This window comes from Somniosus microcephalus, unplaced genomic scaffold (genome assembly GCF_052327205.1).
Source record: "Somniosus microcephalus isolate GS21.2 unplaced genomic scaffold, FLI_Smic_1.0 scaffold1058, whole genome shotgun sequence".
NCBI classification, from domain to species: domain Eukaryota; kingdom Metazoa; phylum Chordata; class Chondrichthyes; order Squaliformes; family Somniosidae; genus Somniosus; species Somniosus microcephalus.
Window position 1 is genome coordinate 1 of NW_028226245.1, and position 57494 is coordinate 57494.

General features: G+C 51.3%; 1 protein-coding gene across 1 annotated transcript; it reads left to right on the plus strand.

Moving 5' to 3' along the window:
• Positions 1-5429: 5429 nt before the first annotated feature.
• Positions 5430-54681, plus strand: LOC147080873 (serrate RNA effector molecule homolog; the record flags this gene model as incomplete). The annotated part of the gene is made up of 9 exons (XM_085981053.1): positions 5430-5756; positions 17534-17595; positions 19717-19795; positions 21202-21393; positions 43718-43885; positions 47000-47153; positions 48837-49030; positions 50849-51014; positions 54506-54681. Coding segments are annotated over 9 exons (1503 nt in total), but the record flags the coding sequence as incomplete, so codon positions are not given.
• Between the last annotated feature and the right edge of the window lie 2813 nt (positions 54682-57494).

The window sequence follows — 57494 nt, forward strand, 5'->3', positions numbered from 1 at the left end:
CAAAGACCAAATCCAGGGACCACTTATACCCAAAGACCAAATCCAGGGACCACTTATACCCAGAGACCAAATCCAGGGACCACTTATACCCAAAGACCAAATCCAGGGACCACTTATACCCAGAGACCAAATCCAGGGACCGCTTATACCCAAAGACCAAATCCAGGGACCCACTTATACCCAAGAGACCAAATCCAGGGACCACTATACCCAAAGACCAAATCCAGGGACCACTTATACCCAGAGACCAAATCCAGGGACCGCTTATACCCAAAGACCAAATCCAGGGACCACTTATACCCATGAGACCAAATCCAGGGACCACTTATACCCAAAGACCAAATCCAGGGACCACTTATACCCAAAGACCAAATCCAGGGACCACTTATACCCAAAGACCAAATCCAGGACCGCTTATACCCAGAGACCAAATCCAGGGACCACTTATACCCAGAGACCAAATCCAGGGACCACTTATACCAAGACCAAATCCAGGGACCGCTATACCGAAAGACCAAATCCAGGGACCGCTTATACCCAAAGACCAAATCCAGGGACCGCTTATACCCAAAGACCAAATCCAGGGACCACTTATACCCAAAGACCAAATCTAGGGACCGACTTATACCCAAAGACCAAATCCAGGGACCGCTTATACCAAAGACCAAATCCAGGGACCACTTATACCCAAAGACCAAATCCAGGGACCGCTTATACCCAAAGACCACAATCCAGGACCACTTATACCCAAAGACCAAATCCAGGGACCACTTATACCCAAGACCAAATCCAGGGACCGCACTTATACCCAAAGACCAAATCCAGGGACCACTTATACCCAAAGACCAAATCCAGGGACCACTTATACCCAAAGACCAAATCCAGGGACCACTTATACCCAAAGACCAAATCCAGGGACCACTTATACCACAAAGACCAAATCCAGGGACCACTTATACCCAGAGACCGAATCCAGGGACCACTTATACCCAAAGACCAAATCCAGGGACCACTTATACCCAAAGACCAAATCCAGGACCACTTATACCAAAGACCAAATCCAGGGACCACTTATACCCAAAGACCAAATCCAGGACCACTTATACCCAAAGACCAAATCCAGGGGACCACTTATACCCAAAGACCAAATCCAGGGACCCGCTTATACCCAGAGACCAAATCCAGGGACCACTTATACCCAGAGACCAAATCCAGGGACCACTTATACCCAAAGACCCAAATCCAGGGACCGCTTATACCCAAAGACCAAATCCAGGGACCACTTATACCCAGAGACCAAATCCAGGGACCACTTATACCCAGAGACCAAATCCAGGGACCGCTTATACCCAAAGACCAAATCCAGGGACCACTTATACCCATAAGACCAAATCCAGGGACCACTTATACCCAAAGACCAAATCCAGGGACCGCTTATACCCAGAGACCAAATCCAGGGACCACTTATACCCAAAGACCAAATCCAGGGACCGCTTATACCCAAAGACCAAATCCAGGGACCACTTATACCCAAGACCAAATCCAGGGACCGCTTATACCCAAAGAGACCAAATCCAGGGACCACTTATACCCAAAGACCAAATCCAGGGACCGCTTATACCCAGAGGACACAAATCCAGGGACCACTTATACCCAAAGACCAAATCCAGGGACCGCTTATACCCAGAGACCAAATCCAGGGACCACTTATACCCATAGACCAAATCCAGGGACCACTTATACCCAAAGACCAAATCCAGGGACCGCTTATACCCAAGACCAAATCCAGGGACCACTTATACCCAAAGACCAAATCCAGGGACCGCTTATACCCAGAGACCAAATCCAGGGACCGCTTATACCCAAAGACCAAATCCAGGGACCTCTTATACCCAGAGACCAAATCCAGGGACCACTTATACCCAGAGACCAAATCCAGGGACCGCTTATACCCAAAGACCAAATCCAGGGACCACTTATACCAAAGACCAAATCCAGGGACCGCTTATACCCAAAGACCAAATCCAGGGACCACTTATACCCAAAGACCAAATCCAGGGACCGCTTATACCCAGAGACCAAATCCAGGGACCGCTTATACCCAGAGACCAAATCCAGGGACCACTTATACCCAAAGACCAAATCCAGGGACCACTTATACCCAAAGACCAAATCCAGGGACCACTTATACCCAAAGACCAAATCCAGGGACCGCTTATACCCAAAGACCAAATCCAGGGACCACTTATACCCAGAGACCAAATCCAGGGACCACTTATACCCAAAGACCAAATCCAGGGACCACTTATACCCAAAGACCAAATCCAGGGACCACTTATACCCAGAGACCAAATCCAGGGACCGCTTATACCCAAGAGACCAAATCCAGGGACCGGCTTATACCCAGAGACCAAATCCAGGGACCACTTATACCCAGAGACCAAATCCAGGGACCACTTATACCCAAAGACCAAATCCAGGGACCACTTATACCCATAGACCAAATCCAGGGACCGCTTATACCCAAAGACCAAATCCAGGGACCACTTATACCCAAAGACCAAATCCAGGGACCGCTTATACCAAAGACCAAATCCAGGGACCACTTATACCCAAAGACCAATCCAGGGACCACTTATACCCAAAGACCAAATCCAGGGACCACTTATACCCAAAGACCAAATCCAGGGACCACTTATACCCAGAGACCAAATCCAGGGACCGCTTATACCCAAAGACCAAATCCAGGGACCACTTATACCCAAAGACCAAATCCAGGGACCACTTATACCCAAAGACCAAATCCAGGGACCACTTATACCCAAAGACCAAATCCAGGACCACTTATACCCAGAGACCAAATCCAGGGACCACTTATACCCAAAGACCAAATCCAGGGACCGCTTATACCCAGAGACCAAATCCAGGGACCGCTTATACCCAAAGACCAAATCCAGGGACCACTTATACCCAGAGACCAAATCCAGGGACCACTTATACCCAAAGACCAAATCCAGGGACCGCTTATACCCAGAGACCAAATCCAGGACCACTTATACCCAAAGACCAAATCCAGGGACCACTTATACCCAGAGACCAAATCCAGGGACCGCTTATACCCAAAGACCAAATCCAGGGACCACTTATACCCAAAGACCAAATCCAGGGACCGCTTATACCCAAAGACCAAATCCAGGGACCACTTATACCCAAAGACCAAATCCAGGGACCGCTTATACCCAAAGACCAAATCCAGGGACCACTTATACCCAGAGACCAAATCCAGGGACCGCTTATACCCAGAGACCAAATCCAGGGACCACTTATACCCAAAGACCAAATCCAGGGACCGCTTATACCCAAAGACCAAATCCAGGGACCACTTATACCCAGAGACCAAATCCAGGGACCACTTATACCCAAAGACCAAATCCAGGGACCACTTATACCCAAAGACCAAATCCAGGGACCACTTATACCCAAAGACCAAATCCAGGGACCACTTATACCCAAAGACCAAATCCAGGGACCACTTATACCCAAAGACCAAATCCAGGGACCACTTATACCCAAAGACCAAATCCAGGGACCACTTATACCCAGAGACCAAATCCAGGGACCGCTTATACCCAGAGACCAAATCCAGGGACCACTTATACCCAGAGACCAAATCCAGGGACCACTTATACCCAAAGACCAAATCCAGGGACCACTTATACCCAAAGACCAAATCCAGGGACCACTTATACCCAGAGACCAAATCCAGGGACCGCTTATACCCAAAGACCAAATCCAGGGACCGCTTATACCCAAAGACCAAATCCAGGGACCACTTATACCCAAAGACCAAATCCAGGGACCGCTTATACCCAGAGACCAAATCCAGGGACCGCTTATACCCAAAGACCAAATCCAGGGACCGCTTATACCCAAAGACCAAATCCAGGGACCACTTATACCCAAAGACCAAATCCAGGGACCGCTTATACCCAGAGACCAAATCCAGGGACCGCTTATACCCAGAGACCAAATCCAGGGACCACTTATACCCAGAGACCGAATCCAGGGACCGCTTATACCCAAAGACCAAATCCAGGGACCGCTTATACCCAAAGACCAAATCCAGGGACCACTTATACCCAAAGACCAAATCCAGGGACCGCTTATACCCAAAGACCAAATCCAGGGACCACTTATACCCAAAGACCAAATCCAGGGACCGCTTATACCCAAAGACCAAATCCAGGGACCACTTATACCCAGAGACCAAATCCAGGGACCACTTATACCCAAAGACCAAATCCAGGGACCGCTTATACCCAAAGACCAAATCCAGGGACCGCTTATACCCAGAGACCAAATCCAGGGACCACTTATACCCAGAGACCAAATCCAGGGACCACTTATACCCAAAGACCAAATCCAGGGACCGCTTATACCCAGAGACCGAATCCAGGGACCGCTTATACCCAGAGACCAAATCCAGGGACCACTTATACCCAAAGACCAAATCCAGGGACCACTTATACCCAGAGACCGAATCCAGGGACCGCTTATACCCAAAGACCAAATCCAGGGACCGCTTATACCCAGAGACCGAATCCAGGGACCGCTTATACCCAGAGACCAAATCCAGGGACCGCTTATACCCAAAGACCAAATCCAGGGACCACTTATACCCAAAGACCAAATCCAGGGACCGCTTATACCCAAAGACCAAATCCAGGGACCACTTATACCCAAAGACCAAATCCAGGGACCACTTATACCCAAAGACCAAATCCAGGGACCGCTTATACCCAAAGACCAAATCCAGGGACCGCTTATACCCAAAGACCAAATCCAGGGACCGCTTATACCCAAAGACCAAATCCAGGGACCACTTATACCCAAAGACCAAATCCAGGGACCGCTTATACCCAAAGACCAAATCCAGGGACCACTTATACCCAAAGACCAAATCCAGGGACCACTTATACCCAAAGACCAAATCCAGGGACCGCTTATACCCAGAGACCAAATCCAGGGACCGCTTATACCCAAAGACCAAATCCAGGGACCACTTATACCCAAAGACCAAATCCAGGGACCACTTATACCCAAAGACCAAATCCAGGGACCACTTATACCCAAAGACCAAATCCAGGGACCACTTATACCCAGAGACCAAATCCAGGGACCACTTATACCCAAAGACCAAATCCAGGGACCACTTATACCCAAAGACCAAATCCAGGGACCACTTATACCCAAAGACCAAATCCAGGGACCACTTATACCCAGAGACCAAATCCAGGGACCACTTATACCCAAAGACCAAATCCAGGGACCACTTATACCCAAGGACCAAATCCAGGGACCGCTTATACCCAGAGACCAAATCTGCCCCTAATTCTTATGTTCTTATGCCCTAGGTTAGAGAGGGGTAGGGGGGGGTGGGGTGGGGAGGAAGATCCACCAGGAATAATCCCTGGACAGCTGGCTGCTGGTGTCTGGTTGCTAATGCTTTCTGTTGCTGTACAGATGAGCCAAAAGCGGAGAAAAAAGAGGAGGAGGAAAAACACAAAGAAAAACCCAAGGAGGAAAAGAAAGAGAAAGAGAAGGAGAAAGAGAAAGAGAAAGAGAAAGAGAAGGAGAAGGAGAAGGAGAAGGAGAAAGAGATTGATGTCACTCCCAAACCTCGGCCGCTTCACAAAACCTGCTCGCTGTTCATGAGGAGCATTGCTCCAAATATCTCCAAGGCTGAAATCATATCGGTAAGTGAACACCTGGTTTGGTACTGATTGTGGGAGCAGTAACCCAGGGCAGGTACAGCACGGGTTAGCTACAGAGTAAAGCTCCCTCTACACTGTCCCATCAAACACTCCCAGGGCAGGTACAGCATGGGTTAGATACAGAGTAAAGCTCCCTCTACACTGTCCCATCAAACACTCCCAGGGCAGGTACAGCACGGGGTTAGATGCAGAGTAAAGCTCCCTCGACACTGTCCCATCATACACTCCCAGGGCAGGTACAGCACGGGTTAGATACAGAGTAAAGCTCCCACTACACTGTCCCATCCCCAGGGCAGGTACAGCACGGGTTAGATACAGAGTAAAGCTCCCTCTACAGTGTCCCATCAAACACTCCCAGTGCAGGTACAGCAGTGGTTGATACAGAGTAAAGCTCCCTCTACACTATCCCATCAAACACTCCCAGGGCAGGCACAGCACGGGTTAGATACAGAGTAAAGCTCCCTCTACACTGTCCCCATCAAACACTCCCAGGGCAGGTACAGCACGGGTTAGATACAGAGTAAAGCTCCCTCTACACTATCCCATCAAACACTCCCAGGGCAGGCACAGCACGGGTTAGATACAGAGTAAAGCTCCCTCTACACTGTCCCATCAAACACTCCCAGGGCAGGTAAAGCACGGGCTAGATACAGAGTAAAGCTCCCTTTACACTGTCCCATCAAACACTCCCAGGGCAGGTACAGCACGGGTTAGATACAGAGTAAAGCTCCCTCTACACTGTCCCATCAAACACTCCCAGGGCAGGTACAGCACAGGTTAGATACAGAGTAAAGCTCCCTCTGCACTGTCCCATCAAACACTCCCAGGGCAGGTACAGCATGGGTTAGATACAGAGTAAAGCTTCCTCTACACTGTCCCATCAAACACTCCCAGGGCAGGTACAGCACGGGTTAGATACAGAGTAAAGCTCCCTCTACACTGTCCCATCAAACACTCCCAGGGCAGGTACAGCACGAGGTTAGATACAGAGTAAAGCTCCCTCTACACTGTCCCATCAAACACTCCCAGGGCAGGTACAGCACGGGTTAGATACAGAGTAAAGCTCCCTCTACACTGTCCCATCAAACACTCCCAGGGCAGGTACAGCACGGGGTTAGATACAGAGTAAAGCTACCTCTACACTGCCCCATCAAACACTCCCAGGGCAGGTACAGCACAGGTTAGATACAGAGTAAAGCTCCCTCTGCACTGTCCCATCAAACACTCCCAGGGCAGGTACAGCACGGGCTAGATACAGAGTAAAGCTCCCTTTACACTGTCCCATCAAACACTCCCAGGGCAGGTACAGCACGAGGTTAGATACAGAGTAAAGCTCCCTCTACACTGTCCCATCAAACAATCCCAGGGCAGGTACAGCACGGGGTTAGATGCAGAGTAAAGCTCCCTCTACACTGTCCCATCAAACACTCCCAGGGCAGGAAGAGCACGGGTTAGATACAGAGTGAAGCTCCCTCGACACTGTCCCATCAAACACTCCCAGGACAGGTACAGCACGGGTTAGATACAGAGTAAAGCTCCCTCTACACTGTCCCATCAAACACTCCCAGGGCAGGTACAGCACGGGTTAGATACACAGTAAAGCTCCCTCGACACTGTCCCATCAAACACTCCCAGGGCAGGTACAGCACGGGTTAGATACAGAGTGAAGCTCCCTCTACACTGTCCCATCAAACACTCGCCGGGCAGGTACAGCACGGGTTAGATACAGAGTAAAGCTCCCTCTACACTATCCCATCAAACACTCCCAGGGCAGGCACAGCACGGGTTAGATACAGAGTAAAGCTCCCTCTACACTGTCCCATCAAACACTCCCAGGGCAGGTACAGCACGGGCTAGATACAGAGTAAAGCTCCCTTTACACTGTCCCATCAAACACTCCCAGGGCAGGTGCAGCACGGGTTAGATACAGAGTAAAGCTCCCTCTACACTGTCCCATCAAACACTCCCAGGGCAGGTACAGCACGGGTTAGATACAGAGTAAAACTCCCTCTGCACTGCCCCATCAAACACTCCCAGGGCAGGTACAGCACGGGGTTAGATGCAGAGTAAAGCTCCCTCTACACTGTCCCATCATACACTCCCAGGGCAGGTACAGCACGGGTTAGATACAGAGTAAAGCTCCCTCTACACTGTCCCATCAAACACTCCCAGGGCAGGTACAGCACGGGTTAGATACAGAGTAAAGCTCCCTCTACACTGTCCCATCAAACAGTCCCAGTGCAGGTACAGCACGGGTTAGATACAGAGTAAAGCTCCCTCTACACTGTCCCATCAAACACTCCCAGGGCAGGTACAGCACGGGTTCGATACAGAGTAAAGCTCCCTCTACACTGTCCCATCAAACACTCCCAGGGCAGGTACAGCACGGGTAAGATACAGAGTAAAGCTCCCTCTACACTGTCTCATCAAACACTCCCAGGGCAGGTACAGCACTGGTTAGATACAGAGTAAAACTCCCTTTGCACTGCCCCATCAAACACACCCAGTGCAGGTACAGCACTGGTTGACACAGAGTAAAGCTCCCTCAACACTGTCCCATCAAACACTCCCAGGGCAGGTACAGCACGGGTTAGCTGCAGAGTAAAGTTCCCTCCACACTGTCCCATCAAACACTCCCAGGGCAGGTACAGCACGGGGTAGATACAAAGTAAAGCTCCCTCTACACTGTCCCATCAAACACTCCCAGGGCAGGTGCAGCACGGGTTAGATACAGAGTAAAGCTCTCTCTACACTGTCCCATCAAACACTCCCAGGGCAGGTACAGCACGGGTTAGATACAGAGTAAAGCTCCATATACACTGTCCCATCACACACTCCCAGGGCAGGTACAGCACGGGGTTAGATACAGAGTAAAGCTCCCTCGACACTGTCCCATCAAACACTCCCAGGGCAGGTACAGCACGGGTTAGATACAGAGTAAAGCTCCCTTTACACTGTCCCATCAAACACTCCCAGGGCAGGTACAGCACGGGTTAGATACAGAGTAAAGCTCCCTCTACACTGTCCCATCAAACACTCCCAGGGCAGGTACAGCACGGGTTAGATACAGAGTAAAGCTCCCTTTACACTTTCCCATCAAACACTCCCAGGGCAGGTACAGTACGGGTTAGATACAGAGTAAAGCTCCCTCTACACTTTCCCATCAAACACTCCCAGGGCAGGTACAGTACGGGTTAGATACAGAGTAAAGCTCCCTCTACACTGTCCCATCAAACACTCCCAGGGCAGGTACAGTACGGGTTAGCTGCAGAGTAAAGTTCCCTCTACACTGTCCCATCAAACACTCCCAGGGCAGGTACAGCATGGGGTAGATACAAAGTAAAGCTCCCTCTACACTGTCCCATCAAACACTCCCAGGGCAGGTACAGCACGGGTTAGATACAGAGTAAAGCTCTCTCTACACTGTCCCATCAAACACTCCCAGGGCAGGTACAGCACGGGTTAGATACAGAGTAAAGCTCCCTCTACACTGTCCCATCAAACACTCCCGGGGCAGGTGCAGCACGGGTTAGATACAGAGTAAAGCTCCCTCGACACTGTCCCATCAAACACTCCCCGGGCAGGTACAGCACGGGTTAGATACAGAGTAAAGCTCCCTCTACACTGTCCCATCAAACACTCCCAGGGCAGGTACAGCACGGGTTAGATACAGAGTAAAGCTCCCTCTACACTGTCCCATCAAACACTCCCAGGGCAGGTACAGCACGGGGTTAGATACAGAGTAAAGCTCCCTCTACACTGTCTCATCAAACACTCCCAGGGCAGGTACAGCACGGGTTAGATACAGAGTAAAGCTCCCTCTACACTGTCCCATCAAACACTCCCAGGGCAGGTACAGCACGGGTTAGATACAGAGTAAAGCTCCCTCTACACTGTCCCATCAAACACTCCCAGGGCAGGTACAGCACGGGTTAGACACAGCGTAAAGCTCCCTCTACACTGTCCCATCATACACTCCCAGGGCAGGTACAGCACGGGTTAGATACAGAGTAAAGCTCCCTCTACACTGTCCCATCAAACACTCCCAGGGCAGGTACAGCACGGGTTAGATACAGAGTAAAGCTCCCTCTACACTGTCCCATCAAACACTCCCAGGGCAGGTACAGCACGGGGTTAGATGCAGAGTAAAGCTCCCTCTACACTGTCCCATCATACACTCCCAGGGCAGGTACAGCACGGGTTAGATACAGAGTAAAGCTCCCTCTACACTGTCCCATCAAACACTCCCAGGGCAGGTACAGCACGGGTTAGATACAGAGTAAAGCTCCCTCTACACTGTCCCATCAAACACTCCCAGGGCAGGTGCAGCACGGGTTAGATACAGAGTAAAGCTCCCTCTACACTGTCCCATCAAACACTCCCAGGGCAGGTACAGCACGGGGTTAGATGCAGAGTAAAGCTCCCTCTACACTGTCCCATCAAACACTCCCAGGGCAGGAACAGCACGGGTTAGATACAGAGTTAAGCTCCCTCTACACTGTCCCATCAAACACTCCCAGGACAGGTACAGCACGGGTTAGATACAGAGTAAAGCTCCCTCTACAGTGTCCCATCAAACACTCCCAGTGCAGGTACAGCAGTGGTTGATACAGAGTAAAGCTCCCTCTACACAGTCCCATCAAACACTCCCAGGGCAGGTACAGCACGGGTTAGATACAGAGTAAAGCTCCCTCTACACTGTCCCATCAAACACTCGCCGGGCAGCTACAGCACGGGTTAGATACAGAGTAAAGCTCCCTCTGCACTATCCCATCAAACACTCCCAGGGCAGGCACAGCACGGGTTAGATACAGAGTAAAGCTCCCTCTACGCTGTCCCATCAAACACTCCCAGGGCAGGTACAGCACGGGCTAGATACAGAGTAAAGCTCCCTTTACACTGTCCCATCAAACACTCCCAGGGCAGGTACAGCACGGGTTAGATACAGAGTAAAGCTCCCTCTACAGTGTCCCATCAAACACTCCCAGGGCAGGTGCAGCACGGGTTAGATACAGAGTAAAGCTCCCTTTACACTGTCCCATCAAACACTCTCAGGGCAGGTACAGCACGGGTTAGATACAGAGTAAAGCTCCCTCTACACTGTCCCATCAAACACTCCCAGGGCAGGTACAGCACGGGTTAGATACTGAGTAAAGCTCCCTTTACACTTTCCCATCAAACACTCCCAGGGCAAGTACAGCACGGGTTAGATACAGAGTAAAGCTCCCTCTACACTGTCCCATCAAACATTCCCAGGGCAGGTACAGCACGGGTTAGATACAGAGTAAAGCTCCCTCTACAGTGTCCCATCAAACACTCCCAGGGCAGGTGCAGCACGGCTTAGATACAGAGTAAAGCTCCCTTTGCACTGTCCCATCAAACACTCTCAGGGCAGGTACAGCACGGGTTAGATACAGAGTAAAGCTCCCTCTACACTGTCCCATCAAACACTCCCAGGGCAGGTACAGCACGGGTTAGATACAGAGTAAAGCTCCCTTTACACTGTCCCATCAAACACTCCCAGGGCAGGTACAGCACGGGTTAGGTACAGAGTAAAGCTCCCTTTCCAGTGTCCCATCAAACACTCCCAGGGCAGGTACAGCACGGGCTAGATACAGAGTAAAGCTCCCTTTACACTGTCCCATCAAACACTCCCAGGGCAGGTACAGCACGGGTTAGATACAGAGTAAAGCTCCCTCTACAGTGTCCCATCAAACACTCCCAGGGCAGGTGCAGCACGGGTTAGATACAGAGTAAAGCTCCCTTTACACTGTCCCATCAAACACTCTCAGGGCAGGTACAGCACGGGTTAGATACAGAGTAAAGCTCCCTCGACACTGTCCCATCAAACACTCCCAGGGCAGGTACAGCACGGGTTAGATACTGAGTAAAGCTCCCTTTACACTTTCCCATCAAACACTCCCAGGGCAGGTACAGCACGGGTTAGATACAGAGTAAAGCTCCCTCTACATTGTCCCATCAAACATTCCCAGGGCAGGTACAGCACGGGTTAGATACAGAGTAAAGCTCCCTCTACAGTGTCCCATCAAACACTCCCAGGGCAGGTGCAGCACGGGTTAGATACAGAGTAAAGCTCCCTTTACACTGTCCCATCAAACACTCTCAGGGCAGGTACAGCACGGGTTAGATACAGAGTAAAGCTCCCTCTACACTGTCCCATCAAACACTCCCAGGGCAGGTACAGCACGGGTTAGATACAGAGTAAAGCTCCCTTTACACTTTCCCATCAAACACTCCCAGGGCAGGTACAGCACGGGTTAGATACAGAGTAAAGCTCCCTCTACACTGTCCCATCAAACACTCCCAGGGCAGGTACAGCACGGGTTAGGTACAGAGTAAAGCTCCCTTTACAGTGTCCCATCAAACACTCCCAGGGCAGGTACAGCACTGGTTAGATACAGAGTAAAACTCCCTCTGCACTGCCCCATCAAACACACCCAGTGCAGGTACAGCACTGGTTGATACAGAGTAAAGCTCCCTCTACACTGTCCCATCAAACACTCCCAGGGCAGGCACAGCACGGGTTAGCTGCAGAGTAAAGTTCCCTCTACACTGTCCCATCAAACACTCCCAGGGCAGGCACAGCACGGGTTAGCTGCAGAGTAAAGTTCCCTCTACACTGTCCCATCAAACACTCCCAGGGCAGGTACAGCACGGGGTTAGATACAGAGTAAAGCTCCCTCTACACTGTCCCATCAAACACTCCCAGGGCAGGTACAGCACGGGTTAGATACAGAGTAAAGCTCCCTCTACACTGTCCCATCAAACATTCCCAGGGCAGGTACAGCACGGGTTAGATACAGAGTAACGCTCCATCTACACTGTCCCATCAAACACTCCGAGGGCAGGTACAGCACGGGTTAGATACAGAGTAAAGCTCCCTCTACACTATCCCATCAAACACTCCCAGGGCAGGTACAGCACGGGTTAGATACAGAGTAAAGCTCCCTTTACACTGTCCCATCAAACACTCCCAGGGCAGGTACAGCACGGGTTAGATACAGAGTAAAGCTCCCTCTACACTGTCCCATCAAACACTCCCAGGGCAGGTACAGCACGGGGTTAAATACAGAGTAAAGCTCCCTCTGCACTGTCCCCATCAAACACTCCCAGGGCAGGTACAGCACGGGCTAGATACAGAGTAAAGCTCCATATACACTGTCCCATCACACACTCCCAGGGCAGGTACAGCACGGGTTAGATACAGAGTAAAGCTCCCTCTACACTGTCCCATCAAACATTCCCAGGGCAGGTGCAGCACAGGTTAGATACAGAGTAAAGCTCCCTCTACAGTGTCCCATCAAACACTCCCAGGGCAGGTATAGCACGGGTTAGATACAGAGTAAAGCTTCCTCTACACTGTCCCATCAAACACTCCCAGGGCAGGTGCAGCACGGGTTAGATACAGAGTAAAGCTCCCTTTACACTGTCCCATCAAACACTCTCAGGGCAGGTACAGCACGGGTTAGATACAGAGTAAAGCTCCCTCTACACTGTCCCATCAAACACTCCCAGGGCAGGTACAGCACGGGTTAGATACAAAGTAAAGCTCCCTCTACACTGTCCCATGAAACACTCCCAGGGCAGGTACAGCACGGGTTAGATACAGAGGAAAGCTCTCTCTACACTGTCCCATCAAACACTCCCAGGGCAGGTACAGCACGGGTTAGATACAGAGTAAAGCTCCATATACACTGTCCCATCACACACTCCCAGGGCAGGTACAGCACGGGGTTAGATACAGAGTAAAGCTCCCTCTACACTGTCCCATCAAACACTCCCAGGGCAGGTACAGCACGGGTTAGATACAGAGTAAAGCTCCCTCTACACTGTCCCATCAAACATTCCCAGGGCAGGTACAGCACAGGTTAGATACAGAGTAACACTCCCTCTACACTGTCCCATCAAACACTCCCAGGGCAGGTACAGCACGGGTTAGATACAGAGTAAAGCTCCCTCTACACTATCCCATCAAACACTCCCAGGGCAGGTACAGCACGGGTTAGATACAGAGTAAAGCTCCCTCTACAGTGTCCAATCAAACACTCCCAGGGCAGGTACAGCACGGGTTAGATACAGAGTAAAGCTCCCTCTACACTGTCCCATCAAACACTCCCAGGGCAGGTACAGCACGGGTTAGATACAGAGTAAAGCTCCTTCAATATTCTCCCAACCAGATGCATAAGCCTCAATTTGATGAGATTAAGGACCAAGAGTTAGGAGGTTGGGGAACCTCACTTTAGGAAGGATGTGAAGACCTTGGAGAGGATGCAGGAAATATTTACAAGAATGGTTCCAGGGATGAGAGACTTCAGTTCCGTGGATAGACTGGAGAAGCTGGGGTTGTTGCTTGTTCTCCCTGGGGCAGAGAAGATCGAGAGGAGATTTGATAGAGGTGTTCAAAATCAGGAGGATTCTGGACAGCGTAGATAGAGAGAACCAGAGGACACAGATTTAAGGTGATTGGCAGAAGACCCAAAGGCGACAGGAGGAAAATCTTTTTTACGCAGCGAGTGGTTGTGATCTGGAATTCACTGCCTGAGAGGGCGGTGGAGGCAGACTCAATCACGGCTTTCAAAAGGGAATTGGAGAAGTACCTGGAAGAAAACATTTGCAGGGCTCCGGGGAAAGGGCGCGGAGTGGGACTCGCTGAAGCGCTGTTGCAGAGAGCCGGCACGGGCTCGACGGGCCGAATGGTTTCTTTCTGTGCTGTAACCATTCTATGATTCTACAGTGTGACATTTTGAGATTTTCCCACTCCCGCTATCATCCTCAAATGACTTTGCCAGATTGCTGTATTGTGAGGCTTTCCATAAAGGGAACTGTCCCAGTCGTGTTTCACTCAGCCCCCTACATCCAGCAGATGTCACTTTGATTCGATCAATCTGTCTGCTCTTCCGCCCCACCTCGCACCGACATTACTGGGAAACTGTTGCAAACCGTTGCAGCCTGTTAAACCCACCAGCTGCCTCACTGTAACCCTAGTTCCCATTTCTGTTCTCTAGGCCTTTCTTCTTAGGCAGTCCCTCGGAACCGAGGATGACTTGCTTCCACATTAAAAATGAGTTCTCAGGTGACTGATGAGTCCAATGCGGGACCTACAGTCTCTGTCACAGGTGGGGCAGACGGTGGTTGAAGGGGCCGGTGGGTGGGGTGCTTGGGGTGACGTGCGCTCCTTGCGCTTGGTTTGCGCTTGGCTTCCGCTTGCTCCCGGCGAAGAGACTCGAGGTGTTTGGCGCCTTCCCAGATGCTTCTCCTCCACTTTGTGCGGTCTTGGGCCAGGGATTCCCAGGTGTCGGTGGGGATGTTACACTTTTTCAAGGAGGCTTCGAGGGTGTCCTTGAAGCGTTTCCTCTGCCCACCTGGGGCTCTCTTGCCGTGTCGGAGTTCCGAGTAGAGCGCTTGTTTTGGGAGTCGTGTATCGGGCATGCGGACAAGGTGACCCGTCCATCGGAGCTGATCGAGCGTGGTCAAAGCTTCGACGCTGGGGATGTTGGCCTGAGCGAGAACACTGGCGTTGGTGCCTCTATCCTGCCAATGGATTTGCAGGATCTTGCGGAGGCAGCGTTGGTGGTACCTCTCCAGTGCTTTGAGGTGCCTGCTGTACATGGTCCATGTCTCTGAGGCATACAGCAGGGTGGGTATCACTGCTGCTCTGTTGACCATGAGCTTGGTGCCGGGTTTGAGGTCCTGGTCTTCAAACACTCTCTTCCTCAGGCGACCGAAGGCTGCACTGGCACACTGAAGGCGGTGTTGGACTTCGTCGTCTGCCCTTGTTGACAGTAGGCTCCCAAGGTATGGAAAGTGGTCCACGTTGTCCAAGGCCTTGTCGTGGATTTTGTTAATTGGGGGGCAGCACTGTGTGGTGGGGGCAGGTTGGTAGAGGACCTTTGTCTTATGGATGTTTAGTGTAAGGCCCATGCTCTCGTACGCTTTGGTGAAGGTGTTGACGATGGTTTGGAGTTCGACCTCCGAGTGAGCGCAGACGCAAGCGTCGTCTGCATACTGTAATTCGACAACAGAGGATGGGACGACCTTGGATCTGGACTGGAGGCGACGGAGGTTGAACAGTTTCCCGTTTGTTCTGTAAATTAGCTCCACTCCAGTGGGGAGCTTACTGAGGGTGCGATGGAGCATTGCAGCCAGGATGATCGAGAAGAGCGTTGGTGCGATGACTCAGCCTTGTTTGACCCCGGTTCGTACGTGAATTGGGTCTGTGGTGGATCCGTTGGTCATGATCATGACTTGCATGTCGTTACCCCTTTGCTGTCTTTGGTTCGTTCTCCAGTTGGGCGGCTCTCCTGCAGCTCAGCACTTCTGAGCACGGGTCTCCACTGGCATGTGAACCTCTCTCTTTAAGCCGATGATGGATCTGCTGAACTTTTCAGCATTTCGGGGGTTATTTGGGGTTATTTTCTCCCGGAGTGTGAGCAGGGGCCACAGTACGCTGTGTTGTGGAGTGCCAGTTCGTGCCTGTAACTGTCTGCGTGCGGAGTTACTAGTTTCGGTTGTGCTGAGGGGAGGCTGTGAGCCTCGGTGATAGCAGTGTTGTTCTTCACATGAAAAGTTACATAGAATTACAGCACAGAAACATTTGGCATTTTGGCAGAAGGAACAGGGAGAGGCAATATACACTTAATGGCACAGTTTTACAGAGTGTGCAGGGACAGAGGGACCTGGGAGTTAATGTGCATAGGTCCCTGAAGGTGGCGGGACATATTGAGAGAGTGGTTAACAAAGCATATGGGATCTTGGGCTTCATAAATCGAGGTATTGAGCCCAAAAGTAGAGAAGTTATGCTGAACCTTTATAAAGCGCTGGTTAGACCACAACTGGAGTATTGGGTCCAGTTCTGGTCACCACACTTTAGGAAGGATGTGAAGGCCCTCGAGAGGGTGCAGAGGAGATTGACCAGAATGGTTCCGGGGATGGGGGATCTTGGCTACAAGGACAGGTTGGAGAAGCTGGATTTGTTTTCATTAGAGCAAAGGAGGTTGAGGGGTGATTTGATCGAGGTCTACAAGATTATGACAGGGTTTGGATAGGCTAGACGGGGAAAGGCTGTTCCCCCTAGTTGATGGTACAAGGACCAGGGGACACAGATTAAAGGTTTTGGGCAAGAGATACGGGGGGGATGTGAGGAAAAACATTTTTACGCAGCGAGTGGTGAGGACCTGGAACTCATTGCCGGCGAGGGTGGTGGAAGCGGAGACACTCGATGTTTTCAAGGGGAGACTGGATCGGCACTTGGGGGAAATAAACTTGCAGGGCTACGGGGATAGAGTGGGGGAATGGGACTGACTGGATTGTTCTACAGAGAGCTGGCACGGACTCGATGGGCCGAATGGCTTCCTTCTGTGCCGTTATGACTCTGAGAAACAGGCCATTCGGCCCACCTGCTCCGTGCCGGTGTTTCTGCTCCACACCAGCCTCCTCCCACCCCTCTTCATCTCACCCCATCACCATATCCTTCTATTCCTTTCTCCCTCGTGTGTTTATCCAGCTTCCCCTTAAATGCATCTCTGCTATTCGCCTCAACCACTCCCTGTGGTAGCGAGTTCCACATTCTCACCACTCTCTGGGTAAAGAAGTTTCTCCTGAATTCACGATTGGATTTATTAGTGACTGTCTTATATTGATGGCCCCTAGTTCTGGTCTCCCCCACAAGTTTGTTTCCTGTTTATGTGGCTGATGAATTTCATAAATGTAAAAAACTAACTTGTTTTCTGTTCCTGCAGCTTTGTAAAAGGTTCCCTGGCTTCATGAGAGTGGCACTATCGGACCCACAGCCAGAACGCAGGTAAATGTACAACACTGTGTGAAGGGCCATCACAAGAGTGTGTCCCAGTGAGTAAAGGCATTGAGGTATTGAGCTGTGTAAACCAGAACCATTCCGTGGCAGGCCTCTGTTTAATGTCCTATCTTCAGCATGGCACCTCCGACAGTGCGGCGCTCCCTCAGCATTGCCCGTCTAACAGTGCGGCACTCCCTCAGTACTGCCCCTCTGACCGTGCGGCGCTCCCTCAGTACTGCCCCTCCAACAGTGCAGCGCTCCCTCAGTACTGCCCCTCCGACAGTGCAGCACTCCCTCAGCATTGCCTCTCTGACATGCGGCGCTCCCTCAGTACTGCCCCTCCGACAGTGCAGCGCTCCCTCAGTACTGCCTCTCCGACAGTGCGGCGCTCCCTCAGTACTGCCCCTCCGACAGTGCAGCACTCCCTCAGCATTGCCTCTCTGACATGCGGCGCTCCCTCAGTACTGCCCCTCCGACAGTGCGGCGCTCCCTCAGTACTGCCTCTCCGACAGTGCGGCGCTCCCTCAGTGCTGCCCCTCCGACAGTGCGGCGCTCCCTCAGTACTGCCCCTCCGACAGTGCGGCGCTCCCTCAGTACCGCCCCTCCGACAGTGCGGCGCTCCCTCAGTACTGCCCCTCCGACAGTGCGGCGCTCCCTCAGTACTGCCCCTCCGACAGTGCGGCGCTCCCTCAGTACAGCCCCTCCGACAGTGCGGCGCTCCCTCAGTACCGCCGCTCCAACAGTGCGGCGCTCCCTCAGTACCGCCCCTCCGACAGTGCGGTGCTTCCTCAGTACCGCCCCTCCGACAGTGCGGCGCTCCCTCAGCACTGCCCCTCCGACAGTGCGGCGCTCCCTCAGTACTGCCCCTCCGACAGTGCGGCGCTCCCTCAGTACTGCCCCTCCGACAGTGCGGCGCCCCTCCGACAGTGCGGCGCTCCCTCAGTACTGCCCCTCCGACAGTGCGGCGCTCCCTCAGTACTGCCCCTCCGACAGTGCGGCGCTCCCTCAGTACTGCCCCTCCGACAGTGCGGCGCTCCCTCAGTACTGCCCCTCCGACAGTGCGGCGCTCCCTCAGTACTGCCCCTCCGACAGTGCGGCGCTCCCTCAGTACTGCCCCTCCGACAGTGCGGCGCTCCCTCAGTACTGCCCCTCCGACAGTGCGGCGCTCCCTCAGTACTGCCCCTCCGACAGTGCGGCGCTCCCTCAGTACTGCCCCTCCGACAGTGCGGCGCTCCCTCAGTACTGCCCCTCCGACAGTGCGGCGCTCCCTCAGTACTGCCCCTCCGACAGTGCGGCGCTCCCTCAGTACTGCCCCTCCGACAGTGCGGCGCTCCCTCAGTACTGCCCCTCCGACAGTGCGGCGCTCCCTCAGTACTGCCCCTCCGACAGTGCGGCGCTCCCTCAGTACTGCCCCTCCGACAGTGCGGCGCTCCCTCAGTACTGCCCCTCCGACAGTGCGGCGCTCCCTCAGTACTGCCCCTCCGACAGTGCGGCGCTCCCTCAGTACTGCCCCTCCGACAGTGCGGCGCTCCCTCAGTACTGCACTGGGAGTGTCGGCCTAGGTTGTGAGCTGAACTCCGGGAGTAAGTGTTTCCACTTGAGCCAAGGAGGTGAGTGCTCAGGGGAGTGCGGAGTGGAACTGGGGACGGCACCGTTCGGGTGCGGGGGAGTGCGGTGCTGCACTGGGGGTGGCACTGCTCGGGGCTGAGGGAGGGTGATGTCAGCATCGCACCGAACGGGCAGACTTGGTGCTGTAACAGCAGTGGCCTAAATATTGTGCTCGCCACAATCCCAGTGCTCCGAAAGCACTGGAACAATTGAGCCCTTTGCGACAGGGTCTGACTTAGGTTGCGATGCTGTGCATGGTTAGAAGCCTGCTGATGCGTGTCTGGACTGCTGCATAAATGGACGAGGTGCCGGAGGGATCCTGTGTAACCTTACCTTGGGGGAGACCGTGCCTTCGTGGGAATATGGAGAATGGTGGTGGCGGGGGTGGAGTAGCTGTGTGAGAGCGGGTGCCTGCACTACTGATGGTTTACCACTGTGTGGTATTGTTCACTGAAGAGGGTGCGGCGGATTCTTTCGGTGCTGTGCCAGAGATTTCATTTTCCTTCTCTGTTTTGTTAGATTTTATCGGAGAGCGTGGGTCACCTTTGATCGCAGTGTCAACATCAAGGAAATCTGTTGGAATCTCCAGAATATCCGAGTAAGTCGTTATCTGTCATACCAATTGCCGTAGGTCTTTTAGCCCCTTTGGATGAGTCGGGGTTTCACCCCCTCTTTCGGGTGAGTTGGGAGCAATGTTCCCTTTAAGCTGCCGGCGCTCTCAGGTTCCGCGCAGCCGGTGAGCCGGCTTTTAAACAGAGAAACCGCACCTGCGCCGAGTTTTGAATGGCTGTTAAATGGACCGCATGGGCCAAAAAAAAAATTAGAGGGCACATTGGTCGGGGATTTAATTGCCTCTTCGGGTGAGATGGTTGCTGTTGGCACCCAGGAGCAGCTCCGATTTCCTTCCTTCTGATGCGGGATGCTGATTCCTAGTGTCCATGTTAATCCATCATCGTACCGTGGATCCCCTGTGGGTCCCTGCGCTGAATGCCTCCCCGTATCTGAGCCACGCAGACTCAGAAGGTCCCAGGTTCCGCCTCTGGCCTGTCCTCCGCTGATCGGAGCAGGAGCGCCTCCAATTCACACCCAAGACCCGGGACTAGGGAGGTGGCGGGGGTAATCCCAACCCTGCTCCTGCTCACTATCCACTGACGTCGTCTGGAAGGTATGTGTGGATATCGACCGAGGATCGAGTCCGAGTCACCTGTGATGCCCCGAGAGGTGAATAACCAGCCAGCACTCGCTGTCCAGCCTTGCGAGTGAAGAATGGCCACTTGGTCGAAGTCCCCTCTGCCCGCCGACATCTGTGAGACCTGGTGCTCCATCAAGAGTGGACACTTTCAGGAGAGGAGGGCGGGGGTGGGAAGCTGAAGGAGTCAGTATGCTGGAAGACAACGGTTAATAACCGCATCGTCCCCCGACAAGGTTATTCGGCCCATCGTGCCAGTGCCGGCTCTTTTGAAAGCTCTCCAATTAGTCCCACTCCCTCCTGCTCTTGTCCCACAGTCCTGCACATTCTTCCTTTTCAAATTCAGCCGTCGGTTGATAAGCATTCGTACTGGCAGGGTACGCGCATCGAGAGAAAAGTCCCGGCCCACCTGAGCAGTGGGCTCGATTTATTCCAAGTGGTGTGTATTTCGAATGAGGCGCGGGCAATAAGCCAAGCCACCCCCCCCCCCCCCCGCCCTGCTGGTTCTGCTCCCCCTTGGCTGCTGCAGAAAGGTTCTGAGACTGTCCGTGAGAATCCAGGAGAAAGCTCTTTCCCCAGAGAGCGGTGAGAATGTGGAACTCGCTGCCACAGGGAGTGGTTTAGGCAAATAGCAGAGATGCATTTGAGGGGGAAAGGAACAGATGGATACGGTGATGGGGTGAGATGATGAAGTAGGGTGGGAGGAGGCTGGTGTGGAGCAGAAACACCGGCGCGGAGCAGGTGGGCCGAATGGCCTGTTTCTGTGCCGTACATTCCACGCGATACCAGCAGTGTGATTCTTCCTCTCCCTGCAGCTGCGAGACTGCGAGCTGAGCCCAGTGGTTAATCGGGACCTGGCCAGGCGTGTCCGCAGCATCAACGGGATCACCCAGCACAAGCAAATCGTCCGCAATGACATCAAGCTGGCCGCTAAGCTCATCCACTCGCTGGACGACCGCTCGCAGCTGTGGTCATCCGAGACTGTCAACGAGGACGGCAGAGTTGAGGTCAGTGTGGGCAGACAGTCGCGTCAGTCGGATCTCTCCTTTTGACAGTGTTCGGTGACACTCGCAAGCGATAATGTTGAACAGACAGCTCTTACACAACCCGTTTGACTGCCATTGGCCTAAACACCATAAGAGTATAAGAATTAGGAGCAGGAGTCGGCCATTCGGCCCCTCGAGCCTGCTCCGCCATTCAATAAGATCATGGCTGATCTTCTACCTCAACTCCACCTTCCCGCACTCTCCCCATATCCCTTGATTCCCTTAGTTCCCAAAAATGTATCGACCTCTGTCTTGAATATACTCAACGACTGAGCATCCACAGCCATCTGGGGTAGAGAATTCCAAAGATTCACAACCCTCTGAGTGATGTATGAGGAGAGATTGGGTCGATTGGGCTTGTACTCGCTGGAATTTAGAAGAATGAGAGGGGATCTCATTGAAACTTATAAAATTCTAACAGGACTAGATGCAGGAAGGATGTTCCCGATGGCGGGGGAGTCCAGAACCAGGGGTCACAGTCTAAGGATAAGGGGTAAACCATTTAGGACAGAGATGAGGAGGAATTTCTTCACCCAGAGAGTGGTGAACCTGTGGAATTCTCTACCACAGAAGGCAGTGGAGGCCAATTCATTAAATATATTCAAGAAGGAGTTGAATATATTTCTTAAGGCTAAAGGGATCAAGGGATATGGGGAGAAGGCAGGGACAGGGTACTGAATTTGGATGATCAGCCATGATCTCATTGAATGGTGGAGCAGGCTCGAGGGGCCGAATGGCTGACTCCTGCTCTATAAATGGTAGGACACTGAGAAGTGCAGAAGATCAGAGGGACCTTGGAGTGCATGTCCACAGATCCCTGAAGGTGCAGGACAGGTCGATAAGGTGGTTAAGAAGGCATAAGGGATACTTGCCTTTATTAGCCGAGGCATAGAATATAAGAGCAGGGAGGTTATGCTTGAACTGTATAAAACACTAGTTAGGCTGCAGCTAGAATACTGCGTGTAGTTCTGGTCACCACATTACAGGAAGGATGTGATTGCACTGGAGAGGGTGCAGAGGATGTTGCCTGGACTGGGGAATTTTAACTATGAGGAAAGATTGGATAGGCTGGGGTTGTTTTCTTTGGAACAGAGGAGTCTGGGGAGACCTAATTGAGGTGTATAAAATTAGATAGAGTGGATAGGAAGGACCTATTTCCCTTTACAGAAGGGTCAATAACCAGGGGGCATAGATTTAAAGTAATTGGTCGGAGGTTTAGAGGGGAGTTGAGGAGAAATGTTTTCACCCAGAGGGTGGTGGGGGTCTGGAACTCACTGCCTGAAAGGGTGGTAGAGGCAGAGACCCTCATCACATTTAAAAAGTACTTGGCTATGCACTTGAAGTGCCGTAACCTGCAGGGCTACGGACCAAGTGCTGGAAAGTGGGGATTAGGGTGGATAGCTCTTTGTTGGCTGGCACGGTCAAGATGGGCCGAATGGCGGCCTCCTGTGCTGTAAATTTCTATGATTCTGTCATATTATGATCACTCTTCCCTAAAGGCTCCTTTACTACAAGGCTATTAATTAACCCTTTCTCATTGCACAATACTAGATCTAAAATAGGATGTTCCCTTGTTGCTTCCTCAACATACTGATCTAGAAAACTATCTTGTATGAATTCCATGAATTTGTTCTCCACACTATTACTGCAAATTTGGTTTGCCCAGTCTACATGTAGATTAAAGTCCCCCATGATTACTGTATTACCCTTGTTACAAGCGCCTCGCATTTCCTGATTTATCCTCTGCCCTACATTACAACTATTGTTTGGGGGCCTATAAACAACTCCCACCAATGTTTCCTGCCCCTTGCTGTTTCTTAGCTCCACCCAAACTGATTCTACTTGTTGATTTTCGGAGCTAAGATCCTTTCTCTCTGCTGTCTTTATCCCATCCTTTATTACAGTATCAGGGCGACCCCTCCTCCTTTTCCATTCTGCCTATCTCTTTTCAAAGTTAAGTATCCTGGAATATTTAGTTCCCAACCTAGGTCACTTTGCAACCACGTCTCCGTAATGACTATTAGATCAAACCTATTAATTTCTGTAAGAACATAAGAAATAGGAGCAGGAATAGGCCACTTGGCCCCTCGAGCCTGCTCCGCCATTCCATAAGATCATGGCTGATCTTGGGCTCAAAGCCACTTCCCCGCCCGCTCCCCATAACCCTTCACTCCCTTATCTTGTAAAAATCTGTCTATCTCCACCTTAAATGTATTTAATGACCCAGCCTCCACGGCTCTCTGGGGCAGAGAATTCCACAGATTTACGACCCTCTGAGAGAAGAAATTCCTCCTCATCTCAGTTCTAAAAGGGCGACCCTTTATTCTGAGACTCTGCCCCCGAGTTCTAGATTTCCCCACAAGGGGAAACATCCTCTCTGCATCTACCTTGTCGTGCCCCCTCAGTATCTTATGTTTCAATAAGATCACCTCTCATTCTCCTAAATTCCAATGAGTATAGGCTCAACCTTTCCTCATAAGTCAACCCCCTCATCTCTGGAATTAACCTAGTGAATCGTCTCTGAACCGCCTCCAATGCAAGTATATCCTTCCTTAAATAAGGAGACCAAAACTGTGCGCAGTACTCCAGATGTGGTCTCACCAATACCCTGTACAGTTGTAGCAGGGCTTCCCTGCTTTTATACTCCAACCCCCTTGAATTAAAGGCCAACATTCCATTTGCCTTTTTGATTACTTGCTGTACCTGCATGCTAACTTTTTGTGTTTCATGCACAAGGACCCCCAGGTCCCTCTGAACTGTAGCATTTTGTAATCTCTCTCCATTTAAATAATAATTTGCTTTTTTATTTTCCTGTCAACGTGGATAACCTCGCACTTTCCCACATTATACTCCATCTGCCAAATGTTCACTTAGCCTGTCTATATCCCTTTGCAGATTCTTTGAGACCTCTGCACAACTTGCTTTCCCACCTATCTTTGTATCATCCGTAAACTTGGCTACATTACACTCGGTCCCTTCATCCAAGTCATTAATGTAGATTGTAAATAGTTGAGGCCCCAGCACCGATCCCTGTGGCACCCCACTAGTTACCGTTTGCCAACCGGAAAATGACCCATTCATCCCGACTCTGCTTTCTGTTAGCATGGATAGAGAATTGGCTAACTAATATATTAGCCCCAATTCTGTGAGCTCTTATCTTGTGCAGTAACCTTTTATGTGGCACCTTATCGAATGCCTTCTGGAAATCCAAATACACAACATCTACTGGCTCACCCCTGTCCACCCTGCTCATTACATCCTCAAAGAACTCCAGCAAATTTGTTAAACATGATTTCCCTTTCAGAAAACCATGCTGACTCTGTTTGGCTGCAGTATGTTTTTCTAAATGCCCTGCTACTGTTTCCTTATTGAAGGACTCCAGCATTTTCCCAACGACAGATGTTAGGCTAACTGGTCTATAGTTTCCTGCTTTCTGTCTCCCTCCTTTCTTAAACAGAGGTGTTACATTTGCGGTTTTCCAATCCGCTGGGACCGCTCCAGAGTCCAGGGAATTTTGGTAGATTGCAACCAATGCATCCACTATCTCTGCAGCCACTTCTTTTAAGACCCTGGGATGCAGGCCATCAGGTCCAGGGGACTTGTTGTCTTTTAGTCCCATTATTTTACCAAGTACTGTTTCCTTAGTGATAGTAATTGTCTTTAGTTCCCCCCTCCCTGTGGCCCCTTGATTATCCATTATTGGGATGTTGTTAGTGTTTTCTACCGTGAAGACAGATACAAAATATTTGTTCAGAGTCTCTGCCATTTCCCCGTTCCCCATTATTAATTCCCCATTCTCATCCTCTAAGGGACCAACGTTTACTTTAGCTACCCTCTTCCTTTTTATATACCTGTAGAAGCTCTTACTATCTGTTTTAACGTTTCTTGCCAGTTTACTCTCATAATTGATCTTCTCTCTTTTTTTAGTCATCCTTTGCTGTTTTTTTAAAAAATCCCAATCCTCTGGTCTCCCACCAATCTTGGCAACATTGTATGCCTTCGTTTTCAATTTGATATCATCCTTTACTTCCTTAGTTAGCCACAGATGGTGCTCCCTTCTCTTAAAATCTTTCTCACTGGAATATATTTTTGTTGAGAGTTATGAAATCTCTCCTTAAATGTCCGCCACTGCATTTCAACTGTCTTACCCTTTAATTTATTTTCCCAGTCCACTTTAGCCAGTTCTGCCCTCATGCCACTGTAATTGTCTTTGTTTAAGATCAGGACATTGGTTTGAGATACAACTTTCTCACTCTCCAACTGAATTTGAAATTCAACCATGCTATGATCACTCTTTCCTAGAGGATCCTTTACTAGGAGGTCATTTATTAATTCTGTCTCATTACACAGTACCAGATCCAAGATAGCCTGCTCCCTGGTTGGTTCCATTACATACTGTTCTAGGAAACCATCCCGGATGCACTCTATGAACTCCTCAAGGCTACCATGGCCAATTTGATTTGTCCAATCAATATGGAGATTAAAATCACCCATGAACGGAACAGCTCCCTCTTATCCCAGTACTGGTGCCAGTACCTCACAAATCGAAACCCATTTCTCCCACACCAGTCTTTGAGCCACTCGTTCATTTCCCTGATCTTATTTGCCCTATGCAAATTCTCTCATGGCTCAGGTAGTAATCCAGAGATTATTACCTTTTGTGGTTTTGCTTTTTAATTTAGCCCCTAGCTGCTCAAACTCTCTCAGCAGAACCTCGTTTTTTGTCCCACCTATGTCATTGGTACCTACGTGGACCATGACAACTGGATCCTCCCCCTCCCACTCCAAGTTCCTCTCCAGCCCAGAGGAGATGTCCTTAACCCTGTCACAGGGCAGGCAACACAGCCTTCGGGACTCACGCTCTCGGCTGCAGAGAACAGTCTATCCCCCTCACTATACTGTCCCCTATCACTACAACATTTCTTTTTATTCCCCCCACTTGAATGGCTCCCTGTACCACGGTGCTGTGGTCAGATTGCTCATCGTCCCTGCCCTCGTCCACACAGGGAGCAAGAATCTCGTACCTGTTGGACAAGGCCAAGGGCTGAGGCTCCACCATCACTACCTCCTGGATCCCAATACCTGCCTCGCTTGTAGTCACACCCTCCTGTCCCTGACCATGGGCCAAATTGGAAGTAATTACTCTAGTGGGTGTGACTGTCTCCTGGAACTTGGTGCCCAGGTAACGCTCCCCCTAGAGTCATGGAGTCATAGAGTTATACAGCACAGAAAGAGGCCCTTCGGCCCATCGTGTCCGCACCGGCCATCAAGCCCTGTCTATTCTAATCCCATTTTCCAGCACTTGGTCCGTAGCCTTGTATGCTATGGCGTTTCAAGTGCTCATCTAAATGCTTCTTGAATGTTGTGAGGGTTCCTGCCTCTACCACCCTTTCATGCAGTGAGTTCCAGATTCCAACCACCCTCTGGGTGAAAAAGTTTTTCCTCAAATCCCCTCTAAACCTCCTGCCCCTTACCTTGAAACTATGCCCTCTGGTTATTGACCCCTCTACTAAGGGGCAAAGTTCCTTTCTATCTACCCTATCTATGCCCCTCATAATTTTGTACACCTCAATCAGGTCCCCCCTCAGCCTTCTCTGCTCCAAGGAAAACAACCCCAGCCTGTCCAGTCTCTCTTCATAGCTGAAGCGCTCCAGCCCAGGTAACATCCTGGTGAATCTCCTCTGCACCCTCTCCAATGCAATCACATCCTTCCTGTAGTGTGGCGACCAGAACTGCACACAGTATTCCAGCTGTGGCCTAACTAGCGTTTTGTACAGCTCCATCATAACCTCCCTGCTCTTATATTCTATGCCTCGGCTAATGAAGGCAAGTATCCCATATGCCTTCTTAACCACCTTATCTACCTCTCCTGCTGCCTTCAGGGATCTATGTACATCCACACCAAGGTCCCTCTGATCCTCTGTCCTTCCTAGGGTCCTACCATTCATTGTGTATTCCCTTGCCTTGTTAGTCCTCCCAAAATGCATCACCTCACACTTTTCAGGGTTAAATTCCATTTGCCACTGTTCTGCCCATCTGAACAACCTGTCTATATCGTCCTGTAGCCTGAGGCTTCCCTCCTCGCTATTTACCACTCCACCAATTTTCGTGTCATCTGTGAACTTACTGATCATACCTCCTACATTCATATCTAAATCATTAATGTACACTACAAACAGCAAAGGACCCAGCACCGATCCCTGCGGTACATCATTGGACACAGGCTTCCAGTCACAAAAACAACCTTCGACCATCACCCTCTGCCTCCTGCCACTAAGCCAATTTTGGATCCAATGTGCCAAATTGCCCTGGATCCCATGGGCTCTTACCTTCTTGACCAGTCTCCCATGCGGGACTTTGTCAAAAGCCTTACTGAAGTCCATGTAGACTACATCAACTGCACTACCCTCATCCACACACTTAGTCACCCCCTTGAAAAATTCAATCAAATTGGTCAGACATAATCTCCCCCTGACAAAGCCATGCTGACTATCCTTGATTAATCCTTGCCTCTCCAAGTGGAGACCAATTCTGTCCCTCAGAATTTTTTCCAGTAACTGATGTTAGGCTCACTGGCCTGTAATTCCCTGGTTTATCCCTACTACCCTTCTTGAATAATGGCACTACGTTAGCTGTCCTCCAGTCCTCTGGCACCTCCCCTGTGGCCAGAGAGGTTCTGAAAATTTGTGTCAGAGCTCCTGCAATCTCCTCCCTTGCCTCACACAGCAGCCTGGGATACATCTCGTTTGGGCCTGGGAATTTATCCACTTTTAAGCCTGCTAAAACCACTAGTACCTCCTCTCTCTCAATACTAATTTGTTCAAGTATATCACAATCCCCCTGCCTGATTTCTATGCCTACATCGTCCTTCTCCAGAGTGAACACAGATGCAAAATATTCATTTAAAACCTCACCTACATCTTCTGGCTCTACACACAGATTGCCACTTTGGTCCCTAATGGGCCCTACTCTTTCCCTGGTTATCCTCTTTCCCTTAATATACTTATAAAACACCTTGGGATTTTCCTTTATTTTGCCCGCCAGTGTTTTCATGCCCCCTCTTCGCTCTCCTAATTTCATTTTTAAGTACCCCCCTGCACTTTCTATACTCCTCTGGGGCTTCTACTGTTTTTAGTCCTTTGTATCTGCCAAAAGCCTCCCTTTTTTCCCCTAATCCATTCTTGTATATCCTTCAACATCCAGGGTTCCCTGGGCTTGTTGGTCCCACCCTTGACCTTTACGGGAACATGTTGGCATTGTACTCTCTCTATTTCCTTTCTGAAAGACTCCCACTGCTCTGATGTGGATTTTCCTACAAGTAGCTGATCCCAGTCCACTTTGGCCAGATCCTGCCTTTATCATATTAAAATCAGCCTTCCCCCCAATTTAGAACCTTTATTTCCGGTCCATCTTTGTCCTTTTCCATGACTACCTTAAATCTCACCGAATTATGGTCACTGTCACCAAAATGCTCTCCGACTGACACTTCTACCACTTGCACGGCTACATTCCCTAGAATTAGTTCTAGTACCGCCCCCTCTCTTGTAGGACTTTCTACATGCTGGCTCAAAAAGCTCTCCTGGATGCACTTTAGGAATTCTGCACCCTCTAAGCCTTTCACACTCTGGCTGTCCCAGTTAATATTGGGATAGTTGAAATCCCCCACTATTATTACCCTATTATTTCTACACTTCTCTGAGAATTGCCTACATATCTGTTCCTGTATCTCCCCCTGACTGTTTGGGGGCCTATAATACACTCCCAGCAAAGTGCTTGCCCCTTTTTGTTTTTAAGTTCTACCCAGATGGCCTCATTAGAGGAACCTGCTAAGATATCATCCCCCCTCCCGCTCCTCTCGCGCTCTTTATAACGTCGCTGATCCTCTCGCGCTCTTTATAACGTCGCCGCTCCTCTCGCGCTCTTTATAACGTCGCCGCTCCTCTCGCGCTCTTTATAACGTCGCCGCTCCTCTCGCGCTCTTTATAACGTCGCTGATCCTCTCGCGCTCTTTATAACGTCGCTGATCCTCTCGCGCTCTTTATAACGTCGCTGATCCTCTCGCGCTCTTTATAACGTCGCTGATCCTCTCGCGCTCTTTATAACGTCGCCGCTGCTCTCGCGCTCTTTATAACGTCGCTGATCCTGCTCCTCTCGCGCTCTTTATAACGTCGCTGATCCCGCTCCTCTCGCGCTCTTTATAACGTCGCTGATCCCGCTCCTCTCGCGCTCTTTATAACACCGCTGATCCCGCTCCTCTCGCGCTCTTTATAACGTCGCCGCTCCTCTCGCGCTCTTTATAACGTCGCTGCTCCTCTCGCGCTCTTTATAACGTCGCTGATCCTCTCGCGCTCTTTATAACGTCGCTGATCCTCTCGCGCTCTTTATAACGTCGCTGATCCTCTCGCGCTCTTTATAACGTCGCTGATCCTCTCGCGCTCTTTATAACGTCGCCGCTGCTCTCGCGCTCTTTATAATGTCGCTGATCCTGCTCCTCTCGCGCTCTTTATAACGTCGCTGATCCCGCTCCTTTCGCGCTCTTTATAACGTCGCTGATCCCGCTCCTCTCGCGCTCTTTATAACGTCGCTGATCCCGCTCCTCTCGCGCTCTTTATAACACCGCTGATCCCGCTCCTCTCGCGCTCTTGAAAACGTCGCCGCTCCTCTCGCGCTCTTTATAACGTCGCTGATCCTCTCGCGCTCTTTATAACGTCGCCGATCCTCTCGCGCTTTTTATAACGTCGCCGCTCCTCTCGCGCTCTTTATAACGTCGCTGATCCTCTCGCGCTCTTTATAACGTCGCCGCTCCTCTCGCGCTCTTTATAACGTCGCTGATCCTCTCGCGCTCTTTACAACGTCGCTGCTCCTCTCGCGCTCTTTATAACGTCGCCGCTCCTCTCGCGCTCTTTATAACCTCGCTGATCCTCTCGCGCTCTTTATAACGTCGCCGCTCCTCTCGCGCTCTTTATAACGTCGCCGATCCTCTCGCGCTCTTTATGACGTCGCCGCTCCTCTCGCGCTCTTTATAACGTCGCCGCTCCTCTCGCGCTCTTTATAACGTCGCCGCTCCTCTCGCGCTCTTTATAACGTCGCCGATCCTCTCGCGCTCTTTATAACGTCGCCGATCCTCTCGCGCTCTTTATAACGTCGCTGATCCTCTCGCGCTCTTTATAACGTCGCCGCTCCTCTCGCGCTCTTTATAACGTCGCCGCTCCTCTCGCGCTCTTTATAACGTCGCCGATCCTCTCGCGCTCTTTATAACGTCGCCGCTCCTCTCGCGCTCTTTATAACGTCGCCGCTCCTCTCGCGCTCTTTATAACGTCGCTGATCCTCTCGCGCTCTTTATAACGTCGCCGCTCCTCTCGCGCTCTTTATAACGTCGCCGATCCTCTCGTGCTTTTTATAACGTCGCCGCTCCTCTCGCGCTCTTTATAACGTCGCTGATCCTCTCGCGCTCTTTATAACGTCGCCGCTCCTCTCGCGCTCTTTATAACGTCGCTGATCCTCTCGCGCTCTTTATAACGTCGCTGATCCTCTCGCGCTCTTTATAACGTCGCCGCTCCTCTCGCGCTCTTTATAACGTCGCTGATCCTCTCGCGCTCTTTATAACGTCGCTGATCCTCTCGCGCTCTTTATGACGTCGCCGATCCTCTCGCGCTCTTTACAACGTCGCCGCTCCTCTCGCGCTCTTTATAACGTCGCCGCTCCTCTCGCGCTCTTTATAACGTCGCCGCTCCTCTCGCGCTCTTTATAACCTCGCTGATCCTCTCGCGCTCTTTATAACGTCGCCGCTCCTCTCGCGCTCTTTATAACGTCGCCGCTCCTCTCGCGCTCTTTATAACGTCGCCGATCCTCTCGCGCTCTTTATGACGTCGCTGATCCTCTCGCGCTCTTTATAACGTCGCCGATCCTCTCGCGCTCTTTATAACGTCGCCGATCCTCTTGCGCTCTTTATAACGTCGCCGCTCCTCTCGCGCTCTTTATAACGTCGCCGCTCCTCTCGCGCTCTTTATAACGTCGCTGATCCTCTCGCGCTCTTTATAACGTCGCCGCTCCTCTCGCGCTCTTTATAACGTCGCCGATCCTGTCGCGCTCTTTATAACGTCGCCGCTCCTCTCGCGCTCTTTATAACGTCGCCGCTCCTCTCGCGCTCTTTATAACGTCGCTGATCCTCTCGCGCTCTTTATAACGTTGCTGATCCTCTCGCGCTCTTTATAACGTCGCTGATCCTCTCGCGCTCTTTATAACGTCGCTGATCCTCTCGCGCTCTTTCTAACGTCGCTGATCCTCTCGCGCTCTTTATAACGTCGCCGATGCTCTCGCGCTGTTTATAACGTCGCTGATCCTCTCGCGCTCTTTATAACGTCGCTGATCCTCTCGCGCTCTTTATAACGTCGCCGATCCTCTCGCGCTCTTTATAACGTCGCCGATCCTCTCGCGCTCTTTATAACGTCGCTGATCCTCTCGCGCTCTTTATAACGTCGCTGATCCTCTCGCGCTCTTTATAACGTCGCCGATCCTCTCGCGCTCTTTATAACGTCGCCGCTCCTCTCGTGCTCTTTATAACGTCGCTGATCCTCTCGCGCTCTTTATAACGTCGCCGCTCCTCTCGTGCTCTTTATAACGTCGCTGATCCTCTCGCGCTCTTTATAACGTCGCTGATGCTCTCGCGCTCTTTATAATGTCGCTGCTCCTCTCGCGCTCTTTATAACGTCGCTGATCCTCTCGCGCTCTTTATAACGTCGCCGCTCCTCTCGCGCTCTTTATAACGTCGCTGATCCTCTCGCGCTCTTTATAACGTCGCTGCTCCTCTCGCGCTCTTTATAACGTCGCCACTCCTCTCGCGCTCTTTATAACGTCGCTGATCCTCTCGCGCTCTTTATAACGTCGCTGATCCTCTCGCGCTCTTTATAACGTCGCCGGTCCTCTCGCGCTCTTTATAACGTCGCCGCTCCTCTCGCGCTCTTTATAACGTCGCCGCTCCTCTTGCGCTCTTTATAACGTCGCCGATCCTCTCGCGCTCTTTATAACGTCGCCGCTCCTCTCGCGCTCTTTATAACGTCGCTGATCCTCTCGCGCTCTTTATAACGTCGCTGATCCTCTCTCGCTCTTTATAACGTCGCCGCTCCTCTCGCGCTCTTTATAACGTCGCCGCTCTTCTCGCGCTCTTTATAACGTCGCCGCTCCTCTCGCGCTCTTTATAACGTCGCCGCTCCTCTCGCGCTCTTTATAACGTCGCCGCTCCTCTCGCGCTCTTTATAACGTCGCCGCTCCTCTCGCGCTCTTTATAACGTCGCCGATCCTCTCGCGCTCTTTATAACGTCGCTGATCCTCTCGCGCTCTTTATAACGTCGCCGCTCCTCTCGTGCTCTTTATAACGTCGCTGATCCTCTCGCGCTCTTTATAACGTCGCCGCTCCTCTCGTGCTCTTTATAAGGTCGCTGATCCTCTCGCGCTCTTTATAACGTCGCTGATGCTCTCGCGCTCTTTATAACGTCGCTGATCCTCTCGCGCTCTTTATAACGTCGCCGCTCCTCTCGCGCTCTTTATAACGTCGCTGATCCTCTCGCGCTCTTTATAACGTCGCTGATCCTCTCGCGCTCTTTATAACGTCGCCGCTCCTCTCGCGCTCTTTATAACGTCGCCGATCCTCTCGTGCTCTTTATAACGTCACTGATCCTCTCGCGCTCTTTATAACGTCGCTGCTCCTCTAGCGCTCTTTATAACGTCGCCGATCCTCTCGCGCTCTTTATAACGTCGCCGATCCTCTCGCGCCCTTTATAACGTCGCTGATCCTCTCGCGCTCTTTATAACGTCGCCGCTCCTCTCGCGCTCTTTATAACGTCGCCGCTCCTCTCGCGCTCTTTATAACGTCGCCGATCCTCTCGCGCTCTTTATAACGTCGCCGCTCCTCTCGCGCTCTTTATAACGTCGCTGATCCTCTCGCGCTCTTTATAACGTCGCCGATCCTCTCGCGCCCTTTATAACGTCGCTGATCCTCTCGCGCTCTTTATAACGTCGCCGCTCCTCTCGCGCTCTTTATAACGTCGCCGCTCCTCTCGCGCTCTTTATAACGTCGCCGATCCTCTCGCGCTCTTTATAACGTCGCTGCTCCTCTCGCGCTCTTTATAACGTCGCCGCTCCTCTCGCGCTCTTTATAACGTCGCCGCTCCTCTCGCGCTCTTTATAACGTCGCCGCTCCTCTCGCGCTCTTTATAACGTCGCCGATCCTCTCGCGCTCTTTATAACGTCGCCGCTCCTCTCGCGCTCTTTATAACGTCGCCGCTCCTCTCGCGCTCTTTATAACGTCGCTGATCCTCTCGCGCTCTTTATAACGTCGCCGATCCTCTCGCGCTTTTTATAACGTCGCCGCTCCTCTCGCGCTCTTTATAACGTCGCTGATCCTCTCGCGCTCTTTATAACGTCGCCGCTCCTCTCGCGCTCTTTATAACGTCGCTGATCCTCTCGCGCTCTTTACAACGTCGCCGCTCCTCTCGCGCTCTTTATAACGTCGCCGCTCCTCTCGCGCTCTTTATAACCTCGCTGATCCTCTCGCGCTCTTTATAACGTCGCCGCTCCTCTCGCGCTCTTTATAACGTCGCCGCTCCTCTCGCGCTCTTTATAACGTCGCTGATCCTCTCGCGCTCTTTATGACGTCGCCGCTCCTCTCGCGCTCTTTATAACGTCGCCGCTCCTCTCGCGCTCTTTATAACGTCGCCGCTCCTCTCGCGCTCTTTATAACGTCGCCGCTCCTCTCGTGCTCTTTATAACGTCGCTGATCCTCTCGCGCTCTTTATAACGTCGCCGCTCCTCTCGTGCTCTTTATAACGTCGCTGATCCTCTCGCGCTCTTTATAACGTCGCTGATGCTCTCGCGCTCTTTATAACGTCGCTGATCCTCTCGCGCTCTTTATAACGTCGCCGCTCCTCTCGCGCTCTTTATAACGTCGCCGATCCTCTCGCGCTCTTTATAACGTCGCTGATCCTCTCGCGCTCTTTATAACGTCGCTGATCCTCTCGCGCTCTTTATAACGTCGCCGCTCCTCTCGCGCTCTTTATAACGTCGCCGATCCTCTCGTGCTCTTTATAACGTCACTGATCCTCTCGCGCTCTTTATAACGTCGCTGCTCCTCTCGCGCTCTTTATAACGTCGCCGATCCTCTCGCGCTCTTTATAACGTCGCCGATCCTCTCGCGCCCTTTATAACGTCGCTGATCCTCTCGCGCTCTTTATAACGTCGCCGCTCCTCTCGCGCTCTTTATAACGTCGCCGCTCCTCTCGCGCTCTTTATAACGTCGCCGCTCCTCTCGCGCTCTTTATAACGTCGCCGATCCTCTCGTGCTCTTTATAACGTCACTGATCCTCTCGCGCTCTTTATAACGTCGCCGCTCCTCTCGCGCTCTTTATAACGTCGCCGATCCTCTCGTGCTCTTTATAACGTCACTGATCCTCTCGCGCTCTTTATAACGTCGCTGATGCTCTCGCGCTCTTTATAACGTCGCTGATCCTCTCGCGCTCTTTATAACGTCGCCGCTCCTCTCGCGCTCTTTATAACGTCGCCGATCCTCTCGTGCTCTTTATAACGTCACTGATCCTCTCGCGCTCTTTATAACGTCGCTGATGCTCTCGCGCTCTTTATAACGTCGCTGATCCTCTCGCGCTCTTTATAACGTCGCCGCTCCTCTCGCGCTCTTTATAACGTCGCCGATCCTCTCGTGCTCTTTATAACGTCACTGATCCTCTCGCGCTCTTTATAACGTCGCTGCTCCTCTCGCGCTCTTTATAACGTCGCCGATCCTCTCGCGCTCTTTATAACGTCGCCGATCCTCTCGCGCCCTTTATAACGTCGCTGATCCTCTCGCGCTCTTTATAACGTCGCCGCTCCTCTCGCGCTCTTTATAACGTCGCCGCTCCTCTCGCGCTCTTTATAACGTCGCCGATCCTCTCGCGCTCTTTATAACGTCGCCGCTCCTCTCGCGCTCTTTATAACGTCGCTGATCCTCTCGCGCTCTTTATAACGTCGCCGATCCTCTCGCGCTCTTTATAACGTCGCCGATCCTCTCGCGCTCTTTATAACGTCGCTGATCCTCTCGCGCTCTTTATAACGTCGCCGCTCCTCTCGTGCTCTTTATAACGTCGCTGATCCTCTCGCGCTCTTTATAACGTCGCTGATGCTCTCGCGCTCTTTATAACGTCGCTGATCCTCTCGCGCTCTTTATAACGTCGCCGCTCCTCTCGCGCTCTTTATAACGTCGCCGATCCTCTCGTGCTCTTTATAACGTCGCTGATCCTCTCGCACTCTTTATAACGTCGCTGATCCTCTCGCGCTCTTTATAACGTCGCCGCTCCTCTCGCGCTCTTTATAACGTCGCCGATCCTCTCGTGCTCTTTATAACGTCACTGATCCTCTCGCGCTCTTTATAACGTCGCTGCTCCTCTAGCGCTCTTTATAACGTCGCCGATCCTCTCGCGCTCTTTATAACGTCGCCGATCCTCTCGCGCCCTTTATAACGTCGCTGATCCTCTCGCGCTCTTTATAACGTCGCCGCTCCTCTCGCGCTCTTTATAACGTCGCCGATCCTCTCGCGCTCTTTATAACGTCGCCGCTCCTCTCGCGCTCTTTATAACGTCGCTGATCCTCTCGCGCTCTTTATAACGTCGCCGATCCTCTCGCGCTCTTTATAACGTCGCCGCTCCTCTCGCGCTCTTTATAACGTCGCCACTCCTCTCGCGCTCTTTATAATGTCGCTGATCCTCTCGCGCTCTTTATAACGTCGCTGATCCTCTCGCGCTCTTTATAACGTCGCTGATCCTCTCGCGCTCTTTATAACGTCGCTGATCCTCTCGCGCTCTTTATAACGTCGCTGATCCTCTCGCGCTCTTTATAACGTCGCCGCTCCTCTCGCGCTCTTTATCATGTCACTGATCCTCTCGCGCTCTTTATAACGTCGCTGATCCTCTCGCGCTCTTTATCATGCCGCCGATCCTCTCGCGCTCTTTATAACGTCGCCGATCCTCTCGCGCTCTTTATAACGTCGCTGATCCTCTCGCGCTCTTTATAACGTCGCCGATCCTCTCGCGCTCTTTATAACGTCGCCGCTGATCCTCTCGCGCTCTTTATAACGTCGCCGATCCTCTCGCGCTCTTTATAACGTCGCTGATCCTCTCGCGCTCTTTATAACGTCGCTGATCCTCTCGCGCTCTTTACAACGTCGCTGATCCTCTCGCGCTCTTTATAACGTCGCCGATCCTCTCGCGCTCTTTATAACGTCGCCGATCCTCTCGCGCTCTTTATAATGTCGCCGCTGATCCTCTCGCGCTCTTTATAACGTCGCCGATCCTCTCGCGCTCTTTATAACGTCGCCGATCCTCTCGCGCTCTTTATAATGTCGCCGCTGATCCTCTCGCGCTCTTTATAACGTCGCTGATCCTCTCGCGCTCTTTATAACGTCGCCGCTCCTCTCGCGCTCTTTATAACGTCGCCGATCCTCTCGCGCTCTTTATAACGTCGCTGATCCTCTCGCGCTCTTTATAACGTCGCTGATCCTCTCGTGCTCTTTATAACGTCGCCGCTCCTCTCGCGCTCTTTATAACGTCGCCGATCCTCTCGTGCTCTTTATAACGTCACTGATCCTCTCGCGCTCTTTATAACGTCGCCGATCCTCTCGCGCTCTTTATAACGTCGCCGATCCTCTCGCGCTCTTTATAACGTCGCTGATCCTCTCGCGCTCTTTATAACGTCGCTGATCCTCTCGCGCTCTTTATAACGTCGCCGATCCTCTCGCGCTCTTTATAACGTCGCTGATCCTCTCGCGCTCTTTATAACGTCGCTGATGCTCTCGCGCTCTTTATAACGTCGCTGATCCTCTCGCGCTCTTTATAACGTCGCTGCTCCTCTCGCGCTCTTTATAACGTCGCCGATCCTCTCGCGCTCTTTATAACGTCGCCGCTCCTCTCGCGCTCTTTATAACGTCGCTGATCCTCTCGCGCTCTTTATAACGTCGCCGCTCCTCTCGCGCTCTTTATAACGTCGCCGCTCCTCTCGCGCTCTTTATAACGTCGCCGATGCTCTCGCGCTCTTTATAACGTCGCCGCTCCTCTCGCGCTCTTTATAACGTCGCTGATCCTCTCGCGCTCTTTATAACGTCGCTGATGCTCTCGCGCTCTTTATAACGTCGCTGATCCTCTCGCGCTCTTTATAACGTCGCCGATCCTCTCGCGCTCTTTATAACGTCGCCGATCCTCTCGCGCTCTTTATAACGTCGCCGATCCTCTCGCGCTCTTTATAATGTCGCCGCTGATCCTCTCGCGCTCTTTATAACGTCGCTGATCCTCTCGCGCTCTTTATAACGTCGCTGATGCTCTCGCGCTCTTTATAACGTCGCTGATCCTCTCGCGCTCTTTATAACGTCGCTGCTCCTCTCGCGCTCTTTATAACGTCGCCGCTCCTCTCGCGCTCTTTATAACGTCGCCGCTCCTCTCGCGCTCTTTATAACGTCGCCGATCCTCTCGCGCTCTTTATAACGTCGCTGATCCTCTCGCGCTCTTTATAACGTCGCCGATCCTCTCGCGCTCTTTATAACGTCGCTGATCCTCTCGCGCTCTTTATAACGTCGCCGCTCCTCTCGCGCTCTTTATAACGTCGCCGATCCTCTCGCGCTCTTTATAACGTCGCTGATCCTCTCGCGCTCTTTATAACGTCGCTGATCCTCTCGTGCTCTTTATAACGTCGCCGCTCCTCTCGCGCTCTTTATAACGTCGCCGATCCTCTCGTGCTCTTTATAACGTCGCTGATCCTCTCGCGCTCTTTATAACGTCGCCGATCCTCTCGCGCTCTTTATAACGTCGCCGATCCTCTCGCGCTCTTTATAACGTCGCTGATCCTCTCGCGCTCTTTATAACGTCGCTGATCCTCTCGCGCTCTTTATAACGTCGCCGATCCTCTCGCGCTCTTTATAACGTCGCTGATCCTCTCGCGCTCTTTATAACGTCGCTGATGCTCTCGCGCTCTTTATAACGTCGCTGATCCTCTCGCGCTCTTTATAACGTCGCTGCTCCTCTCGCGCTCTTTATAACGTCGCCGATCCTCTCGCGCTCTTTATAACGTCGCCGCTCCTCTCGCGCTCTTTATAACGTCGCTGATCCTCTCGCGCTCTTTATAACGTCGCCGCTCCTCTCGCGCTCTTTATAACGTCGCCGCTCCTCTCGCGCTCTTTATAACGTCGCCGATGCTCTCGCGCTCTTTATAACGTCGCCGCTCCTCTCGCGCTCTTTATAACGTCGCTGATCCTCTCGCGCTCTTTATAACGTCGCTGATGCTCTCGCGCTCTTTATAACGTCGCTGATCCTCTCGCGCTCTTTATAACGTCGCTGCTCCTCTCGCGCTCTTTATAACGTCGCCGCTCCTCTCGCGCTCTTTATAACGTCGCCGCTCCTCTCGCGCTCTTTATAACGTCGCCGATCCTCTCGCGCTCTTTATAACGTCGCTGATCCTCTCGCGCTCTTTATAACGTCGCCGATCCTCTCGCGCTCTTTATAACGTCGCCGATCCTCTCGCGCTCTTTATAACGTCGCCGATCCTCTCGCGCTCTTTATAACGTCGCCGATCCTCTCGCGCTCTTTATAATGTCGCCGCTGATCCTCTCGCGCTCTTTATAATGTCGCCGCTGATCCTCTCGCACTCTTTATCATGCCGCTGATCCCTCTCCTCTCGCCGCTGATCCCGCTCCTCTCGCCGCTGTCCTGTGATGTCACTCCTCCGGTGCTGCCGCCGCTCTGTCTGCGCTGGTCTCGGCCTCCCGCTCAGTGTATGCACTGCCGCCTCATCCAATGCTGCTGCCGCTCAGCGCGATACCAAGACTGCAAGACACTTTCAGAGAGAGCTGGAAACTAAAGTTTTCCATAGATTCAGTGCTGTACGGGGGAGTGCTGCATTGCCGAAGATGTTGTCTTTCGGATGAGAAATTAAACTGAGACCTCTAAAGGGGGGCACCAAAGATCCTTATGGCACTATTTATGGCCTCGCCCCCTCCCTATCTCTGTAACCTACAACCCTCCGAGATCTCTGCGCCCCTCCAATTCTGGCCTCTTGAACATCCCCCGATTTCCATCGCTCCACCATTGGCGGCCGTGCCTTCAGCTGCCTGGGCCCCGAGCTCTGGAATTCCCTCCCTAAACCTCTCCACCTCTCTCTCTCTTCTTTAAGACGCTCCTTAAAACCAGCCTCTTTGACTAAGCTTTTGGTCACCTGCCCTAATATCTCCTTATGTGGCTCGGTGTTGCTTTGTCTGATAATCGCTCCTGTGAAGCTCCTTGGGACGTTTTACCACGTTAACGGCGCTGTATAAATGGGAGATGTTGAAGAGCAGGGAGTTTATCTGGTGTCCTGGCCAACATGCCTCCCTCAATCAACACCGACACAAAAAGGAATATTTGTTTATTGTGGGATTTGACTTTTGTGAGGCTTATTGTTTCCAGTGTTGAATTTAATTACTCATTGAAGCATGGAACCCTGGTTCCCAAAGCTCTCTGCCACTGGGGTTTTCTTTGCCTCACATCTGGGTGCGTTCTGAAGAATTGATAAAGATTTGATCGCGATGATTAGTCATCAGTTGCAGTGTCGCTGCATTACCGGAAGATTGAAGGCGAACCAGCTGTGCCTTGACCTTTTAGCATTTCTGTATGAGAAATGCAAACTGCCTGCCACAAACTACCACTCGAGTCATTTCATAAACTGTTTACCGTCTGTCGATGGTTTTCATTTTACTTTTGGAAATGTGATGATGTAAAGGAGACTTGCGTTATTACAGCACCTTTCCCGTTTGAAAGTCTCCAGACCCTTCACACACTGAATTACTTTGAGGAGCAGCGAGTTCATAGAATCATAGAATGGTTAAAGCACAGAAGGAGGCCATTCGGCCCGTCGAGCCCGTGCCGGCTCTCTGCAACAGCACTTCAGCTAGTCCCACTCCCCCGCCCTTTCCCCGGAGCCCTGCAAATTTCTTTCCTTCAGGAACTTATCCAACTCCCTTTTTAAAGCCGTGATTGAGTCTGCCTCCATCACCCTTTCAGGCAGTGCATTCCAGATCCTAACCACTCGCTGTGTAAAAAAGTTTTTCCTCATGTTGCCTTTGGTTCTTCTGCCAATCACCTTAAATCTGTGCCCTCTGGTTCTCAACCCTTCCGCCAATGGGAACAGTTTCTCTCTCTCTACTCTGTCCAGACCCCTCATGATTTTGAACACCTCGATCAAATCTGCTCTCAATCTTCTCTGCTCCAAGGAGAACAACCCCAGCTTCTCCAGTCTATCCATGTAACTGAAGTCCCTCATCCCTGGAATCATTCTCATAAATCTCCCCTGCACCCTCTCTAAGGCCTTCACATCCTTCCTAAAGTGTGGTGCCCAGAATTGGACACAGTACTCCAGTTGGGGCCGAACCAGTGTTTTATAAAGGTTCATCATAATTTCCACACTTTTGTCCTCTATACCTCTATTCATGAAGCCCAGGATCCCATAAGCCTTTTTAACTACTTTCTCAACCTGCCCTGCCACCTTCAACGATTTGTGCACACATACCCCCAGGCCCCTCTCTCCGTGCACCCCCTTTAGGATTGTACCCTTTAGTTTATATTGCCTCTCCTCATTCTTTCTACCAAAATGTATCACTTCACACTTTTCTGCGTTAAATCTCATCTGCCACGTGTCCGCCCATTCCACCAGCCTGTCTATGTCCTCTTGAAGTCTATCACTATCCTCCTCACTGTTCACTATACTTCCAAGTTTTGTGTCATCTGCAAATTTTGAAATTGTGCCCTGTACACCCATGTCCAGGTCATTAATATATATCAAGAAAAGCAGTGGTCTCAGAACCGACCCCTGGGGAACCCCACTGTATACCTTCCTCCAGTCCGAAAAACAACCATTCACCACTACTCTCTGTTTCCTGTCCCTTAGCCAATTCCATATCCATGCTGCCACTGTCCCTTTTATTCCATGGGCTTCAACTTTGCTGGCGAGCCTATTATGTGGCACTTTGTCGAACGCCTTTTGGAAATCCATGTACACCACGTCAACCGCATTGCCCTCATCAACCCTCTCTGTTACCTCATCAAAGAACTCAATCAAGTTGGTTAAACACGATTTGCCTTTAACAAATCCATGCTGGCTCTCCTTAATTAATCCACACTTGTCGAAGTGACTGTTAATTTTGTTCCTGGTTACTGTTTCTAAAAGCTTCCCCACTACCGAGGTCAAACTGACTGGCCTGTAGTTGCTGGGTTTATCGTTACACCCTTTTTTGACAAATTCTGTTCTCCTTAGTGCAGAGAAGGTTAAGGGGAGACCGAGGTGTTCAAGATTATGAGGGGTTTTGATGGAGTGAATAAGGAGAAACTGTTCCCAGTGGCAGGAAGGTCGGTAACCAGAGGACACAGAGTGAAGGTGAAAACCAGAGGCGACATGAAATTTATTTTTACGCAGCGAGTTGTTGTGATCTGGAACGCGCTGCCTGAAAGGAAGCAGATTCAATAGTAACTTTCAAAAGCGAATTGGATAAATACTGGAAGGGGGAAAATTCACAGGGCTGTGGGGAAAGAGCAGGGGGAGTGGGACTAATCGGAGAGCTCGTTCAAAGAGCCGGCACAGGCACGATGGGCCGACTGGCCTCCTCCTGTGCTGTAAGATTCTATGAATTGAATGTATGTTTTGCATTTACATAGCACCTTCTCTCTCGGCACTGTCTCGGAGTGAATTACTGTGCGGTGCAGTGACTTGCGTGTAGGCACATGGCCAAATCATTTGCTTTTGGTGCTGGTGGTGTTTGAGGGGGAGACTTTGACTGGGACGCAGTGGAGGAACGAGTTGTTGTCTTGGCACAGCGCCGGGGATACTTAACACCCATCAGGGTCGGCAGCTCAGTTAACAGGTTTTCCAACGGGCAGGACGGAATGAGTGAAAAGACGAGGTTATTTTTCATCAGAAATGTTTTGCGGTGTGGTAACTTGGCAGTGGTTGCTGTGAGGTCACGCGCGCCAGGCCGGCACTCCGTAAACTCCTTGTTTAAATTAGCCAGAGATGGCTAGAAGTTCATATTCTATAACTTCACTCGGTGACCCGCTCCAAACCGGATGCTGGGATTACTGTTCGGCTCCCTGGATTTCGGGTCACCACCTGTGGTCATCTGCAGTCACAGTGGGGTAAGAAAGAGGGGCATTTCTCCAGCACCTCACCGAAATAATCCGCGGTGATTCACGTGCGGTGAATTTCTCAAATGCAGTCACTGTTAAAGAACTTCCACTTTTATACCTCCTTTCATGGCCCAAACCCCTCTACAGCCCAGCAATTAGTTTTTAAAGTGCAGTCACTGTCGGGCAGGCAGCCGTGGCGGTCAGTTTGTGCACAGCGAGATCCCACAAATAACACTGAGGCGATTTGATTATTTTAACTTTATTCTTAATCACTCCCTGCTGTTGCCATTGGATCTGTTACACCCAGCTGAGCGAATAGACGGTGCCTCAATTCATCTGAATGTTGCCCCTCCGACAGTGCAGCGCTCCCTCAGTACTGCCCCTCCGGCAGTGCAGCTCTCCCTCAGTACTGCCCCTCCGACAGTGCGGCGCTCCCCCAGTACTGCCCCTCCGACAGTGCAGCTCTCCCTCAGTACTGCCCCTCCGACAGTGCGGCGCTCCCCCAGTACTGCCCCTCCGGCAGTGCAGCTCTCCCTCAGTACTGCCCCTCCGACAGTGCAGCGCTCCCTCAGTACTGCCCCTCCGGCAGTGCAGCTCTCCCTCAGTACTGCCCCTCCGACAGTGCGGCGCTCCCCCAGTACTGCCCCTCCGGCAGTGCAGCTCTCCCTCAGTACTGCCCCTCCGACAGTGCAGCGCTCCCTCAGTACTGCCCCTCCGACAGTGCAGCTCTCCCTCAGTACTGCCCCTCCGACAGTGCAGTGCTCCCTCAGTACTGCCCCTCCGACAGTGCGGCGCTCCCTCAGTACTGCCCCTCCGACAGTGCGGCGCTCCCTCAGTACTGCCCCTCCGACAGTGCAGCGCTCCCTCAGTACTGCCCCTCCGACAGTGCAGCGCTCCCTCAGTACTGCCCTGAACATTTGAAATACTTTGATGACCGATTGTCTCTTTGAAAGCTGTTTTCCACGCTGGCGATGTCTGGCCGTTTAGGTTATGCCCAACAAATGCTGGGTGTGGGAACGGTCTGTTCAACATTATTTCTTTCCTTGTTCAAAGAATCATTCACCGTTTGCCCTAATTCCCAACGGCCTGTCTTTAATTCACAGAACCTCTCCTCCCAGAACCCCATCTTAAAAAACATCACGGATTACCTGATTGAGGAGGTGAGTGCGGAGGAAGAGGAGTTACTGGGAAATGCCACAGACACTGCTGACGACGGACCAAAGGAAGGAAACCCAGAGGTCAATATTGAGAGGGATGAGAAGCTCATTAAGGTACGGTGTGTCTTAGTCGCTGTTAGACTCATAACATCAACTGCCCAGCCAGCACGTAGTGTCTGGGACGCCTCAGAAACTGAGAGATCCATTTATGTAAAAATACACGAGTGAAAACTGGGACACTAAAGTTCTTCCAGCCACCGAGACAGCTCAGCGAGAGTGGGGTACCGTATTAACTCGCATATAGGCTGCATTTTCAGATTAGGTTTCAGTTGTGGCCTCTCTGAGAGTTAATACGTAATTTCAGAAGGCTAAACATCTCTGCTTTGGGTTATGTTCAAAAGAGCTTGTAAGTTGATTTAAGCAGTTAACTGTGCTGACAGTGGGTTCAGTAAAAGTAGACTGACTATAGTGGATAAGATTTCACACAATTAAGCTTAAAGCACGCAGCATTTCAATTCTAGATCCTGTCTTTCCAAACTTTGGATAGTGTCTGAGACAGTGTTCTGAGCTGTATAACACTGGGGTACAGTACTGGTGGGTACAGGTCTGCCACTGTATAACACTGGGGTACAGTACTGGTGGGTACAGATCTGTCACTGTATAACACTGGGGTACAGTACTGGTGGGTACAGGTCTGTCACTGTATAACACTGGGGTACAGTACTGGTGGGTACAGGTCTGTCACTGTATAACACTGGGGTACAGTACTGGTGGGTACAGGCCTGTCACTGTATAACACTGGGGTACAGTCCTGGTGGGTACAGGTCTGTCACTGTATAACACTGGGGTACAGTACTGGTGGGTACAGGTCTGTCACTGTATAACACTGGGGTACAGTACTGGTGGGTACAGGTCTGTCACTGTATAACACTGGGGTACAGTACTGGTGGGTACAGGTCTGTCACTGTATAACACTGGGGTACAGTACTGGTGGGTACAGATCTGTCACTGTATAACACTGGGGTACAGTACTGGTGGGTACAGGTCTGTCACTGTATAACACTGGGGTACAGTACTGGTGGGTACAGGTCTGTCACTGTATAACACTGGGGTACAGTTCTGTTGGGTACAGGTCTGTCACTGTATAACACTGGGGTACAGTACTGGTGGGTACAGGTCTGTCACTGTATAACACTGGGCTACAGTACTGGTGGGTACAGGTCTGTCACTGTAACAGTGGGGTACAGTACTGGTGGGTACAGATCTGTCACTGTATAACACTGGGGTACAGTACTGGTGGGTACAGATCTGTCACTGTATAACACTGGGGTACAGTACTGGTGGGTACAGATCTGTCACTAACACTGGGGTACAGTACTGGTGGGTACAGGTCTGTCACTGTATAACAGTGGGGTACAGTACTGGTGGGTACAGATCTGTCACTGTATAACACTGGGGTACAGTACTGGTGGGTACAGATCTGTCACTGTATAACACTGGGGTACAGTACTGGTGGGTACAGGTCTGTCACTGTATAACACTGGGCTACAGTATTGGTGGGTACAGGTCTGTCACTGTATAACACTGGGGTACAGTACTGGTGGGTACAGATCTGTCACTGTATAACACTGGGGTACAGTACTGGTGGGTACAGATCTGTCACTAACACTGGGGTACAGTACTGGTGGGTACAGGTCTGTCACTGTATAACAGTGGGGTACAGTACTGGTGGGTACAGGTCTGTCACTGTATAACACGGGTACAGTACTGGTGGGTACAGGTCTGTCACTGTATAACACGGGTACAGTACTGGTGGGTACAGATCTGTCACTGTATAACACTGGGGTACAGTACTGGTGGGTACAGATCTGTCACTGTATAACACTGGGGTACAGTACTGGTGGGTACAGGTCTGTCACTGTATAACACTGGGGTACAGTACTGGTGGGTACAGGTCTGTCACTAACACTGGGGTACAGTACTGGTGGGTACAGGTCTGTCACTAACACTGGGGTACAGTACTGGTGGGTACAGGTCTGTCACTAACACTGGGGTACAGTACTGGTGGGTACAGATCTGTCACTAACACTGGGGTACAGTACTGGTGGGTACAGGTCTGTCACTAACACTGGGGTAAAGTACTGGTGGGTACAGGTCTGTCACTAACACGGGTAAAGTACTGGTGGGTACAGATCTGTCACTAACACTGGGGTACAGTACTGGTGGGTACAGATCTGTCACTAACACTGGGGTAAAGTACTGGTGGGTACAGATCTGTCACTAACACTGGGGTACAGTACTGGTGGGTACAGATCTGTCACTAACACTGGGGTACAGTACTGGTGGGTACAGGTCTGTCACTAACACTGGGGTACAGTACTGGTGGGTACAGATCTGTCACTAACACGGGTACAGTACTGGTGGGTACAGATCTGTCACTAACACTGGGGTACAGTACTGGTGGGTACAGGTCTGTCACTAACACTGGGGTACAGTACTGGTGGGTACAGATCTGTCACTAACACTGGGGTAAAGTACTGGTGGGTACAGGTCTGTCACTAACACTGGGGTAAAGTACTGGTGGGTACAGGTCTGTCACTAACACTGGGGTACAGTACTGGTGGGTACAGGTCTGTCACTAACACTGGGGTACAGTACTGGTGGGTACAGGTCTGTCACTAACACTGGGGTACAGTACTGGTGGGTACAGGTCTGTCACTAACACTGGGGTAAGGTACTGTCTCAGCGGCAGTACTGAGGGAGTGCTGCATTGTTGGAGGTGCAGTCTTTCGGATGTGACGTTAAACCGAGGCCCCGTCTGCCCCTTTGGGTAGCTGTAAAAGATTCCAGTGTCCTGGCTAACATTTATCCCTCAGCCCACATCTATCAGCAGATTATCTGGTCATTGCTGTTTGTGGAAGCTTGCTATGTGCAGATTGGCTGCCAAGTTTCTGACATTACAACAGTGACTACACATTTTTGTTTTGAAGAACTTAATTGGCTGTAAAACGTTTTGGGATGTCCTGAGGTGGTGAAAGACGCTGGAGAAGTCTTTCTTGTCCTAAGTTCCCGGGAGGGAGGCCTGGGAGTAGGTGTTCCCTCGGCTTAAAAAAATAACGTAATGAGGAAGGGATCCTTAGTGAGGAAGGACACCCTTCAGCCATTTGAATTTTTTTAAACAAGGTGTGCCTGGGTTAACCTCCTTAACAAATGCTTGTTGCTGTACAGGTTCTGGACAAGCTGCTGCTTTACCTGCGCATTGTGCATTCCATCGATTACTACAACACCTGCGAATACCCAAACGAGGACGAGATGCCCAACCGTTGTGGGATTGTACACGTCCGTGGACCTCTGCCCCCCAACCGAGTCTCGCAGCACGAAGGTAGCATCAAAAAGCCAATACCTGAGGCACCCTGGGTTTTGGGTGGGTGGTGAGGGGCTCTGCCTTGTTTTCGAGAGGCGTTCTCTGCCGGGGAAGGAATAAAAATCAGCCGTCCACCCTGGTCACTATCCAGTGACGCCTGCAAGTGTGGTCTGTGGTCGGCAGGTGAGGCGGAGCGCTAGGATTGAGGGTACTGCCTACCGCACTTGTGTACCCCTGCCAGCACCCCGTTGTCTGGACTCGCACGTGCTGATCTCTGACTCGGGCGAGTCACCAGAGGGATGTCTGTGGAAGAGTAGCGCACCACTGTCAGTACTGAGGGGGGAGGCATGGCATGCCTTGACTCTAGGTTTTCTACGTGATGTGGTGCAGGCGGTGTGACTCCTGTTGCACTCCATATCATTATAAGACGGTCCGCGGGAGCAGTGTGTTCTCTGTATTTCAACAAGATCTGATAATCTAGCAGATATTCTGCTGGCGGGAGGGTCGGTAACCAGAGGACACAGATTTAAGATCATTTGCAAAAGAACCAGAGGGGAGATGAGGAGAATGTTTTTACGCAGCGAGTTGTTGTGATCTGGAACGCGCTCCCTGAAAGGGCGGTGGGAGCAGATTCAATAGTAACTTTCAAAAGGGAATTGGATAAATACTTCAAAAGGAAAAATTTGCAGAACCGTAGGGAAATAGCAGAGGAGTGGCCTTTATTACAAAAGGATTCGAGTGTAAGAGTAAAGATGTCTTACTGCAATTATATAGGGCCCTGGTGAGACCACACCTGGAGTATTGTGTACAGATTTGGTCTCCTTACCTAAGGAAGGATATACTTGCCATAGAGGGAGTGCAACGAAGGTTCACCAGACTGGTTCCTGGGATGGGGGGATTGTCCTATGAGGAGAGATTGAGTAGACTAGGCCTATATTCTCTAGAGTTTAGAAGAATGAGAGGTGATCTCATTGAAACATACAAAATTCTTACAGGGCTTGACAGGGTAGATGCAGGGAGGATGTTTCCCCCTGGCTGGAGAGTCTAGAACCGGGGGTCACAGTCTCAGGATAAAGGGTCGGCCATTTAGGACTGAGATGAGGAGGAATTTCTTCACTCAGAGGGAGGTGAATCTTTGGAATTCTCTACCCCAGAGGGCTGTGGAGGCTCAGTCGGTGAGTATATTCAAGGCTGAGATCGATAGATTTTTGAATATTAAGGGAATCAAGGGATATGGGGAGAGTGCAGGAAAGTGGAGCTGAGGTCGATGATCAGCCATGATTTTATTGAATGGCGGCGCAGGCTCGAGGGGCCGAATGGCATCTTTCTGAGCCGTGAGGTTCTATGATGAGCATTAAAGTTGGGTGCAGTAACCTTACAAAGATGTGAGAGAGCACGAACTGAGTTTTCTGTGCCATGTTGAGGCGGGATTGGGATAGACTGAAATGTTATTGGGAGAGAGCTGTTATTTTTTTTCTTTTATTGAGCAACCCAGCCGCGGGTCAGTGCAGGGCAGCGGCGAGATTGAAGAGTGAAGCGGTAAATCAAGTGGTGGTTCGGATGATTTTAAAAGCCTGCAGATCTCTGGAGGGAGGGAGGGAAGGAGCAGTGCAGCTTCCGGCTCCCGGGAAAGACCGAGTTGGGTGAGTACGGTGGGTCAGCAGAGACTGGCACTGCTAATGAGCATGTGCTCCTGTTTAGTTGCGGAGTGGCAGAAGATGTTTGAGGAGAAGTTGACGCCTCTTTTCAGCGTGAGAGAGAGTCTTTCTGAAGAAGAGGCAACGAAGATGGGCAAGAAAGACCCCGAGCAGGAAGTGGAGAAGTTTATCCTCGCCAACACACAGGAACTCGCCAAGGACAAGTGGCTGTGTCCTCTGAGTGGGAAGAAGTTCAAGGTGAGCAAAGATCCCCGCACGCTCTCCCTGCCTGTATCTACGTTGGGTTGAAAGCGAGACTGAATTGCGGTCTCCTAACTCATTCTTTACCAGGGCTTCCAACTCCTTCAGTCTCACCTTCCCACTCCAATCCACAGGCTTCTAAAGCCAAAGTCAGTGCCACCCTAATTGCCCATGCCTTCAGTTGCTTTGTCAGTTCAGAAACCGGGAACCTTGGCTTTCTGTGTAGTTGTGTATAACGAGTGACGTAATAAAACTCACTACACACTTGGTTGGAGTATAAAGCAAGGCTTCAATCAACTTGTTTCAGAACATGGAGGTCTAGTTGTACTTCACTAGTTCCTGTCTTACAAAATGTCCCTGGAAAGCTGGGCCCACGCCCGAGTATTTATACTCCTTGGACAGCGCCACCAGCTGGCCGTCCAGTGTTATTTCATGAGTAGTTTCTTGATGATGAGATTTATAACAATGAGTGTGGTGCATTTACTCCTTGAGTCATTGGGAGGGGAGCCTGGCGGTGAGCGTGAAGCAGGTTATCTAAGAGAGCCGTGATTTGGCCTTGCTTCAAGAACTGGCATTTCTATAGCGCCTGTCACCACCTCGGGTCATCCCAACTTGCTTTACAGCCCATGAATTGCAATTGGAAGCAAGATGTCCCCCACAGGGAGGGAGGGCAAAGTGGCTCCCTCAGAGGAAGGGCAAGGCAGCTCCCTCGGAGGGAGTGAGGGGGAATAAGGAGTCTCCCTCGGAGGGAGGGAGGGGGAATAAGGAGTCTCCCTCGGAGTGAGGGAGGGGGAATAAGGAGTCAATTTCAATTCAATTCAAATCGCTTTATTGGCATGACAAGTTACATCTTATGTTGCCAAAGCATCGAAAAACATTCATGTTTGTTCACAAAAATACAGATCTATCCATACAGTGTATAAACAGATATATCCCTGAGTGTATAAATATACATTCATATAATTTATATATACTCTTTTCTCCCTCGGAGTGAGGGAGGGGGAATAAGGAGTCTCCCTCGGAGGGAGGGAGGGGGAATAAGGAGTCGCCCTCGGAGGGGGGAATAAGGAGTCAACCTCGGGAGGGAGGGAGGGGGAATAAGGAGTCTCCCTCGGAGGGAGGGAGGGGGAATAAGGAGTCACCCTCGGAGGGGGGAATAAGGAGTCAACCCCGGGAGGGAGGGAGGGGGAATAAAGAGTCTCCCTCGGGAGGGAGGGGGAATAAGGAGTCACCCTCGGAGTGAGGGAGGGGGAATAAGGATTCTCCCTCGGAGTGAGGGAGAATAAGGAATCTCCCTCAGTGAGGGAGGGGGAATAAGGAGTCTCCCGAGGGAGGGAGGGGGAATAAGGAGTCTCCCTCGGAGTGAGGGAGGGGGAATAAGGAGTCACCCTCGGAGTGAGGGAGGGGCAATAGGGAGTCTCCCCCTGGAGGGAAGGCAATGTGTCTATCAGAGGGAGGGAGGAGTCTCCCCACCCATAGTCATTTTAAGTCTCCTTTAATTTGGCATTTGCACACCTAATTGGATTTTTTAAAGTTTGAAGCTCCAAACCTCAGCAGACAGGGGGGCTTGGTGATGGGTTTCCCCTCGGCGCTCTAGCCCAGACTTAGAAAGACCGTGGAAGGCAGGTGGAGTTCCTCGCTCCCTGTGCAGAAGCCAGTGGCTTCTGCGCAGGGATGGACAGCTGTGTCCTGCCACTCTTAGGCTGCGGCTGGTTACAACACACGGTACTGTGCTGGTCTGCGATCTTTGGGAAATTGGAGAGAAGCATTGTCTTCTTTTTGAGTAGCGTTTCACTATTGACACTTTGCCTGCAGGGGCCGGAGTTTGTCCGTAAGCACATCTTCAACAAACACAGCGAGAAGATTGAAGAGGTTAAAAAGGAAGTTTCATTTTTCAACCACTTCCTCATGGATGCAAAGAGACCCGCTCTGCCGGAGATTAAACCGAATCAGCCACCGGCACCTGGCGCCCAGCCAATGGGTGAGTAAAGCTCCCTCTACACTGTCCCATCAAACACTCCCAGGGCAGGTACAGCATGGTTTAATACAGAGTAAAGCTCTCTCTACACTGTCCCATCAAACACTCCCAGGGCAGGTACAGCACGGTTTAATACAGAGTGAAGCTCTCTCTACACTGTCCCATCAAACACTCCCAGGGCAGGTGTAGCATGGGTTAGATACAGAGTAAAGCTCCCTCTATAGTGCCCCATCAAACACTCCCAGGGCAGATACAGCACGGGGTTAGATACAGAGTGAAGCTCCCTCTACTCTGTCCCCATCAAACACTCCCAGGGCAGGTACAACACGGGTTAGATACAGAGTAAAGCTCCCTCTACACTGTCCCATCAAACACTCCCAGGGCAGGTACAGCACGGGTTAGATACAGAGTAAAGCACCCTCTACACTGTCCCATCAAACACTCCCGGGGCAGGTACAGCACGGGTTAGATAGAGTAAAGCTCCCTCTACACTGTCCCATCAAACACTCCCAGGGCAGGTACAGTACGGGTTAGATACAGAGTAAAGCTCCCTCAACACTGTCCCATCAAACACTCCCAGGGCAGGTACAGCACGGGTTAGATACAGAATAAAGCTCCTTCCACACTATCCCATCAAACACTCCCAGGGCAGGTACAGCATGGGGTTAGATACAGAGTAAAGCTCCCTCTATAGTGCCCCATCAAACACTCGCAGGGCAGGTACAGCACGGGTTACATACACAGTAAAGCTCCTTCTACACTATCCCATCAAACACTCCCAGGGCAGGTACAGCATGGGGTTAGATACAGAGTAAAGCTCCCTCTACAGTGCCCCATCAAACACTCCCAGGGCAGGTACAGCACGGGTTAGATACAGAATAAAGCTCCTTCTACACTATCCCATCAAACACTCCCAGGGCAGGTACAGCATGGGGTTAGATACAGAGTGAAGCTCCCTCTACTCTGTCCCCATCAAACACTCGCAGGGCAGGTACAGCACGGGTTACATACACAGTAAAGCACCCTCTACACTGCCCCATCAAACACTCCCGGGGCAGGTACAGCATGGGTTAGATACAGAGTAAAGCTCCCTCTACACTGTCCCATCAAACACTCCCAGGGCAGGTACAGCACGGGTTAGATACAGAGTAAAGCTCCCTCTACACTGTCCCATCAAACACTCCCAGGGCAGGTACAGCACAGGTTAGATACAGAGAAAAGCTCCTTCCACACTGTCCCATCAAACACCCCCAGGGCAGGTATAACACGGGTTAGATACAGAGTAAAGCTCCCTCTATAGTGCCCCATCAAACACTCCCAGGGCAGATACAGCACGGGGTTCGATACAGAGTGAAGCTCCCTCTACTCTGTCCCCATCAAACACTCCCAGGGCATGTACAACACAGGGTTAGATACAGAGTAAAGCTCCCTCTACACTGTCCCATCAAACACTCCCAGGGCAGGTCCAGCATGGGTTAGTTACAGAGTAAAGCTCCCTCTACACTGTCCCATCAAACACTCCCAGGGCAGGTGTAGCATGGGTTAGATACAGAGTAAAGCTCCCTCGATACTGTCCCATCAAACACTCCCAGGGCAGCTACAGCACGGGTTAGATACAGAGTAAAATTCCCTCTACACTGTCCCATCAAACACTCCCAGGGCAGGTATAGCACGGGTTAGATACAGAGTAAAGCTCCCTCCACACTGTCCCATCAAACACTCCCAGGGCAGGTACAGCACGGGGTTAGATACAGAGTAAAGCTCCTCTACACTGTCCCATCAAACACTCCCAGGGCAGGTACAGCACGGGTTAGATACAGAGTAAAGCTCCCTCTGCACTGTCCCATCAAACACCAGGGCAGGTACAACACGGGTTAGATACAGAGTAAAGCTCCCTCTACACTGTCCCATCAAACACTCCCAGGGCAGGTACAGCACGGGTTACATACAGAGTAAAGCTCCCTCTACGCTGCCCCATCTAACACTGCCAGGGCAGGTACAGCACGGGGTTAGATACAGAGTAAAGCTCCCTCTACACTGTCCCATCAAACACTCCCAGGGCAGGTACAGCACGGGTTAGATACAGAGTAAAGCACCCTCTACACTGTCCCATCAAACACTCCCGGGGCAGGTACAGCACGGGTTAGGTACAGAGTAAAGCTCCCTCTACACTGTCCCATCAAACACTCCCAGGGCAGGTACAGCACAGGTTAGATACAGAGAAAAGCTCCCTCCACACTGTCCCATCAAACACTCCCAGGGCAGGTACAGCACGGGGTTAGATACAGAGTAAAGCTCCCTCTACACTGTCCCATCAAACACCAGGGCAGGTATAACACGGGTTAGATACAGAGTAAAGCTCCCTCTACACTGCCCCATCAAACACTCCCGGGGCAGGTACAGCACGGGGTTAGATACAGAGTAAAGCTCCCTCTACACTGTCCCATCAAACACTCCCAGGGCAGGTACAGCACGGGTTACATACAGAGTAAAGCACCCTCTACTCTGTCCCATCAAACACTCCCAGGGCAGGTACAGCACAGGTTAGATACAGAGTAAAGCTCCCTCTACACTGTCCCATCAAACACTCCCAGGGCAGGTACAGCACGGGTTAGATACAGAGTAAAGCACCCTCTACACTGCCCCATCAAACACTCCCGGGGCAGGTACAGCACGGGGTTAGATACAGAGTAAAGCTCCCTCTACACTGTCCCATCAAACACTCCCAGGGCAGGTACAGCACAGGTTACATACAGAGTAAAGCACCCTCTACACTGTCCCATCAAACACTCCCAGGGCAGGTACAGCACAGGTTAGATACAGAGAAAAGCTCCCTCCACACTGTCCCATCAAACACCAGGGCAGGTACAGCATGGGTTAGATACAGAGTTAAGCTCCCTCTACTCTGTCCCCATCAAACACTCCCAGGGCATGTACAACACAGGGTTAGATACAGAGTAATGCTCCCTCTACACTGTCCCATCAAACACTCCCAGGGCAGGTACAGCACGGGTTAGATACAGAGGAAAGCTCCCTCTACACTGCCCCATCAAACACTCCCAGGGCCGGTCCAGCATGGGTTAGATACAGAGTAAAGCTCCCTCTACACTGTCCCATCAAACACTCCCAGGGCAGGAACAGCACGGGTTAGATACAGAGTAAAGCTCCATCTATAGTGCCCCATCAAACACTCCCAGGGCAGGTACAGCACGGGTTAGATACAGAGTAAAGCTCCCTCTGCACTGTCCCATCAAACACTCCCAGGGCAGGTACAGCACGGGTTCGATACAGAGTAAAGCTCCCTCTACACTGCCGTTTCCTATTGCAGCCATCACTGTTGCTGTCACCATTCATTCTGCACTGTGGTCTCGCCTTCTCTCGTGTCGGAGCCTGTCCCTCTCCAGTGTTTATGTTTTGAAGTTGCTGTGTGGGGTGAGGTGCTGTGTTGCCTGCAGCTACTGTGGATTAAGCAGCCAGTTGTGTTTGTCTTGCAGGTTTGACTCCAGCCATGGGTTACCCCCACCATTCTCCTCAAGGCTTGTTGGGATTCGGCCAGCCTCGCCCGCCTGTCATGGGATATGGAGGTAAGATAACCGAAGTTAAATTGGTTTGTCTTCAGCAGATTAAACCAACTGAGGAGTTGCAGGTAGTTTAGCTCCTCCACGGTGGCATAGTGGTTAGCACTGTTGCCTCACAGCGCCAGGGACCCGGGTTCGAATCCGGCCTCGGGTGACTGTCTGTGTGGAGTTTGCACATTCTCCCCGTGTTTGCGTGGGTTTTCTCCGGGTGCTCCGGTTTCCTCCCACAGTCCAAAGATGTGCGGGTTAGGTTGATTGGCTATGATAAATTGACCCTTAGTGTTAGGGGGATTAAATACATGGGGTTACGGGGATAGGGTGGGATATGTGTTGGTGTAGGGGTTACGGGGATCGGGGGGGGGGGTAATGTGTCAGTGCAGGCTCGATGGGCCGAAATGGCCTCTATCTGCACTGTGGGGTTTCTGTGTGATTCTGTATCTGAGTGCTGAAAAATTACATCGAGTCTGCAGCACAGGAACAGGCCATTCAGCCCAACTGGCCCATGCTGGCTCTACACGAGTGGGATTAAACGGAGTGAACTTCAACATAGAAACATAGAAGATAGGAGCAGGAGTCGGCCATTCAGCCCCTCGAGCCTGCTCCGCCATTCAATGAGATCATGGCTGATCATCCAAATTCAGTACCCTGTCCCTGCCTTCTCCCCATATCCCTTGATCCCTTTAGCCTTAAGAAATATATCCAACTCCTTCTTGAATATATTTAATGAATTGGCCTCAACTGCATTCTGTGGTAGAGAATTCCACAGGTTCACCACTCTCTGGGTGAAGAAATTCCTCCTCATTTCTGTCCTAAATGGCTTACCCCTTATCCTTAGACTGTGACTCCTGGTTCTGGACTCCCCGCCATCGGGAACATCCTTCCTGCATCTAGTCTGTCCAGTCCTGTTAGAATTTTATAAGTTTCAATGAGATCCCCTCTCATTCTTCTAAACTGCAACGAGTATAAGCCCAATCGACCCAATCTCTCCTCATACGTCATTCCTGCCATCCCAGGTATCAGCCTGGTGAATCTTCGCTGCACTCTCTCCATGGCAAGAACATCCTTCCTCAGATAAGGCGACCAAAACTGCACACAATACTCAAGGTGTGGTCTCACCAAGGCCCTGTACAACTGCAGCAAGACATCCTTGCTCCTGTACTCGAATCCTCTCGCTACGAAGGCCAACATACCATTTGCCTTCTTATCCGCCTGCTGCACCTGCATGCTTACCTTCAGCGACTGGTGCACAAGGACACCCAGGTCTCGTTGCACTTCCCCTTCTCCCAATCTATTGCCTTTCAGATAATAATCTGCCTACCTGTTGGTCTTTATTACAAGAGGATTTGAGTATAAGAGTAAAGACGTCTTACTGCAATTATATAGGGCCCTGGTGAGACCACACCGGGAGTACTGTGGACAGTTTTGGTCTCCTTACCTAAGGAAGGATATACTTGCCATAGAGGGAGTGCAACAAAGGTTCACCAGACTGGTTCCTGGGATGGGGGGATTGTCCTATAAGGAGAGATTGAGTAGACTAGGCCTATATTCTCTAGAGTTTAGAAGAATGAGAGGTGATCTCATTGAAAGATACTAAATTCTTACAGGGATTGACAGGGTAGATGCAGGGAGGATGTTTCCCCTGGCTGGGGAGTCTAGAACCAGGGGTCACAGTCTCAGGATAAGGGGTCGGCCATTTAGGACTGAGATGAGGAGAAATTTCTTCACTCAGAGGGTGGTGAATCTTTGGAATTCTCTACCCCAGAGGGCTGTGGAGGCTCAGTCGTTGAGTATATTCAAGACAGAGAGCGGTAGATTTTTGAATATTAAGGGAATCGAGGAATATGGGGATAGTGCAGGGAAGTGGAGATGAGGTAGAAGATCAGCCGTGCTCTTATTGAATGGCGGAGCAGGCTCGAGGGACCAAATGGCCGCCTCCTGCTCCTGTTTCTTATGTTCTTACGCGCCTCCTCCCACCCCTCCTCATCTCACCCCATCAGCATGTCCTTCTATTCCTTTCTCCCTCGTGTGTTTATCCAGCTTCCCCTTAAATGCACCTCTGCTATTCGCACAGCCTCTTCTCGTGGTAGCCAGTTCCATATTCTCACCGCTCTGTGGGCTAAGAAAATGTGGAGCCAAGGATCGGGGTGTGATGCACAGCCGAGGCGCGCACCCCCCCGCCCCCCCCCCCCCCCCACCGCCAACTCCCGCCACTGAAGTGCATTGTTAAGATAGTGATCTCGTTTAACAGCGTCTTGGCTTTCTCTCCTACGTGGGGCATTGGTGTTGGTCGTGCTGGTGCGAGGGAGCTGCAACAAGGCAGCGAAATGTCAGTGCCCCTCCTGTGCCCTTATACCCGAGCCAGCGTCAGTCAGGCAGTGTGACAGCAGGAGGCTGCAGTCTGTAACCTGCTGCACAAGTGGGCTTTTGTGCGTTTTAGATTATAAAGATTGCTTTGCAAGAGAACGGACGCAAGTTAAAGGGAGCCGGGCGCACTCGCTTATCTCGCTTCCCCACCCTGAACCACGATTCGAGTCAAAACTGTTGCACGTTCTAAATGGGAGACACGCGAGTAAAACAAATACAGTCAGCTTTAACCAGCCCGTGTCAAATTACCGTTCTTCAGCTCACACAGAGAGAGCTCTCGCGAAATGGGAGAGAGAAATCACATTGCAGGATCCGGAGCTGCCCTTATCGCTGGAAGGGTTGGGCAGAAATACTGGGGTCAGGAACAAGATAGTACTGTAGCAAGGTTTATAGTTTCTCTGCTTGCAGTGACTTCAAGTAAAGAAGCGTTTGGGCAGCCTCCCCAGTAACTCCGAATTCACGGCACAAAGTTGGCCACAATTTAGCATTAATAGCCAATCTCACTCCGAGGCCGTGAAAGTGGCCCCTGCGGGAAAGGTGA